This window comes from Esox lucius, chromosome 7, assembly GCF_011004845.1.
Source record: "Esox lucius isolate fEsoLuc1 chromosome 7, fEsoLuc1.pri, whole genome shotgun sequence".
In the NCBI taxonomy this organism is placed as follows: Eukaryota; Metazoa; Chordata; class Actinopteri; order Esociformes; family Esocidae; genus Esox; species Esox lucius.
Window position 1 is genome coordinate 41,762,844 of NC_047575.1, and position 72,089 is coordinate 41,834,932.

The window sequence follows — 72,089 nt, forward strand, 5'->3', positions numbered from 1 at the left end:
CGTGGCAGAAGATGTGGATCTGGCTCTTATTGCTGAGAAGATAGAGGGATACTCTGGAGCTGATATTACAAACGTCTGCAGGTCTGTGTGTGTGTGTGTACTTGTTTCCCTGCCTTTTTAAGGACCGACATTGACCTGCCTGTCCTGCAATTGCATGGAAACGTGCCAGGACACGTTTGCTTGTGGTTAGTGCACGTATTGGTTAGGATAGGGTTAGGGTTTGGATTTCTAGTTTTGAGATGTATGTTCAGGCGTTTCCATGTCTCACAGGACAGGAACATGGGGATAGATGGAGGAGAGCGTTTCAGTTGAAAGGGCAACGGGCTGAATTTCAACTCAGGCTGCATTTTAAACCACTGGACCTCCCTAGGACATGGAAACTAGTTTTCAAACAAAAAAGTCATGAAAACATGGTGTGAGATAATGTGTCCGTCGTGGCTCTTGGCCAGAGGTATCCCCTGCACACAGTCTTTAACAGAGAGAAGAGAAAATGAAAGGGAGTGAGACACTCAATAGGGTGCATGACTCAGAAATTGAACTGAGAGAAAGTTGCATTCTGTGCTTATTATAAATAGATTAAACCCATTCAAATGTGGCAAACGTTTATTTAATGTGTGAAATTGAACCAATTTCACTTAACGGCAGCAAGGGTCAAGCAACCCATTGAAACGGTGCCTGCACGGGAATGAAGGATTCTCATTTGGAAACATCCCAAAGACGTGACCCCCCCCTTCTTATCATTACCAAGCCCTGCAATTCCGTTTGAGGGATGATGACAGTCAAGCTGTTTCTGGAGGGAGAGTTCACAACCTGGTCTATTAACACACTGCCCCAGGACCAAACCAAATTACAATTATCAAAACCAGACTACATTACCTGTTGGGACACACATTCCAACAGTCCAAACAAAACTACATTACCTACAGGGATACACATTACAACAATCCAAACAAAACTACATTACCTACAGGGACACAAATTACAAGAGTCCATATAAAAGTACATTACCTACAAGGACACATTACAACAGTCCAAACCAGGGACACACATTACAACAGTCCAAACAGAACTACATTACCTATAGGGACACACGTTATGATTGTCAAAACCCAAACTACATTACCTACAGGGGGACACAAGCACTAATCAAAATGCAGTAGCCCTATATCCACAGTACACCATGGCAAACCATGGTTACTGATCAAAACCTGTCAAAAGAAATCATGCAGGCTCAGCGAACACTGCCCTGTCAGTGGGAACGGTAGACACCGGAGAACCTGGCTTCCTGTAGAGAAAAGGCTGCGTGGTGATTGGCTCTGAAACGAGAAGAGACCAAGCAGCAATAGCTCACAAATGTCAGAGAATATTACTTCCCAAAATCTGAACGTTTTAATCAGATGTTTCAAAAGCCCCTCCGCTAATGTTCTCATCCCATCACGAGAGAACAAAGAGCTACAGGCTGACTGGACACCATAGCGGGCGGATGGGCGAAGAGAAGGTTGCACTGCAACAGGAAGCCACGGCACTTCTCTGAGTTCCGTCTCTTTCGCTGCTTCCATTCCGTGAGGTTGTTTATTCTGTCAGTAGATCAAACAAGCACGGAAACACAGGAAGCAAGTGCGTCTCTTGAACAAAACTTTACTGGGTATGTAAAAGGGTGTGATACAAGTGCTAAACACGAAACTGTGCTAAACCAGGAACACACGGACACAGCTCTGTCATCGAGCAATGCAGTGTCAATAAGCAACAGGGGTGTGAGAAACAGAGGGCCAGATATAGGCAGATGATTAGGGTTGATGAGGACCAGGTGTGTGCAAGGTGAAGGGATCTGATCCGTGAGTGTGCTGAGGGCAAGGAAGGGCATCGCAGAGGTAGAGGTGATGGTGTTGGCGTGACAGACAGATGTGTCGTTTGAAGAGAGAGAGACAGATGTGTCGTTTGAAGAGAGAGAGACAGATGTGTCGTTTGAAGAGAGAGACTGATGTGTCGTTTGGAGAGAAGGAGACCGATGTGTCGTTTGGAGAGAAGGAGACTGATGTGTCGTTTAGAGAGAAGGAGACTGATGTGTCGTTTGGAGAGAGAGAGACTGATGTGTCGTTTGAAGAGTGACCAATGTGTCGTTTGAAGGTCAGGCTAGAAAATGACAGGACACTCAGAAGAAAAGTTACGCATCAACACAGTGTCTACCTTTAAAGAAACTGTCCATTTGTGTACCTCTATCTCTGGGTGTGAGTACCTCTATCTCTGGGTGTGTGTCTAGGTGTGTGTATTTCTATCTCTGGGTGCGTATATAGGTGTGTGTACCTCCTATTTCAGGGTGCATGTCTAGGTGTGTGTATTTCTGTCTCCGGGTGCGTGTCTAGGTGTGTGTATTTCTATCTCTGGGGGCGTGTCTAGGTGTGTGTATTTCTATCTCTGGGGGCGTATATAGGTGTGTGTACCTCCTATTTCAGGGTGCATGTCTAGGTGTGTGTATTTCTGTCTCCGGGTGCGTGTCTAGGTGTGTGTATTTCTGTCTCCGGGTGCGTGTCTAGGTGTGTGTATTTCTATCTCCGGGGGCGTGTTTAGGTGTGTGCTAATGCCATGTGCGTCTGTCCCCCAGGGATGCATCCATGATGGCGATGCGTCGGCGTATCCAGGGCCTCTCTCCGGAGGAGATCAGGGCTCTGTCTAAGGAGGAGCTTCAGATGCCCGTCACTATGGACGACTTCACCATCACCCTGAAGAAGATCTCCAAGTCCGTGTCTGCTGCCGACCTGGAGAAGTACCAGGCCTGGATGGAGGAGTATGGATCCGTCTAGGGACAGAACAGTGTAGCCAGTCGGGACTGGATCCCCACAGACCGCCTCTTTACTGGTCATCTGGATGTCCCTGGAACACCAGGAGTCTGTGTCGACCCCTGAACGTCCTTAGGACGTCGCTGTTTTGCCGGGAGTGTAAACTGTACAGTTGCTAGGCAACCAGCACTATTGGATTATGAGTTTGCGCAACACCGTTGTCTTGTAGCTGTTCACTGAATACTTTTTTTTGGCGTGGATTGTTTAGACAGGAAGGTACCGAGATAAAGTGTGTTTGCAAAGTGTGTGGAGAGGAGAACAACTAGAGTCGTTTGTAGGTCGAGTGGAGGACGAGTGTGTGAAGTGGAAACCGCTGGGGCACTCTGTTTTTGGCTGGGATGAAAGGGGGCATCTCGACAGTCTGAAGTGGCTTCCTTTCCTACTCTCCTTTCCTTCTTTTGCGTGGACCTCCCTCCAGCACACTCCACCCACTGCTCCACCCACCGGTCTCCATGCGTCTGTCTAACCAGGGTGTCTGATATGGCACCCTATTCCCTACTTTAACCAGGGCCCACAGAAGTCGGGTCAGATGTGGCTCACTGTACAGGGGACAGGGGGCGCCATATCTGCTGCGGAGCGCATGCACTGATGCCTGAATGGATCCACAGCGGGACGCACATGTGTGAAATGTCCATGCTCTGCTTTTTTGCAGAAGCACTACGTTTCACATTCGTCACAAGATAAAATGCGGCAGAGCAAGGTTGTTTGAATGGTTCAGCCGTTAGTTTGGCCAGCAATCTGTCGGCCACTACCGGAGGTTTTACTGCTGGTACTGACTCTGGTGCTGATTGGCTGATTGTTTCAGGGGTGTTTGAGCACCTGGCTTTCACATGTATTGTGTCTGGAGAAGTTGCTACTAGTTACAGCAACTACTGTCATTTATGTGCTAAGTAGAGTTCACTGATGAACACTGAACGTCAGTGTTTATTATTGATCACTAAACTATTGGAAATTGTTTTTATACAGTACCTGTCAAAGGTTTGGATGATAAACTTTTGTCTGCTACTGTATCCCAATACCAGGCAGAGTTTTTTCTGTGTTTCATGTAGGAACACATTAAGTAACCATTCATCCATTAAAGAACCCTCCAAGCCTGGGGCGGTATTGAGTTTTATTTTATTTTAAAATGTAATTTAATTCCATTGTTTTAATTTAACAGACATGAACTGAACACGTAATGATTCACGTTTGTGAATGTTTTGAACAAAAATGCACTCGCACCTGAAAACAGAAAGTCGTAATGAATTGGGTATTTCTTTTTTTTCGTTGATTAACTGGAGTCTTTAATAAGCCACAGAGCTACAGGTTGTTTATAACTATACGAGTGTCTCAAATGAGTTCCTATTCCCTTTTTTATTGCACTGTAGATAATGTGTATACTATACAGGGAATAGGTTGCCATTTGGAAGACTTCCTTTGTTTATTGCTGGGTCAAATTGGCCCGTATCTACCTTTAGCCTAGAAAACCATTGTCCTTCTTTTGTGAATGTAAAGAGACAGTCAGGGTCTTACCTGCAGTGGCTTTTATGTGTTGTATCGCTTTTAATGTCTTGATGAACAGGACAATAATAAAGAGTTCATGACAGATCCTAGTTTTATAATGTGATGTGGGGGAGGAGGGAAGGGAGTAGGAAATTGAATGAGACAAGACCAGAAACTGAAAGGTTAGGGTTGAAAGGTTAGGGTTGAAAGCAATGGCACACTGCGGCGATTATTAACCTTACGACCACCTGATGTTTAGTCTTGTATTGCTAGATGCTAGCTCTGTGCCAATCAGAAAATGGGGGAACAAATCACTGGTTAAGGTTGTGACCAGTAAATTAAATTAGGTGTGTAATACTCATTTTCACCAAACAAAGGAGACTAGACCATAAAGAAGTAGTGTCTGGGATTGGAATGTTGGCTAAGGAGACTGAACCTGCCTGTCCTCTACAGTCAACAAGATGTATGTTCCTGATTTGAAGAGGCCATGTGTCTCTGAGAACATGATGTTTGGTGACCAGCAGTGGCAGTGTGATAGAACGGGTGCTCCCATTAAATCACGTGAAAGGAGACCGATACAGTAGTCACCTGTTAACCGTGGAGGGCAATACACAAAGAAAAAACGTCTGAATATGTATAAGTTCAATCACTATGCATGCTTGTGAAGTGAGATCATTATCTCAGGAATGTTTGTGTGTGTGTGTGTGTGTGTGTGTGTGTCCTGTTCTGGCACCAAGCCAATCAAATTCCTCACTTAGGAACCAAAGCAGGAAGCAAGGCGCCAAAGTCGCTAGGACAACAGACAGCAGGACTGACACACACAGAGTTACACAGGATATTCCTGATTGGGTTAGGAAGGTTGTCTGCCATTATCAGGGACGATTACTGTAGCGGACGTATAATGAGCCGATGACCCCCCCCCCCCCAACCCATAACAAACACAGACGTATGTCCACACAACCCCCCTCACAATGTCTCACCCTGGTTAGCTAGATGCTGTGTCTAGAACGCTGAGGTCCACCTTCAAGTTGCACAGCCTCAGGGGCTCATTCTACAAAAGTACCCAGATGTTGCCTAGTGGATAAGATTAAATTCAGAGGACTACATAGAATGAGTTGGATAGAATAGAATAGTGCTGTTCTCTTCAGTGTATGTCTGTATATAGCCAGAGGGCTCCTGTTCTCCCCAGTGTGATGCTATCTATAGCCGCCCTGTCCGGGAGTGCCGTTATATTTTTGCCATATTCTAGGGTCCCGTACTGTCTTGCCGGCTAGGATTATGTACTTCCAAGTGCTTTTTTGCTTCAAGTGCTGTAGCCTACTTCACCTTTGAACTGCTGACTGTTCATTACTTGTTCATTTTTGATAGATCAACTAGGATCAAGGGACAGGGTATTTTGCCCTCTTCTTCAACTGCAGCTATAAGCAGCTTTTTTTTGTCAAGAGCTGGTATTGTTGTCTAAAAGAAAGACTTGTTAACAGTGATGTGTCCTTCAGCTCATTTATTAGGAAGTCAAAATAATGTTCTCTGCTGTCCCACTTCAGTATCTTACTCTAGGCTCTAGTTAATAATATGATAGTTTTTTTAATCAAATTTTTTACAGAATTGACATGGTACCACCCGAGGTGGATGGTGGAAAGGGCTACATTGTCTAATTTTGCTCTAGCGACTCCTTGTGGTACATCGGGCCCCTATTAAAGTGTGGGACTGTTGATCTTCTACAAGGCCTATGTTGCCTTTCAAGCCCTTTACCTTTTGTCCATGACAGAGACTTGGATTGCCGCAGAAATTACTGCTACACCTGCCCCGCTCACTTTTCATATGATGATGCGTTTTCAGACTGAGCATCTGGTCATGGTGGTGGTGGCACACTGTAACTCACTTCTCCAAAGTGGATAACGCACACGCACGCATACGCACCATACCAACTGGCATGCTGAGAGTGCAACTTTTCTCTTCAAGCTTAACCCTGTTGTCATCCAGTAGGCCGGGCGTGTTACAAGAATCGAGCCTGCTTGGTAAGATGTTCTTGGAGGAAACATGTGTTGAGTTATGTCCATCCTGCACCTGCTGTGGATTTCCCAGCCTACATAATCTGTGACAGCTACCCTTAGCTTTAACCCCCGCCCCCAGGACTGTGATCGCTACCCTTAGCTTTAACCCCCGCCCCCAGGACTGTGATCGCTACCCTTAGCTTTAACCCCCACCTCCAGGCCTATGACCTCTACCCTTAGCTTTAACCCCCGCCCCCAGGACAGTGTCCACTACCATTAGCTTTAACCCCCACCCCCAGTCCTGTGACCTCTACCCTTAGCTTTGACCCCCGCCCCTAGGCCTGTGACCACTACCCTTAGCTTTAATCCCCGCCCCTAGCCCTGTGACCACTATCCTTAGCTTTAACCCCCACCCCCAGGCCTGTGACCACTATCCTTAGCTTTAACCCCCGCCCCCAGGCTTGTGACCACTACCCTTAGCTTTAACCCCTGCCCCCAGGCCAGTGACCGCTACCTTTAGCTTTAACCCCCACCCCCAAGCCTGTGACTGCAGCCATTAGATTCAACCCCCGTCCCCAGGCCTCTGACCACTACACTTTGCTTTAACCCCTGCCCCCAGGCCTGTGACCACTACCCTTAGCTTTAACCCCCGCCCACTTCTGCCATCAGAGCTCCTGTGCAGCTCAGTTGGTAAGCTTGATGTACGAAATGCCAGGGAGGTTCTGTGTTGCTCAGCTGGTAGAGCAATGTTTGTTGAGGGTTTAATTCCCACCGGGCAACAGGACACGTTATGTTGCTATGGATAAACCCCCCACATTACACCAGCCCAGTACTCTTGGATGTCATTCTCCCAATCCAAAACCTAAAAACAAAATGATTACAGTCTCTATATCCATCTCTTGTAATAACAGTTGCCAGTCGGTCTGTCTGTCCATGCCCCCCACACCCCTGCCCATCTCACAGAAACCCAACAACAACAGCAACAGGTATCTATATGTAGTCATAATGACTAAGGCATTTCGGTGTGGGGAAGTGTGAGTCACTATTGTGTCGGCCGTCTCAGGCTCAGTGCCACAATGGTGCCCTTTTCCCTGCATAGCACACTACTTCAGACTGCGCTGCAGAGCAAATAGGGTGCCATTTCGGGAAGTGGCCTCAGTATGTGGTTGTTTTGTCCCCAGGCCCTCTAGAAACTTAACTGATCCATCCCATAATCACACCGAGGTGTTTCAGCGCTGCGGTGAGAACACTGTAAGCGCAATCACACCGCTGACCACACAAATACACAGACACACAAACTGCTCTCCCCCCATGACACACCATACCGACTGGCAAACAGCAATCGTGTGCTATTTCTAGACACAATATATGCCAATTGTTCATCGCGTGGCTCAGATTAGCATTAGCCCATTTTAATTTTTCTATTTTTCCGTCCGGCTCCGTAGGATTCCCTCAGGACAGGGTCGTTGTTCCACCGCGTCCACACACCCTTGGTCTCGACTCCCCCTGGGTGAACCCTGCGGACCGCAGAGCCACTTAGAGCCGTGTTTTCAAATGATTCGGTTGCAGTAACCAGCTGAAGTTGGTGAGAGATCCCTTCAGGCAGCCTTTGTCTCAGTGCCACGGGTCCCCATGCGTGGTGCCTGGAACCAGGGGCCTGTCAGTAACTTATGTCGGTCCGAGGACTTCGCTTGTACGAGAGAAGCTCACCCCCCCTTGAGGACACCTGAGCCATTACACCCCGGTGCTGAGACTTTGTGATGACGTCACTAGGTGTTCCACCTTAAAGTCTCAAGGACACCGTGGAGGTAACCACACGCTGGGGTGAGAGTGGGATGAGAGACTGGGAGAGGGAGGGAGAGTTAGGAAGTGAGAGAGGAAGGAAGGGACAGAGAGGGGGCTGTGGGAGAGTGAAGGAGGGTGAAAGAGGAGGTGAGAGAGCGTGGGAGAGGAAGGGCCAGAGATAGGGTCAGCGGGGGAGAGAGATGAGGAGAGGGAAAGGCGTAGAGGGAAGAGGGAGAATGAGAGAGGAGGGAAAGCTGACTCAGGTACAGAGGATGGGTGGGTCTGTGGTCTACTGTAATAACACAGATTGTTCACACCCTGTCTGCTTGTGTGTTTTCATATATGTGTGTGTGTGTGTGTGTGTGTGTGCGTCCACCGAGTCTGACTGTACAGAATTTCACTTTACCTAGTGAGGGAGTGGTGTGGCTTGGGTACGGCTGTACAATAACAATGGAAAATCTTCTGATGTCACACGGGAACTGAGTCCAGAAACACACGGTGTGATTCTGGTAAATGCCTTCAACTCTGAACAAGGCGGTCCACCGTGCTCTTGCCGGATTTGCCCTTTAACCATGATTCAGTTTTGACCTTACTTAGGAACCAAAGCAGGAAGCAACAGGTTTATTGCAGTGCTCTCTTATCATGACTGATCAGAACAACAAGGGAAAGATAGACAGGACAAGAGACAGGCAGGAGAAACAAAGATGAACGGGATGGGAAAAGTTAGAGAGAGACAGACAGGACAAGAAAGTAACAGACAGAATAAGATACATAGGTAGATAGATAGAGGACAAGTGAAAGACAGACAGGATGAGAGAAACAGACAGAATATGATAGATAGAGACAAGAAAAGTTAGAAAGAGACAAAAAGGACAAGAGAGTAAGACAGAATACGATAGAGAAGGGACAAGAGAGAAACAGACCGGATACGATAGAGACAGACAGGACAAACACCCAATCATGCTGTACATACAAAGAGAAGGGGCAAAATGGCTGAGATGTAGAGAAAGAGGCAGAGAAATGTATGGTTAGAGAGATGTAGAGAATAAAGAGTTAGGTAGAGAGATGTGAGGATAGATATATCTGGTCAACATTTAGTGGCCTTGAGAAAAGTGAGAACACACAAAAACACATGCCCTATTGGTCCCCTAGCGACTGCCGCATAGTAATTACACATATCCTTCAACCTGAACATGTAAGGGTGCTGTGGACCCCTGGTCAGTCTTGGCACCCCCTGATGGGATTCTGAAGGTCACAGTTCCTTTCCCATGTAAGGGTGCTGTGGACCCCTGGTCAGCCACGGCACCCCCTGATGGGATTCTGAAGGTCACAGTTCCTTTCCCATGTAAGGGTGCTGTGGACCCCTGGTCAGCCACGGCACCCCCTGATGGGATTCTGAAGGTCACAGTTCCTTTCCCATGTCAAAACGATGAGACAAACTGCTACACTGACTCCAACCCGCAAAAAAACGAGTAACACTCTGTTAATATCTTCCGGTAAATCCCAGAAAACGGTATATATTCCTGAGAGACAGGTGAGCAGATTATAAAAATCCCCCCCCCGCCCACCTGATTCACAGAGAAGAGTTCTGCATTAGATAAGCTGCAAGCTTAGTTCCACTCCTGGTAGGCTACAATCAAATCTAAATCTGGGCTTAGTACATGTAAATGGCCCAAATAGCACCCTGGTCCCCACTTGACACACTACAGAATATATACGGGGGGACTGGGCGTCATTCAAGTAGACGGCATTCAGCATTCAATCAAAAGTGATAAAAAATGTGTGCGTGTGTGTGTGAGTGAGCGTGTGCGTGTGTGTGAGTGTGCATGTGCGTGTGTGTTGAGGGTTGGGTTGGCGGCTTAGACCTTGGTACTGATCAGCATTAGGCTCAAAGTCCTCAGGAGAGCCTGAAAACAACAGCTGACCACTGGAAATGTTAATAATCAGTAGGACTCATGTTGTAGGTGTGTGGGTGTGTGTGTATTGGCATGTACACTTGTGCCTGCATGAATGTGTGTGTGAATTTACCAGTGTGTGGGTGTGTGTGTGGTCCAGATATATGGCTTCATGTGGCCGTTGCTTGTTGTCCCAGCTGGCACTACACCAGAGACCTTACTAAGGGGATAAGGGGATTAGAGTGCTGCATTGTCTTTCAAGGAGTAGAGCGGGAGATTGCATGAGTGTGTTAAATGTGTGGTGGGTGAACAAGGGACTTCAGAGCAGTAGTCATCATTCTTCTAGTGACCCTGCAGGCTCAGGTGTACGTCAGGATATACTGATGAGCCCCTATAGCCCCCTATTCCCTATACAGTGAATTACATCAGACCACCCTATTCCCTATACAGTGAACTACATCAGACCTCACTATTCCCTATACAGTGAACTACATCAGACCTCACTATTCCCTATACAGTTAACTACATCAGACCACCCTATTCCATAAACAGTGAACTACATCAGACCACCCTATTTCCTAAAATAGTGAACTACATCAGACCACCCTATTCCCTATACAGTGAACTACATCAGACCACCCTATTCCCTAATATAGTGAATTACATCAGACCATCCTATTCCCTAATATAGTGAACTACATCAGACCACCCTATTCCCTAATATAGTGAACTACATCAGACCACCCTATTCCCTATACAGTGAACTACATCAGACCACCCTATTCTCTTTATAGTGTGCTATTTCAGACCACCCTATTCCCACAACAGAGTGCAAATCCCACAACAAACAAAACGACAGAATCTTACACCCTAGGCAACAGTGGGTTTTGGAAAAAGTAGCCGATGCATACAAGAATAAAAAACTGTTACCTCTATAATCTGCATCTCCAAAAAGCTGATAAGTGACTTAGGCACTGGGACAGTTAGACTGCTATTGTACACCAGGCAAAGAAAATCTCAGTTCTGACGTGTCTGCCTGGAGCACTCTGCCAGTTGGAATGCTGTCTGCCTAACCCAGGTTTGGCAACCTTCGTAAAAAATAAAATAAAAAAAAGAGCAGCACAAGACATCGGAGGTGTGTTAAAAAAAAAAGCAATTGACAGGACTATCTGATATGTAGCCACACATAGCAGTTGGATGAAATGACAGCAGAATCGGACAGTCAGGGCCACTGGCAGAGGACCAGGTGCAGTGGCTGTCTGATTAATGTGCACTGACCATTGCATCTTGTTAGCGTATACTGTATTATTTTGAATACCAACCAACTAAAAAAAAAATCTTCACTTCATTGAATAGGCTAACTGCATTAAGCCCTGCAATGAATGTAAGAATGAAACAAAAATATATAAGTGAATTGTTAATGCAAATGTATTATTATTGTAATCAATATTTATTATACTACTTCAGAAAAAAACTGAAATAATTGTTTCTCTACTTTAATAATTGACATTTTTAAAACTCTTAATGCCATTTTGGGGGTGAGCATTCTGTCATACAGCACTTGGTGTATATATGCAATGATTTAGGACCCGGATAGGAAGCCAGTTTATGAAGTCACACTGCAGTTTACTCTTACACCCCCTTCGGCCTCTTAACTGAGTTAGTGCTGTTTGCTGAATGCTGCCTTGATGCACTAAAGCCAGAAGCCAAACATGCTAATAGCCTTTATGCCTGCTCTAAGGCCTCCACATAGTCTTAAAACATGGCTTCCATTATCGCTAAATTGCATAAATATGCATTTTGGAATGGTTTTAGTAGCATATTTCAAGTGTTTATTTTTTATTTTTTTAGCAAGGCTGCATTCCTCCTTTTTTCATGAACAGATGTTTTTATTTGGTGTACTACTGTTTCTGAATGACAAACGGAAAAGAATCAAAGACCAGTGTGTGTGTGTGTGTGTCTATGAGTATATCAAAGACGTCTTAATTAGAATTCTTGGAGCATCTTGGACTTTGGCACCAGGCAGCAAGACACTTAAACACCTCCATCACACAGATTTGGGTTAACACATATTCACACACAGACACATCACACACAGACACATCACACTCAGACACAACACACACAGACACACAGACACATCCCACACAGACACAACACACACAGACACATCACACACAGACACAACACACACAGACACACAGACACAACACACAGACACAACACATACATTCACACACAGACACAACACACAGACACAACACACACAGAGACACAGACACAACACATACATTCACACACAGACACAACACACAGACACAACACACACAGACACAACACACAGACACAACACACACAGAGACACAGACACAGACACAACACACACAGAGACACAGACACAACACATACATTCACACACACACACACACACACACACACACACACACACACACAACACACAGACACAACACACACACAGACAACACACAGACACAACACATACATTCACACACAGACACAACACACAGACACAACACACAGAGAGACACAGACACAACACACACATTTACACACAGACACAACACACAGACACAACACACACAGACACAACACAAAGACACAACACATACAGACACAACACACACAACACACATTCACACACAGACACAACACACAGACACAACACACACAGAGACACAGACACAACACATACATTCACACACAGACACAGAAACAACACACACAGACACAACACACAGACACACACAGACACAACACACACACATAGACGCAACACACAGACACAACACACACACAGACAAAACTTACACACAGACGCAACACACACACACATTTACACACAGACACAACACACACACGGAGACACAGACACAACACACACACGGAGACACAGACACAACACATACATTCACACACAGACACAACACACACAGAGACACAGACACAACACATACATTCACACACAGACACAACACACACACAGACACAACACACAGGCACAATTCACACACAAACAGACGTAACACTCACACACACAGACACAACACACACACAGACACAACACACACACAGACACAACACACACACACACACACATAGACGCAACACACACACACACACATAGACGCAACACACAGACACAACACACACACACACACACACATAGACGCAACACACACACACACACACATAGACGCAACACACAGACACAACACACACACAGACACTACACACACACACACACACACAGAGGCAGGCCTGCTATTGAAAGGTTTTACGTACTTACAGATTTGCTCCGTTCCAAGATCAACCCCTAAACCCCGGTACGACCCCCTTCAATCCTCTCTGTCAACGTGTTGCTCTCAGAACAAGGGATAACGGCCACATATATCCACTCTACTCTCCTCCCCCAGTCAAGACCTTCAAGACCATCGGGGGAAAACATCCCACAGCCCCACGGCTGAAGAACCTTCCAGAACTCCTGCATGCATTGCAGTAGGCCAGGATCTGACACCTTGTACGCGCCTGAAATATTACTAATTTTCCTTAATTTGTTTTTAATGGTCAAACCAAAACAGATATGAACAGATCAGTTGTGAAAACCAAATGATTGATAGTGTACCATGCAAGTATACAGTAAACTATAGATGTAATTACATCAACCCTAAAGGTCCCTATGGCAGGCTATTTGACATGGGTGATGCCAAAACATCCTGATTAATCTTTTTTGAATAAGAGTAGTGGTAAAGCATGAATCATAGCCTTCTGCACAGTGGCCCTGTTGAAGAATTACCTCAAGTTTAATCGTGTAGACTTCGTGGGTCTTTTATAAACCATTCACCTGGATGTCAGGGTCACATTGACAAGGCACCCTTGGGAGGATGTGTGTGTGTGTGTGTGTCTCTGTGTTCATTCGTGTGAAGAAACCACCCCACCCCCCAGGCTTGTGCAAGCTAGCAGTCCCCCACCAAACGACACCGAGACCGTTTTATCTTTCCAACTCGCTACGGCTGTCTACTACCCCTTCTCACTTCCCCCTCTCTCCTTTCAATTCAACCCTTTCCCCCCAACCGAACTGCCGCCATGTTCTTCTGAGCCAGGATGACAGTCAGACGGACAGAAGAGAGTCAGGGACACAGTCTGTGACTAAAAACCACGATTTAACTCTGCTTTTCGGAGTATGATCGAGAGGTTTTAACACCACTGAACATTTAGAAAAGTGGATATCTTCTGATTTTTATCTTTATTTGAGACGTTCGGATTTACAGCGACATCGGTTTGTCCGGATGTTACAGCGCTAGATATTTGGTTTTCCTACGGCGTAGGCACCTTTTATGAAGGCAGATCTTTTTACATTTTGTGGTGTTGGAGGGGACGAATATACGAACACATCAATTCCATCTGTTAAAAGCTTTTTTTTAAACTAGAACATAAGCGGACTAAATGTGTAATTTATGTGAAATAGAAGAACACATTCCAACATTCGTTCGTACCTCTGAATGGAGGACTAGTAATACCAACGGGATTTAATTGATGTTTTGGACGTTTAACTGATTATCAAATAATCACAGTTTGCTGTCAACAAGGTTTTAAGACGAGGAAAAGGGAAATATTATTGGTTTCTTCTCCGAAGCCCTACCGTGAACGTATTGCAACATGACGGGCTCTACCCCGGCAGACATGGTGAGAGATTGTGCCTATGTTTTAGAATATGTAGCCTAACCAGTTCGTTGCATGACACTTCTTTCAAATGTGAAATAAATTGTAGAAGGACTGCAATATATATTAAGTGAAATGTTGTGATCCTGTCGTTTTTGTGGTCAGGCGAATATACAAACGTATATGACAAGATAACCACATCAATCTATAATATGTTTTTGTCGTGCTGTTAATATGTGGCTAAAATGTCATAATACAATTCTAATGAAGCATATTACATATGTCCCGTGTTACGTATGGAAAAGAGAGGAAGCACAGATTGAGCAGCAGTAGCTGTAACATTTCGCCCAGCGGGGCTACTGTTGACATTTAGCTGCTCTCTGTGTGACGTAGTGTGGTGCGCCCAGTGCGCGCCGTTCCGGGTGATGCACGGGCTTGCCGCTTTTCTATACACGGCAACCTCCATATATCATCATCAGAATGCCAACGGTCATGGCCCGTGTGTGACAGACTGACCCGGTTGCCTGGTGGTCTGTTGGTTTGATATTTAGTCGTCTCCTGTGTGGTCTGCGGATGGACATATGAAGCCACCATAGCTGATCATTGTTACCCAGTTAAGAAATCCCATTATAGGATGGTTCACATTGATCTCTCATCCCATCTGGATAGTCTGTGCTATTTTAGGTAGACTGTTACTGTTCTGTTTGATTTGTAGGATAGGTTGACTGTTCCAAGGTTGGCCATGGTACACTGATGTTATAATAATGTGTAGTGTTAGGATGATGCCTGACCCGTGACCTGGAGGACCAAGCTCCAGTTTAATAATGATATGCAGGGTTTTGATGTCTACCATTGTGGCTGACTATTACAAAACACTGACTGCCCTGGTACAATTTCTCTCGGCCTCTTTCACTGTCTATGGGGCAACAATACTGCAATTCAAGTCATTGGCAAGAAAAGGTCTGGGGGGCGAAATTCGTGATAATCGGGCAGTTGGATGGTGTGTGTGTGTGTGTGTGTGTATGTATGGGTATGTGAGCAAGTGTGTGTGTTTGTGTGTGTCACACACTTGGGAGACTCTGGATGGAAGCCAAGCGGAGAGGAGAAGTGAATGGCGATGCCAAACATTGTGCCTGAATGAGTCTGAGACAGAATGAGAGATAAAGAAAGTGAGGGAGAGGGAGAGAGGTTAGGCCTGAGGGAAGTGGAAAATGGTGAGAGGTCGTTTTCTTTCCTCCAAGAAGGGGAGCGGAGCAGAGGGGAGGGAAGAGGCAAATTACCTCTCTCGTGGCTGACCCCAAAAGTGCTGACAGGGTCAAAACTAGTACCCATGGCAACTAAGTGACACTTGGACCTCAGTGTTCTCTCTGTGTGTTTTTGTGTGTGTGGAGGCATGGCTAGAGGGAGGGAGGGAGGGGGGCTGGATGTGGTTTAGTGAAGACTGAACAGTAGAATAAAGCTGGTCTGTTCAGATAAGCCTCTGATGAATACATCCACTATTTTAAACAGAGAGGATTTATTTTCTCAGATACTCAGAGAGAGGAAAAGACAGAATGGATTTTATACATCGCTGCACTTGGGCACACACAAACACAAACACAAACTTAGACACATACAAACACACTTAGACACATGCAAACACACTTAGACACATGCAAACACACTTAGACACATGCAAACTGAGTGGGCGTCTTGTCGGCTGTGTGGTCCACGGCTGGGGAGTCTGGAGGTGACAATGGAAGTGTGTGTTAAAATGTTGTGTGTGTGGTTGATCCCCCTTGTCGGTTCGATCTATGTGTTTCAAGTACATTTTCCAATAGATTAATCATATTTCAGCCACTAACTACATGTGGATGATGCCATACACACACACACACACACACGCACAGATTGATTTGGGAGCTAGGGGAGAGGTCAAAGGTGAGTGGTGTGTGGGCTAGGGGTGAAAGAGAGGGGGGGAGGTGTCATGGTGGGTGAAAAGCCCACCCTGAATCATCCTTCTTCTGAAGCCTGGCTCAGCATCACACACACACACACATACACACATTTATTTAGCTATTTTAATGGAGACCCTGCTTCCACTTATTCTAAAAACCTTTATTCTACCCTTAACTCTAACCTTAATCTCAACCTAACCATAACCTCAACAACCTAAACCTATGTCTCAGTAACCTAATGCATAACCGTAACAGGTTATCCCTAACCAAATTGATGGGGCTAATGTAGCAGATTATCTTGAGCGGGCCTTATCCAAGCATGACCCTTATCAACAGGTTGCGATGATGACAGTCATGCAGCCAAGGACTTAATTTGATTCAGGTATGCCGTCTCAGGAATATATCGAATATGTGGAAAGACATGGGGTCCCCAGGAGAGGTTTAAGAACCACTGATCTAACTGAAACAGAATATGATCGTTTGCTTCCTTCAGGCAGTTGGCTTTTTTTTTCCTGTCCTTCTGACCAGCTGTCCTGGAGTTTGAGAAAATTATGGTTTTATGCCTAGCATACAGTGAATCAATGACATATCCTTTCCAAGTGATATTGTAAACGTGAAATAAGTGACGTGAAGTCACATAAAAATACGCCAAGTCACAAATTTCGTTTAGTAGTTTTGTTGGGTTGTCCATTGTGGACACCATTGCATATTTAATGTAGATTTCCTGGAGTAGCAGTCCTGATCCTTCGTTAATAATAAATGGCAATATTCCTGAAAAATCTTGAAAAATGCTAAATGTCTCCAACTGTCTCCCTAATCTAACTTGCTCCAAACAGATTTAGCTATACTGTAACTATGGGTTACTGTGCTAGCATGGTGGTGTGGCTGCCTCCATGATGCCTGTGCATCGCCATATTGAACAAATCTTTGTAAACACACAGAAAAGGGCAGAGATACAAAGTACAAAGTAAAAACATTTGGTTGTATTCACCAGTTTTGGGAAGATCCTAATTAAGACTAAAATACAAAGTTAAAATAGTTTTAGTAGTAGTTAGTAGTAACTAGCCTGTGAACTAAATTGATATTTTTTTTTATTGTATTACCCACTGGTTAATTATGAACTGCTTATACCCGGTAATTTAGATCTTAGTTACTAACTTCCCTGAAGTAGTGAACACAGCCGAACCCAGCCGAGCACTTTTACTTTGTCTTTTTACACCTCTAGAAAAGGGTAATTGCTGCCAGATTAGATGAACAGCAGGTAGCATGCAGCAATTGCTTCAAAATCCTAAACGGACAATTGTTAAATGTTGAACGGCAAACTGGGTCTGCCACAATGAAGACTGGTTTGACTAAACACATGCAGGCCGCACGAGTGTTGGTCATGAACCGTTGACAGTAATTCTGTTTGTCCAGTTCTACCATGTCATTACTTGGTACAAGTTCTGCTCTGACTGAATGCTGATCACTACAATTTTTGATGTAGTTTGTTTGAATCATTGCCGTAGGCCTGTATTTAAGCAATGAAGCATAAGTGAGTGTGGTATATAGTCAATATACCATGGCTAAGAGCTTTGTTTTAGGCACCAGGCATCTCTTAGCGGTGGTATTATGACAATATACCATAATCTTCAGAGATACCTAGAGGCTATTATTAACTGAAAACAGCAAAATGTTATGTACTGTCATACCCATGGTATGGAGTGTCACAAACCACTGCTTTCAGCTAATAAGCATCCAGGATTCAAACCACCCGGTTTATCCTCAGTGTGAGGGCAGGCTATAGATTTAGGAATGTCTAATTCGGGACATAGCGTTACATAGCATAGATTCCCTAAAGAGGTCACGTGGTGATTTATTTTTTCATAACAGGCCCTCAATGGAATCATTTTTAATATTTGGAAGTCATAAAACGATTAACAGCTACACGCAGTATATCGGCAGGTGTAGTTAGAATTTTTGTTTTTTTTTGTTATACAGTGTAGTACTCAGCAAAAAAATAAATAAATATATATAATATATATATGCAATACAATACATGAACATATACTGGGGTAGACATGTATAGCGCTTTAATCTCATACATATTTTGACCCGAAAGAAGTGTAAAATACTCGTACATCTAATAGCATAAATCTAGGCTAATTTTGCCGGGGGTGGTAAATGGGGAGATTCACAGTTTCCCTCACTGCATCTTTTCCCCCAAGCTAGGTTGAGCTACAGCCACACGCATACATATAACATTTTCCCCCATAATGATGGAGGTAAAACACCCTTCCAGATGTCGTAAATTATATATGTCGTAGTCTCCAGTCAGCTTCATCATACTAATAAGGCAATTCAACTTCAACCACTAAATGCTAGCGATGGCTAGCCATGCTAACCCATCTACCTGTCTGTGTTAGTGCTGGTTAGTGAAGTCTGAATGTTCTCTACTCCCACGAGTAGGAGTGAAAGACACCTTAAAGAATCAGGATGCCCCTTGCTGACAACATCAAAACACAATTTTCAGACTCTGATGACTTGAAGAGCTCTAGGTGTCAGCCTGACCAGAAACCACACTGGTTAAACTGTAAATGTAGCCTCAAAATAGGCTCAGCATAGGCTGCATTTTTGATTGAGTCAGAGAGATTATGCCATGTCACATGCACGTCCTTGAGTCTGACTACAGGGGAACTACAGAGGAACTACAGGGGAATGGGCGTGTCCATCGGTGTCAGTTGATTTAATCTAAAGATATTGATGCATGTCCAGATAAAGGTCATTGGTACAAACATCAATCAATCACTTATGTAACAGTGTATTTGTCTGTGTGTGTGTGTTCCTATGCTGTTGTGTGGTGTAAGTTCATTTCTGCAAGTTCTGGTAACACTGTAAGGGATGATTTCCTCATAACTTACTGACCTGTCATGTGACCTGAACCAGGTAAACACCTTGGTGTTGAGCTGAATGCATGATAGGGCAGGGCTGGGCAGGGCAAGAAGCCAGCTATAACAACTACAGCTATAACACGTCTGACCTGTTCTGAATGCTTTGTCACGGTGAGACAAATAAGGACGTGGAGCTCTCACCTGGGACGAATGAGGTCATCAGAAAGGGACACAAGGCTCTATTATAACTCACTAATAGTTGAGTGAAAGGAAGAAGAGACAGAATTAGGTTTTAGAAAGGGGATTTGAGAGGGTTAGTGTGGGTTTTAAAGGATGTGGGGGGTAGTGTGGGTTTTAAAGAATGTGGGGGGGCTAGTGTGGGTTTTTAAAGGAGAGAGAAAGAAGGGAAGAGAGGATAAGTGGGGGCTTTAGAGGAGACAAAAACAGAGAAGTGGGGGTTTTAGAGAGAGAAAGAGCATTAGTGTGGGTTAGAGAGTGAGAGAGAGACAGATATTGAAAAAATAGAATTTTCAGAGTATAATACAAGACCTAATAATGATTCAGAACTGATTTAGGACTATACCTAGTTCAAAATTCAGAAACAAATGGGTTGAATTTCACACCCACTTAAAGACAGGTTTCTCTCCAACCTTCCGTAACAAAGGTCTATTCTATGGAGAGGTGACCCTAGGTGAGAGCCTCCTAAACCAGACCAGAACCAGGTCCCTATTCCGAAAGGGCTCCACAGAGCTCCAGGAGAGCAACTCCAAATCACAAAAAAGCTTAAAAGAAAACTATAGGACACTGGAAGGAGTTAGCCAGAAAACTGTCCAAAATATTGGTATATCCAGTCTTAGTGAGGGTGGTTTGCTATCTTTTGAGGCCGCCATTGGCAGATCCTTCCATCAAGAAGACAGACTGGTGTGCACACTGCCCACACATTGAGATGGAAACTGAGAGGCACTTCCTAACCTCCTACTAATTGTATGAGTGTCAAAGATTTGTTTATTTACGTTTTATTTGTATTTTTTTTATTTATTACAGATGGGTTTTCTCTCCACTTGATTTGGCAGTGTAAATTGTTATTTAGAGAGACATGGAGAACAAGAAAGCCAGGCAGACAGAGAGAAAGCGAGAGAGTGAGGTAACGTGTTAAAGAAGAGGGAGGAAGTGCAGCAGACTGGTTCAGTAAGGAAACCTTTCAGCTGGGAGCAATTTCCATCCAGTGACTCTGTCATGTTAGAGAGACTGAGAGAGAGAAGCATGTTTGTACTGCCACCACAGCTAAGGAAGTCAAGTATGGAGGGAGGGACAGTAACACTACCGCAGCAGCAAGAGCAAGAGAGAGACCAAATTGGTTATTTTCAAATCTATTACATTACTGCTATGAATGTAATTATATAAAACTAAAATGAAACGATATTGATCTTGGGAAGGAGAAATGTCATTAGCCCAACACAGACACAGTGCCGACTCACATTCACATGACTTTTATAGAGAACAACCGACGCAGACTTTAATACTGAATAACTGGCATACAGACCAACACACCTTTACAGCACAGACATACAGCCCTCAGATTTACAGATATACAGCCAGAGACAACCGTCAAATGTGGAAGTCTCGTCAGTATAGCCTGTTGGTTAGTCCAGCAGTCAGTCAACGGTCACGTCAAACTACATTAATCTCTATACAGGATACTCACATAAATCAAAACTAGGCTCTAAGTCCTTGACCTTCATACCCTGACCCCTAAGGAAAAAGAATGGGAGGAAGGGAGAGAAAGTGGGGAGGATGGAGAGAGAGTGTGGGAGGAAGGAAGAGAGAAAGTGGGAGGAATGGAGAGAGTGGGACGAAGAGAGAGAAAGTGGGAGGAAGAGATTGTGGGAGAAAGGGAGAGAGAGGGAAGAAGAGAGTGTGCGTGTGGGAGGAAGATAGTGAGTGTGGGAGGAAGAGAGTGAGAGGGTGTGGGAGGAAGAGAGTGAGAGGGTGTGGGAGGAAGAGAGTGAGAGAGTGTGGGAGGAAGACAGAACATGGGACAGCTCAGTTGGCCTTCATGCCATCTTGCACACATTTAATTTGTCATCATCGCGTGCAGAAGTCTAAAGAACCCTCCCTGACTGGCTCTGATGAGTCTGTCTTTGTGTCTGTCTGTGTTTGTTGGTGTGTATTTGTCTATGTGTGTGTGTCTGTGTATGTGTGTCTGTCCGTGTGTCTTTCTGTGTGTGTGTTTGTTTGTCTGTGTGCCTGTGTATTTGACTGTCTGTATCTTTATCTATGTGTTTTAGTGTGTGCCCTTATTTGTGTATTGCCTTTAACTTATACTTAAACTCTCAGGATATGTGTGTGTGTGTTTGTGTGTACCTCCACCAGACTATTGCTCAAAGTGTGTGTGTGTCGGTCCGTGTATGCGTGAAGACATTTCCTCAGCCTTGGACCAGAATGACTGAGGGCTTTTCATCCAGTTCATCATTTATACATGGAATGAAAATGGATTAGTGTTCTAGCACAGGATACACACACACACACATACAGTGGGGAGAACAAGTATTTGAAACACTCCCGATTTTGCAGGTTTTCCCACTTACAAAGCATCTGCAATTTTTATCATAGTTACTCTTCAACTGTGAGTGACGGAATCTAAAAGAAAAATCCAGAAAATCACATTGTATGATTTTTAAGTAATTAATTTGCATTTTATTGCATGACCTAAGTATTTGATACATCAGATAAGCAGAACTTAATATTTGGTACAGAAAACTTTGTTTGCAATTACAGAGATCATATGTTTCCTGTAGTTCTTGACCAGGTTTGCACACACTGCAGCAGGGATTTTGGCCCACTCCTCCATACAGACCTTCTCCAGATCCTTCAGGTTTTGGGGCTGTCGCTGGGCAATACAGACTTTCTGCTCCCTCCAAAGATGTTCTATTGGGTTCAGGTCTGGAGACTGGCTAGGCAACCCCAGGACCTTGAGATGCTTCTTACAGAGCCACTCCTTAGTTGCCCTGGCTGTGTGTTTCGGGTCGTTGTCATGCTGGAAGACCCAGCCACGACCCATGCTCTTACTGAGAGAAGGAGGTTGTTGGCCAAGATCTCGCGATACATGTCCCCATCCATCCTCCCCTCAATACGGTGCAGTCGTCCTGTCCCCTTTGCAGAAAAGCATCCTCAAAGAATGATGTTTCCACCTCCATGCTTCACGGTTGGGATGGTGTTCTTGGGGTTGTACTCATCCTTCTTCATCCTCCAAACACGGTGAGTGGAGTTTAGACCAAAAAGCTCTATTTTTGTCTCATCAGACTACATGACCTCCCATTCCTCCTCTGGATGATCCAGATGGTCATTGGCAAACTTCAGATGGGCCTGGACATGTGCTGACTTGAGCAGGGGGACCTTGCGTGCGCTGCAGGATTTTATTCCATGACGGCGTAGTGTGTTACTAATGGTTTTCTTTGAGACTGTTGTCCCAGCTCTCTTCAGGTCATTGACCAGGTCCTGCCGTGTAGTTCTGGGCTGATCCCTCACCTTTCTCATGATCATTGATGCCCCATGAGGTGAAATCTTGCATGGAGCCCCAGACCGAGGGAGATTACCGTCATCTTGAACTTTTCTAATAATTGCGCCAACAGTTGTTGCCTTCTCACCAAGCTGCTTGCCTGTTGTCCTGTAGCCCATCCCAGCCTGATGCAGGTCTACAATTTTATCCCTGATGTCCTTACACAGCTCTCTGGTCTTGGCCATTGTGGAGAGGTTGGAGTCTGTTTGAGTGTGTGGACAGGTGTCTTTTATACAGGTAACGAGTTCAAACAGTTGCAGTTAATACAGGTAATGAGTGGAGAACAGGAGGGCTTCTTAAAGAAAAACAAACAGGTCTGTGAGAGCCTGAATTCTTACTGGTTGGTAGGTGATCAAATACTTATGTCATGCAATAAAATGCAAATTAATTATAAAAAAATTATACAATGTGATTTCCTGGATATTTGTTTTAGATTCCGTCTCTCACAGTTGAAGTGTACCTGTGAAAAAAATTACAGACCACTACATTCTTTGTAAGTAGGAAAACCTGCAAAATCGGCAGCGTATCAAATACTTGTTCTCCCCACTGCATGCACGTTTGACTTTGTATCCCGAGACATAACCCAGATCCAGAAATCCATTTGGCCTAACCCTACACACAATCCTAACTCTAACCTAACCCTCAGTTCAGTAACGTAACTGTTAAGGCTAAATGTATCTTAGCAATAATGCTTAGTTCCTAAATCTAAATGTGATCCTAACCTTAACTCTATGCCCAATTGTATGTTTTTACCTGAAGCCCCTGCGACGGTAATCACACTCTTCCTTGTGAGGACCTGCTAAAAGACCTTGTGGGAAACTATTTTTCAGTTTTTACTAATGGTATGGGGACATCAGGTCTGCAGATGTGGATCATACACACACAAACACAAACAGACCATAAACTACAGACTACTGTGTTTCTCAATTGACTGCTGCACCAGCTGGTTCTCCGATCAGTACCGTAGCTCTGTGTCCCAGGGTTTCTGCTTGTACCAGGGTTTCTGGTTGTACCAGGGTCTCCATTAACTCGGGCCAGAGCGGTGGCTGCTGTTCCTGTGGTAGTTCTGAATGTAGATTCACAGCGAGGTTAGGGGTCAACTGGTGCATGGAATGGATTTCTGGTGCTAATATATTCTAGGCTTGAAGCACTAGGTCACGGTCAGGGTCGAGCTTAGCAGTTATCGTCTTATTTGTGTCAGTCTGGGAGTGTCTGTCTGTCCTCTAGTGTAGTGTTATCGAGTACGTCTGTCTGTCTGTTTGTCTGTCTATCTATCCTCTCTAGTGTAGCGTCTTAGTGTCTGCCTGTACTTCCTAGTTTGGACAGCAACAACAAGATCACACCCAGAGTATAGACTAGCCAACAGAAACACATACAGTACATCGTTTAGACTGGACAATGGAACAACCCCCCCCCCACAAGAGTTTAGACTAGACATCAATGCACACAACTACTTAGATGTAGGATAAGACCACAATGCTCACAGCTACTTAGATGTAGGGTAAGACCACAATGCTCACATATATTTAGATGTAGGGTAAGACCACAATGCTCACAGCTACTTAGATGTAGGGTAAGACCACAATGCTCACAGCTACTTAGATGTTGGGTAAGACCACAATGCTCACATATATTTAGATGTAGGGTAAGACCACAATGCTCACAGCTACTTAGATGTTGGGTAAGACCACAATGCTCACAGCTACTTAGATGTAGGGTAAGACCACAATGCTCACAGCTACTTAGATGTTGGGTAAGACCACAATGCTCACAGCTACTTAGATGTAGGGTAAGATCGCAATGCTCACAGCTACTTAGATGTAGGGTAAGATCACAATGCTCACAGCTACTTAGATGTAGGGTAAGATCACAATGCTCACAGCTACTTAGATGTAGGGTAAGACCACAATGCTCACAGCTACTTAGATATAGGGTAAGACCACAATGCTCACAGCTACTTAGATGTTGGGTAAGACCACAATGCTCACATATATTTAGATGTAGGGTAAGACCACAATGCACACAGCTACTTAGATATAGGGTAAGACCACAATGCTCACAGCTACTTAGATATAGGGTAAGACCACAATGCTCACAGCTACTTAGAGTTAGCATAAGACAGGCATTATGGCCTGCTCTGATGTACAACCATTATTTCCCTTCGCAGTGTTTGCAGAGCAGAAATATGGTAATAACATGATGATGTGTGTGTGTGAGTGTCCGTGTTTATCTATGCAACCGTGAGTGAGAGGGACAGATGAGTGTTGCTTGTTGTTGCTAATCTGCCCCGGTTGCTAATCTGACAGTCATTGGACAAACCCAGAATGTTTATGTTCTTCTTATTTGTCCTGTTTATTTGTACAGTGTAAATAAAAAGTCTACACACCCTTGCTAAAATGCCAGTTTCTTGTGATGTAAAAGAATGAGACTAAAATAAATCATATCAGAACTTTTTCCACCTTTAATGTGACCTATAACGTGAACAATTCAATTGAAAAAATCTTTGAGGGGGAAACATTTAAAATGTAAAACTCACAATAACCTGGTTGCATAAGTGTGCACACCCTTAAACTAATACTTTGTTGAAGCACCTTTTAGCATGGCACATCTTGACGTGGCAATATTTGCCCACTCTTCTTTGCAAAAGCCCTCCAAATCTGTCCGATTGTGAGGACATCTCCTGTGCACAGCCCTCTTCAGATAACCCCACAGATGTTCAATTGGATTCAGGTCTGGGCTCTGGCTGGGCCATTCCAAAACGTTAATCTTCTTCTGGTGAAGCCATGCTTTTGTGGATTTGGATGTGTGCTTTGGGTCATTGTGAACTTCATCTTCAGCTTTCTAATGGACGCCGGAAGGTTTTGTGCCAAAATTGCCTGGTTTTTGGAACTGTTCATAATTCCCTCCACCCTAAGGCCCCGGTTCCAGCTGAAGAAAAACAGCCCCAAAACATGGTGCTGCCACCACCATGCTTCACTGTGGGTATCACTGTGTTCTTTGGGTGATGTGCAGTCTTGTTTTTGCGCCAAACATACCTTTTGGAATTCAAACTTGGTTTCTTCAGACCATAACACATTTTCCCACGTGATTTTGGGGGACTTTATATTTGTTTTTGCAAACTTCAGCCGGGCTTGGATGTTTTTCTTTGTAAGAAAAGGCTTCCGTCTTGCCACCCTACCCCATAGCCCATTTATATGAAGAATACGGGAGATTGTTGTCACATGTAGCACGCAACAAGTACTTGCTAGAATTTCCTGCACTTCCTTAAATGTTGCTGTAGGCCTCTTGGAAGCCTCCCTGACCAGTTTTCTTCTCGTCTTTTCATCAATTTTGGAGGGACGTCCAGTTCTTGGTAATGTCTCTGTTGTGCCATATTTTCTCCACTTGATGATGACTGTCTTCACTGTGTTCCATGGTATATCCAATGCTTTGTAAATTATTTTGTACCCTTCTCCTGACTGATATCTTTCAACAATGAGATCCGTCTGATGCTTTGGAAGCTCTCTGCGGACCATGGCTTTTGCTCTTCGATGCAACTTAGAAAATGTCAGGAAAATCCTACTAGAACAGCTGAACTTTATTTGTGATTAATCAGAGTCACTAAATGATGGCAGGTGTGTAATGACTTGTATTTAACATGAGTTTGAATGTGATTGGTTAATTCTGAACACAGCCACATCCCCAGTAATGCAACCAGGTTATTATAAGGTTTTTACTTTTCATTTTTCAATTGAATTGTTCACATTAAAAGTGGAAAAAGTTCTGTAATGATTTATCTTTGTCTCATTCTTTTACGTCACAGGAACCTGGCATTTTAACAGGGGTGTGTAGACTTTTTATATCCACTGTACATCTACTCTGTTTCAATGATGTCTGACGCACTGATTTCATTATGGCAGTCATTTGTGTTTTACTATAAATGGGGACAACAAATATAAAAGTCCTAAATGATTGTCCATTCTCCATGTTGTAAAAGGCCTTATTGTGGATTTAGATTTAGGTTAACATCTGGTGTCAGGTTACCGCTGGTGGTAAAGTGAAAATGATGGTAAGTTTTTGATTTAAGGTTAAGTTGTGTATATGTGGTTGGGATTAAGATTGCAGTTGATTTTTAAGGGAAATAAATGTTGACATTGCCATCTGAACAGGCAGGTTTAATCTATGCATACTGCATGTGTGTGTATATGTGTGGGTGTGTGTGAGTGTTAAGCAATACCACATCCCTTGCCATCTGTTCACACACACACTCACACACATGCGCGCACATACTTGCACACAGCCTATGACTGCAGGGCAACAGATGAAAGGGAGAGAGATAAAGAAAGAAAAAGAGGGAGAGGGAAAGAGGGAGAGAATCAAAGGGAACGAGGAAACGAGAGATTTTGATGGATAAACCTCTTTTCCAACCTTTTTGACCCTATAACAACAAACCAAGGCAAAAAATATATATATTTTGCACTTTGAATTTTAAAGAATATCCGATTCCACTGAATTGAAATTGTACAAACTACAGGACAAAATACAAACCCTCCAAACCAAAAATAGCACTGGGGTTGACATTTACGTAACTCAGATTAGCCATTCTTATACTAAACTCTGTCATTAATGCTCTGGCATCGGACACAATATCTGGAACCCAAGTTTTGACATTGGGGTAGCCCACTGATTACTGCTGAGTCTGTATGAACAACAACCTCAGAAGATTTGTTTTCAGCAAGATAGGTAAAAGACAGTGGACATAAAGGTCTGGGAATTCATGAACGACTGTCTGTGTGCATGGCTGTATGATTGTGTTGATCTGATGGACAATTCAAGGTGAGGTGTTTGTGGGCACACCTTGAAAGGTCAACATGAGACATGGTCGAGGTGGGTAAAATGTCTGCATACTATATGACTAGAAAACTGACCAGGAGGGACAACTGTATGGCGAGCCATTTGAGTGTTTATTTAAATGTTTTAACTTATTGCAATTCTGGTTGAAATAGATAAAAACGTATCTTGATATTTGTATTCTTGATGTAAAGAATGACATTTCTGTTATCAACAATTCCCATTCTGATATAAAAAATTCAACTTGAACTTGTCCTTATGTTAATGAGTGGGTGGTAGATGGGGTTTGGGATCACGGTGTCTGGCCTTTCTGACTCTCCTAAGCAAATAAACAACACGTCCTGCATGAAATTTGACTTGAAGACAGTGGAATATGCATTTGGAACACAAATGCTGAATTAACCTCATTCGAAAAGGACAAAATATGAATATATTTTCAGCACTCCATCGGTTTCAACGCAACAGATTCAGCAACATAATTGGTGTTCACTAACAGATGATTTGGTTTATTTCAATGAGCCATATAATATAAATGAGCAGCATTCATTAAGTTATGTTGCTTAATGCTTGTAGTCAGTTATAGTTGGCTACACCTTTTGGAAATAAAAATAATTATAGCCTTGTTGTAGTGTTCGATAAAACCTAACTTATTCCAAACTTTAGCCCCTTTATTTAAACCGTAACCCCTAACCTTAATATCTAACCCTAACTCTCCTAAAGGGGCCATGGGTTCGTCATAAAAAAATAATAATATATGACAGTGGCAAAGTAATTGCAGGAGCCAGTATTCTTAGTAGTGAAGTACAGTTGTGCTCAAATTTTGCATACCCTTGGAGAATTGGTAATATATGTGCCATTTGTAAATAAAACATGAGTGAGCAGACAAAACACATTTATTTCTTATGGGATTCAACACATTCAACTGTAGGTCATAACAGAATGGCACAATCATCAAAGAAAACATGGCAACAAAGAAAAAAATGAACTCACCCCTGTTCAAATGTCTGCATCCCCTTAGTTCTTAATACTGTGTATTGCCTCCTTTAGCATCAATGACAGCATGCCGTCTTGTGTAATAGTTGTCTATGAGGTATGTAAACTTTTGATCAGGGCCATTTGGGGGATTTCTGCCAAAAAACGATGTGATTATAAATGGCTTCATATGATCACTATCCTTAAATAAAAGACAGATTTTTTGCATGATCGATCATATTTTCAAAATCAATGCCAAAATGTCTGCCAGGGTATGCAAACTTATGAGCACAACTGAAAATGTTTCTCTGTTTTCTTTTCTTTCCTCTTTCCTTTGTCCTGTCTGACATAAGAGATTTTTGGCAGATGTGGAACAGGCTAAATGCTGACAGTCAGACAGAAAGTTAGAGGATAATCGATAGAAGCATAGGCGAGCAATTCCATATCTCAGCTCCAGAGCTTCAAATACAAAGCCTCAGCAAACCCAAAATGCAATCACCCCCCCTACCCAGTGTTCTATAGTGTCTCTGTCTCCCCCTTCCTCTCTATCCAGGCAGTGTTCTATAGTGTCTCTGTCTCCCCCATCCTCTCTACCCAGGCAGTGTTCTATAGTGTCTCTGTCTCCCCCATCCTCTCTACCCAGGCAGTGTTCTATAGTGTCTCTGTCTCCCCCATCCTCTCTACCCAGGCAGTGTTCTATAGTGTCTCTGTCTCCCCCATCCTCTCTACCCAGGCAGTGTTCTATAGTGTCTCTGTCTCCCCCATCCTCTCTACCCAGGCAGTGTTCTATAGTGTCTCTGTCTCCCCCATCCTCTCTACCCAGGCAGTGTTCTATAGTGTCTCTCTGTCTCCCCCATCCTCTCTACCCAGGCAGTGTTCTATAGTGTCTCTGTCTGCCCCATCCTCTCTACCCAGGCAGTGTTCTATAGTGTCTCTGTCTCCCCCATCCTCTCTATCCAGGCAGTGTTCTATAGTGTCTCTGTCTCCCCCATCCTCTCTACCCAGGCAGTGTTCTATAGTGTCAGCGTCTGCAATAAGATAAAACCTCATTGTCATGGAATCCGAGTACGGTATAAGCACTTCCGATTCAATTACTTTCTCTCTGTCTGTCTCTCTGTCTCTTGCTGTCTCTCTATCTGTCTCTATCTGGTTTAATCTATTTATCCATGTATTTAGTTGCGGAGTATTTGCATAATGTGAAGCTGTTCTTAACGTTGCTCCACCGACATTGCTATCGGGCAGCCGGGCCTTGACCCAAAATATTTTGTGACCGTCACCTCTCTGATGTTCTGAGAGTAGTCCTCTAAACTTTTTGGTGTGAGACGAGAAGGCTGTTGTAGTTACAGTAGAACATGGGCGTAATTCATGTGCAGTATTAACAGATATTTTATCACTAGGCATGAGACGTTTGAATGAAAGTGAGATGAGTAAATAGCCGATGGTGAATTAACTTTGATGAAAACTAAAATCCTGTGTTTGTTTGGCCTGCAAGTGTCAGGGATAGCTCACGCAGGCATCCAGGAACAGTGAGGTGAAATCAGTTTAGCTTAATGTCCAAAGTAAAGTTGGCTTGTCAAATTCGCAGCTGAAAAGAATGGAATGATTTTATAGTCCACATCCAGTGGTTAAGTTGGATGGTCTCGGATCGCCTTACGGTTAAGTTGGATGGTCTCGGCTCGCCTTACGGTTAAATTAGACGGTCTTGGTTTGTCCTACGGCTGAATTTAAGTAATATGGTCTATATTTCTAAAAGTCTAAAAGTCAATCTGACAAACTCAAACCGTGATTTTGACTGTCTGAACTAATAGTGGTGCCTTGAACTTTACCCTCCATTCCATTCTATCCCTCTCTTCTCTATCCCTCTCTTCTCTCCCATGATCCCCCCCCCCCCCACCCCCCCACCCCCAGTCCAAACCCCTGTCTGTTTAATGATGTGAATTTAATTTATTCTGTCTGTGTATAGCTGGCTATATTGAATGTGTCCGTTCTGTGATGTGCTGAGTGGTCTGAACTGAATTCATCCGTTGTGTGTAGGGCTGTCTGGTCTGAAAGCACACAGTGTCCTGAGGATTTAACCTATTACAGAGGGTTCATTTGCACGTGTCACTCCCTTCCTGTTGCCCTCAGATTCTCTGTCTGTTTCTCTGCTACGTACAAACACACCCACACGCAAAAACACACATTCCTCTCCGATCATTCTCCCAGATCATAAGTAAAGTGTTGTCCGTACTGCAGATCACATGTCACATAATAAATTAATGACGTTAACTCTGCTTCCTGCCTCAGACCCTGTAGTGTTAGAAAAGGATCCTCTGACAAACTATTCACCATGGCAACGTGCCTACACGTTGTTGGATGCAAAATACGCCAACGTAGTTCCTGTAGCATGTAAACTGTGTGCTTGAAACCTCCATAGAGCATGGCTGAATTCATCATTCTGGGGCTATTGTGAATTTCATTTTTTAGTTTTTACAAAAAAAAAAGCTTTTTTTTTGTCTTTACTACAAAAGACTAGCCTACACATGCTACACTACGCAGTATGTACACATCGCCAAATAAGCGTTTTTTATTTTATGATTGCACACTGCTCAAATTATTCTGTTTTATTCACCATTGGTTAAGGCTCTGACATTGTTGCAAAATCCACTATCTTTCCTTCCGCTGGAATTTCTAGAAATCCTGGGAAGAGTTTCTCAAGCTGAAGTTAGAATTTGGGGAGGACAAGGCGTACAGCTTTGCTGGAAATCCCAGACGCACCCAAATACACTCAGGAGCACAATTGAGTTGTTGACGTTGAGTTTTGTCTCTAGTGTTTACCATTAACAATTATGACCTACTCGAATATTTATTTTGCAGGGTTCTCCAACCTTTTGGAGAGCTACTTAAAAAAACAAGAAACCAGGCAAACCTAGTTCAGCCGGCCCGCATTAAAATGTGTTAATCGTGACTGTCTTCTCGAGAATCGAACCGGAGTCGCCCATGTGAAAAGTATTATAGTTAACCACTAAGTCACTGAACTGCACACTTGCCTGGCATTAGTATAGCCTCTTTGCATTATATCATTTTCACATATTAACATCACGCCAAGTTTGAATGTTTTGTTAGACACCAGTAAACTAACGTTAAACTGAGTAACGTTTCTTATTAAGTTTACCTCCACCACAAATATTATCTATGGACTGTATTACTTTTGCCACTGGCCGTTTTAAAAGCTTATTAGCAAGTAATATGTTCCTAGACGCCATTATATTGTGTTAAACTGAGTAATGTTTCTTAATAAGTTTACCTCCACCACAAATAGCATCTATGAAATGTATGGCTTTTGCCACTGGCCGTTTTAACAGCGTATTAGCCATTCGTGAATGACATTGATACAATAACTACTGTATCAATATAGGTGACGAAAACTGACTTTTTCGTCAAGTGAAAAGACAAGAGAATTGTGTAGCCAGCGAAGTGTTTGTCTATCCTGAACAAATCCTAATATCCACCAGAACCGTTTTATTTTAGGCTTCCTGTTACGTAGTGTTTTTTCTGTTCTGAACCTCAGGCATAATGCGTTTTGTCTGTTACGGGAAGCAAACGGGACCTGTTGTTCCGGAGCCCACGTCTCTAACCACTAGGCTATTTAACAAGGGGTAGACAATCAGTCAGGCAGGGACGGAATCTAAATAAAAAATCCAGAAAATCACATCGTATTATTTTTAAATACTTAATTAGCATTTTATTGCATGTGATCTTTGATAATGTTCCCTACTGCTGCTGCTATTTAAACAAATAAAAAAGGATACCAATGATGTTCTAACTCTGTAGACCAGGGCTGCCCAACCCTACTCCTGGAGATCTCCTGGTTTTCTCTCCGTCTCTAATTTAGCACACCTGATTCTAATAATTAGCTGGATGAAAAGCTAAATCAGGTTAGTCACAAATGGTGTTGGAGAGAAAAGCTACAGGACAGTAGATCTCCAGGAACAGGGTTGGGCAGCCCTGCTGTAGACGTTTGTGATATAGCAAGTACAATTGTGAAATCAAAATAAAATGTGCACACCAGTATGACAGTATCTTAGCTCTAAGTTTTGTAGTTTAAATCTAGGGCCATAATCCTAAATATGTGTCTAAATGTTTTTCTTGGGTACACATCAGTCACACAGTTGACTACATTCATTCCTAAACTCCACCCTCATAGGAGTATAGAATCTAGACGTATAATTCTGTATCTATGGAAACTGCTGGTATGCAGGACCTTATGAAACTAGTGAATGTCTGACTGAATCTATGCGGACAGTGCATTTTCCAAGTTCTGGCGTGTGTGTTTATGTAAAAAGTCAAGGCTTGATTAGCCTGTTCATGTCTGTCTGTATGAGGTAGATTCAAAGTTAAATAGGGTTACCCATGAGTGATTTGCAAACAAATGTGATTTGCATCGTGCACATATAGAACACGTGGTCTCCTTCCTCGCGAAAGGAAACTCCCCCAAACCCGTCCCTAATTTCACCTGCGCTTATCACCCGGCACAGCGGTTTGAAATCACTGCGCCACACTCAGCACCACTTCGCCATCGGCCAAATAATCAATAACAGCAATTCTAAAACCCATAACAAAATGCTGCTCAGTGTCACAGATTTCTCTGTGGGCTTTGACAGAACATTTCCGTTCACATACAGAATCTTTCCGCCAGAGATTAGGTCTAGGCTGAAGCTTAGGTAGCCTGTGCGTGTCAGTGTGAGCACCGCTTGATAGCTGGGGTGAAAATGGAAAGAGACAGGTGAGTAGGGGGAGCGAGAGAGCTATCTTCCTACCTGGAAGGGAGAGACACTTAGACAGACATGGAAGTTCTGTGAGGAGGGAGAAAGGGAATTACGTGGAAGGATGGCTATTTAAGATGAGGATGGAAGGAATGACAGATTCCTGTCAGAGAGGAGAGGGAGTGGACAGGTGATTGATGACTCCTGTGTGGGGTGATAGAGCTTGAACAGAGGGATAGATGGGTGTATTAATGAAGGGAAAATGAAAGATGACGTTCGCCCTCATTTCCCGTTCCCCTCTGCTCCTGTGTCTCTCGTTTAACCACACAGTTCCAGAAACAGAACCCATATCCTGTTATTTACAAATCCCTGTCTGAGAATTTTGTGAATTCTTCAATTCTTCTGTTAAATCATCAGGCTATTTAGGAAGTTATGCAAGTTAACACAAACCACATATAAAGTTCCTGAGTAACATCTCACAAAGCTCTCTTTAAAATCGTGCTGTCATTCCTCATGGCCAGTCCTGGCTGTGGAAACAGCTGTCCTAGTATAAGGTCTGTATCCTGTGATTCCTTGCTGTATGGTGCTCCTAAACCACCTCCCTGTTGCTCCTTTGCTGTATAGAAGGAACACAAAATTGACAGTATGCCGATGAATTGACTCAAATTATCTTATTTTTTTTATTATCGCACAAACGTTTTGGGTCTGGACTCTTCTTCGGTGTGCATATAATACCATTTTAATTTCCAGGTTAAATATATTAATGTACTAAAAAGACACATTTGTCTCCTCAACTACTCCCCAACTCTGCCCAACCCTACTGTTTCACTTAAAATCATGTGTTTTTAATCCCAGTTTAACACTGATGTTTAATGCTAATGTATGTGTTTGTACAATGTTAGGTCCCCTGGTTGCTATATCTGGTGCTACATATCAGATGGTACTGCTGTTACGCTACAAAATCTCTTTACGCGGCATTGTCAACATCATATTTTTACCTCCTTCAGACATACAGGATGCCAACTCCCAATTTAGTTTAACATGAGTTTTACAGTGTGAAAAGGCAACATACTTTTAAGAGTTTGTGGAACAGTGGGATGGTTTCCCTCAGTACATTGCTTGTACATAGCACACAGTTGTGGTGCAGCCCCCTAATGTGATACCCTTATGGAGATATTGGATGACTAGGTACAGTAATTTGGTTTCTCTATGTTTATAGTTATCATTTTGTCTTTAGCAGGTGTTTGTCACGCCCTATCTGGGGTGAGCAGTAGACTGGTCTCTCTCTGGTGTTGGCATTGTTATTCTGGTCATACCACGCCATAGAGCTGTCAGAAGACTGTCTGACTGATTTCCAGTTCCTTCACTATTCTCCCGAGGTGTACACTCTCCTCTCATGGATTTGAAAGCATTGGATGGTTGTAAACTGTGTACAACCATCCAACGTGGATGGAGCTCACAACGTTATGGTGGAATATGTCATAGAGATGGATAGAAGACCTCCCTCTCCCCAAACTCCCACTATCTTTCCTTCTCCCCTCACCTCCCACGATCTGTCCCTTCCCCCCACCTCCCTCTGACTTTCCTTATCACCTCACCTCTTTCTGTCTTTCCTTCTATCCCCACCTCCTTCTGTCTACCCCCCACCTCCTAATGTTTCCCCCCCCCCACCCTCTGTCTGTCTCCTGCCTCCCTATCTGTTCCTCTCCAACCTCAACCCCCCCCCCCCCATCTATTTCTCTCTGTGTGCATCAACCTCATAGCAGTCACAGTAAACACGTGAATATTAAACCTGTATTTACATTTCCCCTCGGGATCTCATCCTCTTCAATGTGTTCAATGTTTAATAACAGAGTTGCCGTTTCCTCCAGGCATATTTCAGATTGTACTTGGACAGAATTGAGGTGGAAATCCCTCTCACTTCCTTGGGTGGGTGTGTTTGTCACAAAAACATCTGAGATGTTGTCAAACAGCAAACATGCTGTAGAGCATGCGCTCCAGAGGGAGGGCGTGTGCTCAGTAGGTAGTCCAACCTTGGCTGTTGGTTTTACCCAGAGTTCATTGTGTTTTGTTCTTAGTTCCACATGTGAATATGCAAACACAGCCATTTGTTTTTATTGTTCTGCTTTGAAGCAATCTGTGTGTCTCCTATCTCCCTAGAGGCTATTGATACATAATCAGATGATTGACACCTCCTCTATGTTTCTTTTCCCTTATCGGACACCTGGTTACCTCCTGCACATTACTATTCCCTCACCTGACACCTGGTTACCTCCTCTACATTACCATTCCCTCACCTGACACTTGGTTACCTCCTCTACATTACTATACCCTCACCTGACACCTGGTTACCTCCTCTACATTACTATTCCCTCACCTGACACCTGGTTACCTCCTCTACATTACTATTCCCTCACCTGACACCTGGTTACTTCCTGTACATTACTTTTCCATTACTGGAGGGAGAGGTAGGGAGAAGGTTTACACCATTACTGGAGGGAAAAAGCGGGGAGATGAAGAGAAAGGACACAGAATAAGAAGGGTTCATTTGCAGTTTTAAGGGGTGAATTGAGTGTATGGATGATACAGTGTAAGGGAGTGTTTTTCAACCCTGCTCCTGAAGCACCCCGTCCTGCATGTTTTAGATCTCTCTCTGCCCAAACATACCTGATGTAGCTCATCAAGGAGTTGATGATGTACTGATCATTTGAATCAGATGATTTCGAGCAGGGAGAGATCTAAAACATGCAGGACGTGGTGCCTCCAGGAGCAGGTTGAAAAACATTGGTGTAAGGGATGACGTAGATGGATGACAAGGTAAGGGTGAAGCCGTCTGGAGGATGTGAAAGGTATCCGATCTGTGCTGAAGGTGTAACCAGGTCAGGCGCCCACCACTGCACCAGCAGTTGTCATGGTGACGCGCCACAGTAACACTGCGGAAACACCATGGCTACCAAAAGGTGCTCTCTGATCTGAAAAGATGCTGCAGTGACTTCGGTAACAGATTCCTTTTAAGATAACTTACACCTCTTTTCTGTCTCTCTCAGTCATTTTCTCTGTATCGAATCCTCTCCTTCTATCAAATGCACGCCCCCAGTCTCCTTCTCAATTCAGTTGTAATCAATAGAGCTTTACTGTCTGGAACTAAATTGTCAAAGCATAAGAGTATCCGATAACAGCAGATGACATAATACAATTAGAAAAGGAAATAAATTCTTGACTGTGACAGAGTACGACAGGAGGAAGAGAGTAAAGGAAGGAAAAAATACCAAGGAAGGAGAGAAACAAAAGGAAGAGAGGGACGGAGAAAGACGGTCAAGTGAACGAGAAAAACAGAGGAAAAATGAGAGATTGAGGAGAGAAAGAGACAAAGGAAGGAGAGAGACAGAGAGAGAAAGAAGAGTTATAGGAAGGAGAACGACTGAGGAAGGAGATGGGAGAGGGAGGGAGAAGGAGGGAGAAGGACAGAGGAGAGAGATGGAAGAGGGAGGGAGAACGACTGAGGAGAGAGATATTCACATTGAAAGTGAATGTGAAAAGAAGTGAAAGAGGGAACTCTGGAGCAGAGAAGAGTATCAACCGGACAATCAATCTTTAAAATAAAGCCCCTCACCAGCCCAGTGCTGTACCCCACTGTTGTGCAGTACGAAAGCATGCCTGCGGAGTTCAAGTGGGGACAGCAACATCATAGACACGTGACAGTCACACTGTGGGGATGACCTTTAACCCTGGCAAGGAGTTACAGCGTCCCCGGAAGGGGCATTGCATGGCTCTATTAAAGGCTTAAAAGTATACTGTACATTTGATCTTCCGTGATCTGCTTGTGGGGATATGGCCAGTGTGTACTTGGTGTGTGTGTGTGTGTTGCAGGGCTCTCCCAGACTAAGCTATAAGCTGATTAGATAACGCGCTTAAAGGAATCTCTGTTTCAATCCGGCAGGTGTAAGCTCTGTTATGTGTCTGTGTCGGTGTGTCAGTGTGTGTGTGTCGGTGTGTCAGTGTGTGTGTGTGTCGGTGTAACAGGGTGTGTGTGTCGGTGTCGGTGTGTGTGTTGGTAACTGGAAGGGAAAGCAGATGCTATGCACATGGGAACTCAGGCCCGATGAAACACAGCCCAGTGAAGCAAATGTCCTGTTCGCTAATGACGGAACAGTTTACAGTAGATCTCGTGTAAGTCTCGGGTGAGTACGTGTTGTCCTTGACAGGAGACAGAGACAGATTACTGTGAAAGCACCCGGGTCGTCGCTGACTGCTTCCACGATAATGTTTTATGTGTTCATACACACCCTGAAGGAAGGCTCGGACGGAAGAGTTCAAATACATTTTCACCTGCTGATTTGTTAATGGAAATACAGCGTGTGACTTATTATTTTTATAAAATCAGTTTTCTTTGGATTACATTTTGTATTTTTGTCACATGGAAGACACTCTTATGGTGGTGTGCGCATCCATTTCTCATTGTGAATCGTTATTAATTTTGACAAGAAATGCAAATATTCTCCTTAGCCCTCTCTAAAAGACTCAGTCACCATCCCCTTCTGACACCATATTTCTGGTTAGTTGTCTATGTTCGTATGCTCCTAAGGCCCTCCTCTCTTACTGTGTGTTTCAGATTAATCTACGTCTTATCCTGGTCAGTGGGAAGACGAAAGAGTTTCTGTTCTCTCCCAACGACTCGGCTGCGGACATCGCCAAACACGTCTATGACAACTGGCCAATGGGTGAGTGACACCTCACAATCACATTACAACTGGCCAATGGTCGAGTGACACCTCACAGACACTTTACAATAGATGTATCACTAATCCTCTATAAACTAACTGAACCAGAACCCCTCAGTGATGTATCACTAATCCTCTATAAACTAACTGAACCAGAACCCCTCAGTGATGTATCACTAATCCTCTATAAACTAACTGAACCAGAACCCCTCAGTGATGTATCACTAATCCTCTATAAACTAACTGAACCAGAACCCCTCAGTGATGTATCACTAATCCTCTATAAACTAACTGAACCAGAACCCCTCAGTGATGTATCACTAATCCTCTATAAACTAACTGAACCAGAACCCCTCAGTGATGTATCACTAATCCTCTATAAACTAACTGAACCAGAACCCCTCAGTGATGTATCACTAATCCTCTATAAACTAACTGAACCAGAACCCCTCAGTGATGTATCACTAATCCTCTATAAACTAACTGAACCAGAACCCCTCAGTGATGTATCACTAATCCTCTATAAACTAACTGAACCAGAACCCTACATACTCTAAAAACGTGGGTGATGGTGATGACTATTGTAATGTTAATTGTAATGATTAATATGGGTGGTGATTATGATGATTATGATGATGGTGATGATAATGATGATGGAAATGGTGATGATAGTGATGATGGTGGTGGTGACTATGATGATGATAGTGATGATGGTGGTGGTGATGATGGTGACTATGATGATGATAGTGATGATGGTGACTATGATGATGATAGTGATGAGGGTGGTGGTGATGATGGTGACTATGATGATGATAGTGATGATGGTGACTATGATGATGATAGTGATGAGGGTGGTGGTGATGATGGTGACTATGATGATGATAGTGATGATGGTGGTGATGATGCTGATTATGTCGATGACAGTGACGATGAGCATAGTGATGATGGTGGTGATGATGAGGTTGGTAATGATGGTGGTGATGATGAGGATGGTGTGCTTCATCCCTCTACAGACTGGGAGGAGGAGCAGGTCAGCAGTCCCACCATACTGAGGCTCATTTACCAGGGACGGTTTTTACATGGAAACGTCACGCTAGGAGGTAAGGCCCGCACACACACACACACACCATGGACACCATGGACACATGCCCCACCATGGAAAGTCCCTGCTCCCCAACCCCCTACCCTGACAAACAGAGGTGCCTCAGTTCTGAGGACAAACTTCCTTTCAATCGGACAGAACAGGGCAAAGAGGAAGAGCGAGTGACCAAAAGAGAGGAGAGCAGGTCTGTGTTTGGGCAGAGAGATGGAGGGAGAAAAGGAGAGTGGGTGTAGTGAAGGAGAGGGGACCGGGAGAGAGGAATGTCATGCAGTAATGTTGCTGATGGACCCGGCCAGGCCATTACTGTTGGTGTGTGTCTGTGTACACAGGTGCTGTGCCCTCAGACACGGTTACCTAAATCTCCCACCAACTGGAAAACCTGGCCAATCATGACTCATAAAGCACCTTTCCAGTTCTCCTCAGCCACCAACACCTGGGTGTTTCACGGCAACTGATCAGTGCGAAAAACGCTCTGCACATCAGCTCCCAGGTAGAGAGATGACAGTATTTAGTGTGCTGATCAGAACTGATTGGAAGGCCATTATGGAAACAAGGCCAGGCCGGGAATCTAGACAGAACACAGAGGTCAACACCCCCTTTCTTACAATTACATCCCCTCTGAAAGAGGACACCCTACACAGGGCTAGGTCCCCTCCACTGCCCTGGGACTTGGGATTTGATCCTGTGACCTCCTGGAAGAGTGCACCAACGTCACTTGCAGCAGCATCTGTTGTCCCATCCCGGGGACCGACCTGGACAGAGGGAGCGATGGAAGTATGAAGTGAGAGGAGCCACTGCCAGATTATCCGATGGAGAGACTTTTGAAGTTAGGGAGATTAAACTCCCTTAAACAATTTGGCTGATTCCGCAATGCTCCAGTATTGTGTCTGGGTAATGGCAATCGACTGTTGTCGTAACCCTTTTAGGGCGAACCCATTACCGTGGTATTACCAGTCTATCTAGCTCGTTAAGCCTTCTTCTGAGCATTACCCGTTTGCCGCATAGGCCGTATCCCAAATGACACGACATGTAGTGCACTACTGTTCTAGGGGCCTTGGTCGCACCACAATGAAGGGAATGGGGTGTCCTTTCGGATGTGGTCATAACCCTCTGAAATCCTCTTAGGCCACAATTCCCATCAGAAAGCACAAAGCAGCAGAGATCCAAACAAAAACATACATTTTTGTAAGATACAGTACCAGTCCAAGGTTTGGACACAACTGATAATTTTTTATATTTTCCACATTGTAGGATAACAGTGAAGACGTCAGAATCCTGAATGAACACATGCAGATTCCAGTAATCACCAAAAAGGTGTTAAACGGTTCAAAATACATTCTGCCTGCTTCATGAAGCTGGTTGAGAGAATGCCAAGAGTGCGCAAAGGGTGGCTACTTTGAAGAATCTAAAATATACTAGTATTTTGACCTGTTTAACGCTTTCTTGGTTACTACATCCTTGTGTGGTAAGAGAGGGATATTGTGTGGCAGATGGAGATATAGCATGAGTGAGATGGGGGGGGGGGCTGCGAGAGAGAGATGGTGACAGAGAGCAAGTGAGAAAGATAATGGATAGGGAGTGTGTACTGGAGGCAGACCTCTGGGACACCAAGGGACACCAACAAAAACATTGACTGTTAAGAGAGGCTGAGATGAGACTGGAAGATGAATAGTGACATGACACGGGAGCGCTGGTCCCCATCAACCTTAAAACAAGCCACATCTCTACAGCTTTTATGTCTTATCACACATATTCTGGATATGCATGTGTGTTTCTCATCCCTGTCTCTTTCTTTATACTTTGAAGATGTTCGGATGATGCTTTACTCTTCTCTGCTCTGAGGGCACTTTCTCTCTGCTCTCTCCCCCTCTCAGCTACTGCCAGATAATTGTAAAAATGTATTTGCTTTGTAAGTCTTTGTCTGATTGACCAATCCTCTCTCCTTATCTCGCCTTGTCTCCTCTCCTCCCCGTGAATCTCTCCCTCTCCCCCTCTGCCTCCTATCTCTACTCTCTCCACTCTCTCTCCACTCTCCATCTCCTCCCTCTCACTCAGCTCTCAAACTGCCCCTGGGGAAAACCACAGTGATGCATTTAGTTGCCAGAGAGACGTTGCCTGAGCCAAACTCCCAAGGTAAGTCGCTTTTCATTCATCCCTCCTTCCAGACTTCCAGACTTCCATTCATCTGTTTCTCCTCCCTGTTGGTGATACTTTCACACGCTAAAGCACACAAATAGGCGGGTCTCTTTACTCTGGATTTAACAGTAGTACAGTTACCTTAGGTTTTTCCACACTACAAACCCTGGCATCCTTATGTCTGGGTTTTGTATGCAAGGGTTCAACAGGTCAATATTTACAACTTAGCTGTTCTGTTTGCAGCACAGAATTTATTTTAGCTGATGTTTTTGTTAGCCTTGTGCCTTAACCTTTAACCTCCTTTAGTATTTATATCTGGCTGTATCTTTGTGGTCTTAAGATATTTTAACATCATCATTAAATAGGATGATTAGAATGTACAAAAAACAAAGAAAACTAAATCAAGCAAGTGGCTGGGAAAAAAATATCCTAAACGTTTAAAATATAATAGTTGGAGAGTTAACTAAACATAATGCCCTGTTAAATGCTTTATCCATTTATTAGTCTGTTATCTCTTGCACGATCATCATGCGCGATTAACTACGAAGTTCAATGATGACATGGACAGATGTATAAAATGCATGTACATACATTTCTAAAAAGCTGTTTAAGTTTAAATTACGTAAGTTACGATAAATGATCCATCCTGTCAGACTGTTCATTAACCTAATCACCATTCTAAACATTATTTGTAAACCTTCGCTAATAGCGAATGTCCAAACGTTGTTTTCCTCGTCAGGCTTCTCTACTCTTGTTCAGATAAAATGCGATCTCCACAACTATGTAAGCGTCCCTGTGCGAAACTGACAGCTTTTTTGATACTGGAAAAAAAAAATCATTAATCAGCATTATTTTGATGACATTACCGCTAAAAACAAACAGAAGGCAGGTCGTTTTCTTTCTATAAGTTATTTTGTTAGCTGTTTGCATACCATCGTCTGTTGGGTTAATGAATGGCCAGTGTGTGATTAAAATAATTATTTCTGTAAAACGAGCTGTCAGTTGGCTAAAATTGTAGACAGTAATGTAATTCTGCTTGATAAGCAGGCGCTTAATTCAGCACCCCAGTCAGTGATCCCTGTCAGCCGCGGCACTAACAGTGCTTGCCCAAACCCGGCGACGCAAACCAAACTACCCGCCAGAGCGTTTGGCCGTCAACAATGGCAATCTAACTAACAACCAGACGGCTTGGCTGGCGATCTTGCATTTGTGTCGGGTGTACATTCTCGTGGAGGGATGATTTAGTAGCCCATTTATGTATGAATAACGTTTTTCAATTTAACCTCCTGAGACCAGGTGTCCCCACATGAGGACTCTATGTTATAGCCTTCCTGTACCATGTACTTCATTCTGCTTATGATCTTTGAATACCTCTCTGGTACTGACAAATGCAGTATACACTATGATGTTCAGTATATAAATAAAACACTTTGACAGTTGTGCCCTTATGTGTTGCCATGTTCAGGCACTGAAATGCACACACACTTAGTGCACACACACATACATATACTCACACACACTTAGTGCACACACACATACATATACTCACCCACAGTTAGTGCACACACACATACATATACTCACACACACTTAGTGCACACACACATACATATACTCACACACAGTTAGTGCACACACACATACATATACTCACACACACTTAGTGCACACACACATACATATACTCACACACACTTAGTGCAGACACACATACATATACTCACACACACTTAGTGCACACACACATACATATACTCACACACACTTAGTGCACACACACATACATATACTCACACACACTTAGTGCACACACACATACATATACTCACACACACTTAGTGCACACACACATACATATACTCACACACACTTAGTGCACACACACATACATATACTCACACACACTTAGTGCACACACACATACATATACTCACACACACTTAGTGCACACACACATACATATACTCACACACACTTAGTGCACACACACATACATATACTCACACACACTTAGTGCACACACACATACATATACTCACACACACTTAGTGCACACACACATACATATACTCACACACACTTAGTGCACACACACATACATATACTCACACACACTTAGTGCACACACACATACATATACTCACACACACTTAGTGCACACACACATACATATACTCACACACACTTAGTGCACACACACATACATATACTCACACACACTTAGTGCACACACACATACATATACTCACACACACTTAGTGCACACACACATACATATACTCACTCACACTGTTTGCAAATTTCTTCATGTTCTGAAGTACAAAAAGTACTTCCTGTTCAAAGACAATGCTTAGATACTATACTTATCAGGTCCTACAAATCCCAAATAGCTAAGAGAAATAAAAAAATTCACCCATTATCAAAGCTCAGGTCTTAGGAGGTTAATTGGTAAGTTGTAAAATAACCATATCTTGACCGCATTTTAGAATGACCATAAACTGTGTGTTTTATACCTTCTCAGGTCAGAGGAACAGAGAGAAGACTGGCGAGAGTAACTGCTGTGTCATCCTGTAAAAACACCTCCCTCTTTCATTGCCCCCCCCATCTGTCCTCCTCTCCTGTCCTGCGGTCTGTGACACTGCTACACACACCCACACATGACACTGTCCGCCTGCCCCCGTCCATCTCCAACACACAGCCTTCTGTGTCCTCTGTAGCAATACAGTGTGTGTGGCCCTGTACCTCTCAGACTTAACCACTAAACACATAAACCTACTTAAACACACACACACACAGTCACATCCCCCACACACCCACGTTTCCAGATGTGCTGTTTAGAAAACATTGTCTGGTCAGAACCCACCGACACACACACACACACACGCACACACTTATGTCCTCTTTACCCCACCCTCCTTTATCTCTGCTGTATATCCAGTTAACCAATCAGCAGTGTATTGACTGACAGATGTACTATATTATTCACTCATGAAAGTTATTACCAATGCCTAACAAACAAACACAAAAAAACAAACAAACAAACCAACCAACCAACCAACCAACGACCTTGTCGTCGTTGTTGTTGTTTGTCTATAATAACATGTTGTTGACTGTGTTTTTACAGTCTCTCCTCTATCAGACCCCTTGTCCCCCTAAACGACGGGAAAGAGAGACAGAATATCCTTTCCTCATCTTCCCTTTTCTACCTGAACCCCAGATCTCTCTTATTCCCCCTTATTCCCCTGGGAACCACAGACACAATATGCCTCTTTCATCTTGTTGTTTTCTAACCTGACAGAATGACAAGCCAAATAGACAGGTCACCCAGCCTCCCTTCTTTTCTATGAGCCCAGGTTTGCGGTGCGTAAGGTGCGCTTGCCAATCAAAGCCAGGGGAGAGAATCTGTCTGAAACAAAAAGTGTTCTTGTTTCCTTCAATGTCTTCTTTCCCTCCTAATCTCTTTCTTCTTTATGTAAAAACAAAAACAAAAAACCAAGACAGAAAGAAAGATGAGTAAATTTTTGCACAATCACTCTGAACGCATGTGCCCACCCCCTCCCCTCCCCCAATGAACAACATGTTAAAAAAAAAAAAAGAAGAAGAAAAAAATAGAAAAAAAAAACATTTCTTATTTTATTTTATATTTTTCCAATGGGAATAAAGAAGGTAACATAATGTGTAGAATATATTTAATATGAATCTTATATAGAACATGATGTTGCCTCTAGATTATGTTGGTACAGCACATCGTCCTCGTGCCGTGTCAGTGTGTACCATGGTTTGCTAGATAGCTTCCTAGGCTGTTCAAACAGCGTGCTGACAGGGCCAGTCCCAAAATGGCTGCTTGTTGCACTGCACACTGTCGGGGAATAGGGTGGCATTTAGGACCCGGGGCGACATCTTGTAATTCAAGCAGCGAAACAACAACCATCCTCCTAATCAGCTGGCATACACAACTATTGTAAACATGTTTTTATTTCTCTCTTTTTTTCAACTGTTCATAATTTAATGCTATTGTTTAGATTTTATTTAAAATTTTGTTGGCGTTCTATCAACACTAGGTCTTAAGATCGTGCATCCCAAATGGCAGCCTATTCCCTACATAGTGTACTTCTGTGCCAGGCCTGCAGGGAGTAGGGTGCCATGCTGGACGCAGCCAGAGTATAGTTTTTCTTTATCCAGTGATCAGGGTTCCAAGCTGTACAGTGACAATATAAAACAAAAAAAAACATTTTCAAACTAATTGTAAATAGCACTAATCTCATGCTTCTTCCTTCTACCCTCTTCCAAACTTCAAATGGAACAAATACAAATGTAAACTAAATAAAGATTATTGAAGTGCAGCATTTCGGTGACTTCTGTGATCATTTGCCTTGTAACTCGTCCCTCACCGGGGTTTTTACGCCGACATGCAGGACGACTTTCCGATGTGACCACATCTTCCGGTGCTTTTGGACGCTGACAAGGGAGCTCCTCCGCGTTTATTGGCAGACGGTGAAGAAGTCAACGCCCCATCCACCTTCTTAATGAGGTGCGCCCACATGCACACCGATGGGGTGTGACCGTCCTCCAGAGTATTTGTGCTGTTGCTAATGCTAAACCGAACCACTGTGTGCATATACAGTAGTCCACTGTTTGGGTGAGTGGGTCAGCGAGGTGGCTGTAATATCACAAACAATCCTGTGTTGTGCTTGGTGTAATGACACACACACACAGGCCTAAAGAATGCTTGTACTGTTACTGTAAGAGACCATGCCCTTCTCTGTCTGTCAGCTCTCCAAGTGGCACTATGAGGACAGAGGGCTGTTTTTGTGTGTGTGAGTGTGTGTATGTGTCTCAATCTGGAAAGAGAGGCCATAGCCCTTTTGTAAAAGCCCTTTGCGACAACTGCTAATGTAAAAAGGGCTTTATAAAATGCATTTGATTGATTGATTTGATGGAGGGGCAAATCAGGGCTGCTGGGTTGTTGATATATGAGATAATAGTCAATAATGAAATGTTAATAATAATGGTCAGTAATAGGGCTTTGTTACTCAGAGACTCTGGAAACTTTAGATGGAACCTCCACTTAATGTGTGTCGGGAGGACAGGCAAGAGGCGCTTCTGGAAGAGTAGACTTTTGTCAGCCAACAAGGAATGTTTAAAAACGTTTGTGCATGAACACAGTAACAACTTTCTGCTGCACAGAAATAAATGTATGTTATTTTGAGATTTGAGACCTGAGGAATGGTCACATAAACACACTTATAGAAACACGCACCACCACAACAAATTATCTTTGAAAATAACACTCACACAATGGTTTGGAGAAATATCATTCCTCTTTAAGGATATTTCAAGATACAGTGATTTGTATTGGGCATAGAATAGGTGAATTTGGACGTTTACAAAATATATATAATAGAAGGGCCATGAAATCACGGTAACACTGCTGGGAAGGCACATTTATTGACATTGCAGACCTAAGAATGTCTCCTCATGTTCAAGGTGTGACAGAAACAACAAACAGCAGTTTGGAAATGTACTCCAGAAACACACAGTACTACAATTCTTCTGGGAGTCTGTCAGATAGGAACTTAAATAACAAACTAATCAAAGCTTGCTCCCAGTGGATTTGAGCAAAAAACTAAAATACACCCCCTTGAAAGTTGTTTGTTAGCCATATTGTTAGGTAATCTTCGCTTCAACACTATAGACAAATAAATGTAATCAAATTCCATAAATGAGACATTATACTTTGCAATAGATTATTCATCAGAAATCAACAGAACCTGCATAAGCACACCCCTAGCTGCAATACCTGGTGTCGTCCGAACTGGTACCCCAAATGGGGTTGCTTGAACTGTGTCATATTTGAGGGCTTTCTTGCATGCATGACCTGCTTCAAGTACCCCAACAGTATATTGACAGGATTGAGATCTGGGCCTTTACCAGGCCATTCCTTCACCTGCCACTTCTTTTTTGGAGCCATTCTGTTGTAGCTTTTCTTGTGTGTTTTAGATCATTGCCCTGTTGCAAGGCCCATGTTTGGTTAAGCTGCAGCTTTCTGACACATGGCCTCACATTCTCCCGAAATATTCTCTGCAACAATATATTATTCATGGTGGACTCAAAGATGACAAGTTGGCCAGGCACTGAGGTAGCAAAGCAGCCCCAAACCATAATGCCACCACCTCCATGCTTTACGGTTGGTATGTGGTTCTTTTGTTTAAGGGCAGTATTTCATTTTTGCCAAACATGGTGTCTGAAATTGCATCCAAACAACTAGTTTGGGTCTTTACCCTGATTTTGTCTAGCAAATGTTAGTTTTCTTTTTTGCGAGCACATGCCTCTTCTTTACTGACATTCTTATATAATACTACATGTTGTGACTGAAAAGGATGTGACTGCGAAGGATTTTACTCTTCTTTTGACTTTTAGTTATTTTCTCTGTCCATGTGATCCCACTCAGCTTCAGTCATGTTGAAGGTCTTTGAGGTGGCCAGTCTGATACTATGAGTGTTTAGTCTGCAGACTCTGGCTCCAAGTAACCGAGTGTAGGGGGTCATTATAGTGCTGAAAAATTACGTTTTTGACAGTGAATATGGCTTCTCCCAATCAAAGTCAGATAGACCGGTTTTCGATGACTCTGCCAGGGTATCACCACTGGATTTCCTTCCGGCGATCAATGAAGTGACCTTTAAGTACTGTTCATCAGATGGTCACAGTCATTTGGATCTTCCACTGCGTATTTTGCCATCAGCTTGCCTAGTTGCAGCAGTGTTAAATCCAACCCACGGCTCTTTCAACTGCTACCATAGCCTCCCACAACGCATTACAAGTATAATTTCACAGAAGTGTGTGGTTACGGGATAAATGAAGTAAATATATACGCTACATGAACATTGCTCTGGTGGGTATGAATGAATCACAGCTTAATACTAGTGCTACTAAGCACTAAGAGAATGTGACTGTAATTCTGTGTAAAAGCTTTTGTGAGAGAAAGAGTGTGTGCGTGTTTGTGTCTGTTAAAGTCAGTTTGTTCCTGTTTCACTAACAGAGAGAGGACCAAAGTTCCTCACATTTGGCCTGTCCACTTTAACAATAAGCTTTATTGATTTGGGGTTAAGGTTAAGATTAAAGTCAGTTAACAGAGATTATTTTTAGGACTTCAGGTTTGGATGACGATAAGCATAAAGGTTAGGTTATTAAGGTTAAAGTTAGGTTTAGGTTAAGATTAGGTAGAATAGTCTCCAATTTACCCAGTCCATTTACTTTGTGCATACTGATAACTGTGTGGAATATAAAATACTGTCATTTTCCAATATCACCAGATGCATTCACATGAGAAACTGGCATGTCTGTAATGCTCTTATAAGCTTCCAGCGCCATCCTCTGGCTACAACGTGTACTGCAGAATGTGTTTAGAATAAATAAAACACCATCTTGTGGCTGTATGAGTCAATCAGACAACACAAGCAAGTGAGCTTTTACAAGATTACATTTGAATGTAAGGTGGCATCGCCTTTGTATACTTTGAGTAAAGTAGTATACTGTATAACAAAGCCAAAATGATAAGGTGACATAAGCTTATACAAGTCATGCTTTTGAGATTGGCCTATATACACTGATCGGTCATAACATTATGACCACCTGTCTAATATCGTGAGGGTTCCCCTTTTGCCACCAAAACAGCCCTGACCCTTCAAGGCATAGTCTTCACTAGACCTCTGAAGGTGTGCTGTATTATCTGGCACCAAGACGTTAGCAGCAGATACTTTAAGTCCTGCAAGTTGCGAGGTAGAGCCTCCATGGATCAGACCTGTTTGTCCAGCCCATCCCACGAATGCTTGATTGGATTGAGATTAAGGGAATTTTGAAGTCAACACCTTGAACTCAGTGTTGTGTTCCTCAAACCATTCCTGAACCATTTTTGCTTTGTGGCAGGGTGCATTATCCTGCTGAAAGAGGCCAATGGCATCAGGAAATAAATAATAAAAAAATGGTGATTGATCGCATACATGTCTCTAGTTAATTGCAATAAATCACAATTGTTCAAATTTGGTACTAAAAAAAACAGTGCATTATGTTAAAGACATATTATGTTGCATTGTAAACTATGGACATTGGTTGATTTTAAAATAAATAAGTGCAGGTGCTGTCTTTTTCCAAGTTGGACCATTAGAACAGCGTCTAGGGACCAGTTTCAGACAAGGGACAGAGGACAGCCACTCTGTTCTTGTTGATATTAAAATTTCCAACTGTTACACTCTGTTCACAAATAAACAGCATGCTGTCGTTAAAAGCGTAAGCAGGATTCACAGACAAGTGGTGAGTAAACCTGATTCACAACATGAATGCAAAACCCGAAAAGGAACCAGGCAAGCCTAGTTCAGCCGGCCTGCATCTACTGGTTCTCTCACTGGGTTCACAACCTGGTCTCCCGCGGCAGAGTCGAAAATAGCACATCTTAAATTGCCTTAATGTTTCCCAGTCATTCTTTAAACTCCTAAGACCTGAGCTTTGATAATGTATGCATTTTTAATTTGGGATTAGTGGACCTGATAAGACGCTTAGATAGTATACTTACAGTGGGGAGAACAAGTATTTGATACACTGCTGATTTTGCAGGTTTTCCTACTTACAAAGCATGTAGAGGTCTGTAATGTTTATCATAGGTACACTTCAAGTGTGAGAGACGGAATCAAAAACAAAAATCCAGGAAATCGCATTGTATGATATTTAAATAAATAATTAGCATTTAAATATTTTTTTTATTTTTACATATTGTTAAAAGTTAATTTCCCTGTTGCTGATATCTTGTTATTCTGTTTATCAAAATGGTTGTTGCACATTAACATGCCCTCATATATATTTTTAATAGTTTCATTGCTGATATCTTTTACATAGACAGTTGATCAAAATGGTTGTTACACATTACTATGCTCTCGATAATGTAAACATACATTTTAATAATTTCATTGTTGATGTTTTATAAATTTCCAGTTGATCAAAATGGTTGTTGCACTTTAATATGCTCTCGTGTATTTAAATATACATTTTAATTGTTCCATTGTTGATATTTTGTACATTTCCAGTTGATCAAAATTGTTATTGCACATTAATATGCTCTGATTTTTGTAATTATCTTTTGAAAATTATAATGAAAGTTTATCCTACTGTTGCAATCTTTTACATGTCAAATTACTTTAATTAAACATCAACAATTTAATCAAAGATTCTTGTTTTTCTTATTTATGAACCCACTAAACACGCCAAACATGTCATGTTTAATTACCCAAAAAATATGCATTATTTTCAGACCTCAAACAGTGCAAAGAAAACAAATTCATTTACATTTTTCAACAACAAAATACTAAAAGAAGAGTTCAGAAATTAATATTTGGTGGAATAACCCTGGTTTTTAATCACAGCTTTCATGCGTCTTGGCATACTCTCCACCAGTCTGTCACATTGCTGTTGGGTGACTTTATGCCACTCCTGGTACAAAAATTCAAGTAGCTCAGCTTTGTTTGATGGCTTGTGACCATCCATCTTCCTTTTGATCAAATTCCAGAGATTTTCAATGGGGTTCAGGCCTGGAGTTGGGCTGGCCATGACTGGGTCTTGATCTGGTGGTCCTCCATCCACACCTTGATTGACCTGGCTGTGTGGCATGGAGCATTGTCCTGCTGGAAAAAACTATTCTCAGAGTTGGGGAACATTGTCAGAGCAGAAGGAAGCAGGTGTTCTTGTACTTGGCTTGATTCATGTGTCCTTCACAAAGACATCTCCCTGATTCCAGCCTTTGTTGGAATCAAGCCTGTTGCTTGATCTTGTTCTTATGAACCACCGTCTTTGAATTGTTCAGGATGGAAGCAACCTGACGCTCACTGTATCCCTCTGCCAGTAAAGCCAGAATTGAACCCTTATTTTCCTCACTCAAATGTTTTCTTTTCAACTCTTTTGTCATGCTTAATAGTTATTTTATTCAAATTACCTTTGAGGTACTAGTTGCACTGTTTTTGCCATCCAGCTGGGCCTAATACAAGAAGATAGTGATGACCATAGCAATGGTTTTTATACTTTTCCTCATTAAATTAGATTTGGTTCTGGTAATCACCTAATCAGTACCTCATTAATAAAAATTAGGTGTGCCTGTGTTGGAATTTAACAGACACTGGAATGGAATTGCTGCCATACATGATTTAAGAAGAGTGCTCTCTTATTCTTTTCCAGAGCTGTATATATAGTACACACACACTCACACACACACACACTCACACACAGCATTCTTAGATAGTGTAAGGATAATAGGTATGATAAGTAATAACCATTGGATTGTTATCATGAAGAATGATTCAGGACTTGATCATGTCTTTATTTTTTTCAGAATAAAGTCACTTGAAAAGTGAGGTAGAATTTGAACCGATTTTTTCAGGGCACCTTTTTGTTTACAAACGACAGTTCCTTCAGGTCAGATTTTACACCTACATTTCGCTGGCCCCCAGGTGAGAGGCTATATCTTTAACTACTACACCACGGTGCTTTATGTTTGCCTAGTGTCGGTATAGCATCTCGACATTAGATCATTTTGTCACGCATTAACATCACATTAACATAAAGTTTGAATATTTCGCTAGACACCTTGAAGCATTGTGTTAAACTGACTAACATCTCTTATTAAGTTTACCTCCACCACAAATAGCACCTATGAGATATATGGCTTTTGCCACTGGCCGTTTTAACCGCTTAGCCAGTAATAGGCTTACTAATATCTAACTTACTGCTTGAAATTAACAGAGCCAAAGCTATTTCATGGCACAAAAACGCTCGTTTTTCTTTCATTCGTGAATTACATTGATACAATAACTATCAATATAGGTGACAAGTGATGTGTGAATCATGACCAATTTGTTCTTTTTGAATGAATCTTTTCAGTGAACTGGGTGTACTGAATAACTGCTCTAGAAGATTTGTTCAATCAGTGAATCACTTTTGCATAATAGAATCACAGAGCTTTAGGCCGCTGTGAAGTCGGATTGCAAACTCTTTCATTCCCAATGCTCAACACTTGTCAGATGTCACAATCCATTGAATAACTATAATTTGATATTTTCCACTTGATATTTCGATTTTTTTCACATGGGTGGAGCTAAATGTGAAATGACTGTCATTGGCCAAATTTAAAGTCAGCACTACTTGATCCTTCAAAGTAGCAGTTTCCGCTTCTTAAAGCTGAAGGACGTAACTTTCAAAACAGGAAGTATTTCGGCCTCATTTTCCCAGAACTCTTGGCTGTCGCTGGTGTGACATCAGTTCACTCTTAAAGCCCCACAATTTATTCAGCTCATCTAAAAAAAATATTAATCCACCAGGTGAGTTGACATACGTTTATATTAATTATATACTAAAATGTATTAAACAAAATGTATCTGGTGTATCATACATAGGAAGCATGAGAATAGCCAGTCTAGTCTACACTCGCCTTGGTAATGTTTTCCAATTACAGTACTACTAGCTGGGCTAGTAAAAAAGAAAACAGCAAGAACAGACGGCAGCTCGCCCTCTTTATCCACAGAAATGTTGTTAGTTAACCAAATTGGCCAATCGTTTTTGCCTGGTAATTAGTTATAGACAATTACTGACAACAGTATGAGGTTATTCTAGGCAGCTAACATTGTCCTTGCTGGCAAGCTGACATTATAAGCTAGTAGAAGTAGCAAAACTTGCAAACACTGTCTGCTGGATAGATGTACAGTCAGTAACTATAGCCATGTCTACTCTGTCTGTGTAGACAGAGTACACATGGCTATACACATTAACACCAATAGGGCAATTACAACAACAGTGTGAGGTTAGCTAGGTAGCTAGCATTTTAGCTAAGTTTACTTACTTATTTAACAGAAGAATTGCCACATCAGCGTTTTAATTTAATGCATTTTGCTCCATGAGTTCCATCCATTGTGGATGACCAGCTGCACCAATGTTCACTCTGAATGGCTTCTATCTGCCTCTTGTTTACCAGATTTGCTTTCTTTTGATCTAAACTGTATTTTCTTAGGTACCGTTACATTCTGAAGATCTTCTGTTTTATTTATTTATTTTATAAAATTGGCTAGCGTCCCTCACTGCATGAGCCACAAAGTGAGTAGCCACTTATTTTGTCCAGCCTCAGCTCTTTGTTTGATAGTCAAATGCATCACTTCCTGTGTTCATTATCACTTTTCCCGCCACTTTTTTCCTTAGGAGCAGTACACCGTATACATTGGTTTTTCAGATGCGGGCCTGAAACTATCTGATATGGTATGAATTCATCCAAGATCCAGACTAATAGAACAGCGATGTGTTAATGCAAAAAACTTACGTACTTCAGCTTTAATTGTATATTTCTTTACACTGTATATTGCATATGTAGCCTAATGTTTTTGATGACAGCACATACCCTAATCGTACAGTACCTTTAGTACTGCAGGGAGTAATTAATTCGCAAAAACCACTATGCAAACGGTTCTTGAAACTTTCGAGACTAAAGGTGGAAACACTTGTAACTTAGCGAAGCACCTCGAACAGACATGCAGATTTATTTAAAGAATTCAGGATGAGTTTCAATTCACGTCACTTTAACAACGCATCCAAAGTATTATACATGTTATATCCTTATACTGAAAAACTGAACATTATTTTTGTTGAAGACAGCTGGCTTTGCTGTGTAGCCTAGCCGACTATGTTCCATACGACGTTTGTAATGGCTGAACACTGAAGGCTATACCGTGATGTAACCATAGCTCGTAAGTAGCCTACCATCCTTACCGTTCAGTTTGTGACATCTGCTCTTTCACTGCCCAAGTATTTTTTTATCTAACCAATATTACCCCAGAAATCATGCACGGATGCGTACCTGGAAAATCCACCAGAAATAGTTGCAATATAAAGAGTTTTATTTTAGGCTTACTATAACGTAGCTTCTGAAGGTTGTAGCCAGGAAGGTTTTTGTCTATCCTGACCCAAAAAGCATGCATGGATGCGTACTTCGAAAATCCACCAGAAATAGTCGCAATACAACAGTGAACAGTTTTATTTTAGGCTTGCTATAATGTAGCTTCTGAAGGTGACAAGAGACATTCGATCTTCTTGGCTGGTTCTGCTTAGGCGCTCTGGCAAAAAATGTGAAGTGCTCTGGACCACTCCAGCACAAGTGGCAAACAAAGTTACCGTACACTGTTGCAAATCAATAAGTGACAGCTTCTACTCAAATCAAGCACTAACAATGGTTCTGAGGCTTGAAAAAACTAAAATGCTTTAACAGCAACAAACCAATTAACGGTGTTAAGCATTTTTTAAATAATCGCATGGGTTAACAAGTTCATTTTGACAGCCCTGATATATTCTTTTACTCTGATACAGAACTTTATGATTCGTCTAGTGATAAAAACCACAGTGTTGGGTTTTGTCTGTAAATATGCTATTATCCTGAATTATCATATTATAATAACAGGTTATAACATTGTCTCCTTTACCCTAATCCTGACACTAACCCTGTCAAACCCCTCATTTAGTGATGACAGCGATGGAGTTTGGTTTATTCTGTTCTGTCATGTTGTTCCTCCAGCCATGTCCCCAGCGAACCAGAATGGCCCTGATCTCTTTAGTCCTGAAGCAGTAGATGAACGGGTTGGCGACTGGGGGGAACAGGCTGTAGAATAAAAGGGAGTAGAGAAGTGTAAGATGACAAGTGACGAGGTGAGATCTAATGTCCATTTGGTTGGAACAAAAAAGTAGTCTTGTTCCCTAATCTGTCTTTGACTTAATTTCTCTAGATGAACAGATTAGTAGAAACAATTTAACAAATGTAATCCCTTTTCAGATTATATTTTAAGGCAGCCAAATGTATTGCTGGTCAAATGGGTGCATTGTCTTCCACTAGCCAATGCACCTGTAGATTAGGGTGAGGCTGATGCGGAGGTCAGGGGTCATGGTCAGGTTTGGAAAGTAGGGTGTACAGTAGACTACGAAGCGGGGGATGTAATAGATGAGGATGATACACCCCTGAGTAGCACAGGTAGAGAAGGTCTTCAGCCTGCCCTGGGGTACAGGGAAAAAGTAAGAGAAACGGTCAGTATGTTAATGTAGTGATGACCATTCAAGGCTTCATTGACGTTATTTTAGCAGCAGGATATTATGCTGGCAGCACTCAGATTTTGTTTATCACAATAAAAGCCATCATTGAAATGTATGAGGCTATATAGTTAACAGTTTAGTCTGTGAAAAAGGACAGACAAGAATAAGATTGGAATGGACATTAAACATAAAATGTATGGACTAGATTGTTAACTATATTACCTTATATATTTCAATTATGGCTTTTATTTTGAAAAACAAAATCAGAGTTAGCGCTGCTAGCATAATATCCTGCTGCTAGAAGAACAGTAATGAAGCCTCGAATGGCCATCACTAGGTTAAGGTGGATTCACACTTCACACAAACAGGGTGGCGGAATGCCGCAAACGATCTGACCTGTGCGTTGGCTATGTGCATCACAGAGACAATGATATTAACGTAGGAAAAGATGATGAAGGTGAAGGGCACGAGGAGGACGAACATGGCCAGGCCAAAGGAACTCCCCTGGATTTCCACCACGTTGGAGCAGGCAAGTTTAGTCAGAGACACAGCATCACAGTACGCATGGAGGATATGGTTGGGGCCACAGAATGCCACTTTCTGGTAGAAAAAACACACAGTAGTCATACTCAAATGTTATCAACAGTCAGGAGGTATTAACCTCACTTAGAGCAAGTGTTGGCCAAATGAGGCTTTTAGAAAAGGAAAGAAAAAGGTGCAGTGATCTTAATTTTATCCAGAGCTGTATATTTCAATGACGGCTTTTACTTTGAAAAATAAAATCTGAGTTAGTGCTGCTTGCATAATATCCGTGGCCATCATGGCCATCTCTATCTAGAGCCCAATGAGGATCACAATAATATTTACAAATAAAGATCTAGTTTGACCATAGAGTTCTACCCTGGGAGCTGAACCACAAAAGGGAAAACTTTTCTTCTCAGTCAATCATTTGAACTCCTCAGGGCAGAGGGAAGAAACATTTTCTTAATTGTAAATATGTTTTACTTGGGACAGAAAATGTCTGTTATCTGTTAACGTTACACCTGGGCAAGTATCAAGTTATATCATCCGGTATATCATTACTGTAGCCTGTGGCGCCCTCTAGCTGTCTGGTCCTGTAATACTGGGGCAAGAAAACTAACATCATATTAATTTATTATAATGTTCACCACTTAACCCTGGTAAAGTCTGTGGTGCCAAGTATCATTATATATTAACTACATCAGTACCCTGGTGAAGTCTGGACTGCCCTGTGACTGTTATGTCCAGTAAAGTAACAGTATCATCCTGACACATTTATTACATCACTACAGTACCCTGGTGAAGTCCATGGTGCCGATGGCAGGTGTGACTGTGGCTGACATCCAGGAGAAGACTGTTAAACAGCTCATAGTCTGGTTGGTCATTAACATTGGGTATCTAGAGAAGAGAGACGAGATGTGGGAATGAGAGAAGAGGGAGAAGCAAAAAAATAATATAGTACTGCCTCCCCCAACACAACTTATACATTTATTACCAATACAATTACAACACTTGATTTGTTGTTGTTCTGAAGGTACCTGAGAGGGTGACAGATAGCCAGGTACCGGTCCATAGCCATGGTCATCATAATCTGAGAATTCAAGTTGCCAAAGTAATGGATCATCTGTTCCTGGAATAGGCAGGTATGGAAGGAAATCCTGCCATCGTCCCACCACCATCGAGCTATCACCTTGGGGAGGGCCACCGTGGCAAAGCCTGGAGAGGAGGGTCAGACTGAGTATCTTACCAATATCCGACAGGGTCAGACTGAGTATCTTACCGATATCGGACAGGGTCAGACTGAGTATCTTACCGATATCGGACAGGGTCAGACTGAGTATCTTACCGATATCGGACAGGGTCAGACTGAGTATCTTACCGATATCGGACAGGGTCAGACTGAGTATCTTACCGATATCGGACAGGGTCAGACTGAGTATCTTACCGATATCGGACAGGGTCAGACTGAGTATCTTACCAATATCGGACAGGGTCAGACTGAGTATCTTACCAATATCGGACAGGGTCAGACTGAGTATCTTACCAATATCGGACAGGGTCAGACTGAGTATCTTACCAATATCGGACAGGGTCAGACTGAGTATCTTACCAATATCAGACAAGGCAAGGCTGAGCATGATAATGTACATGGGTTTCTGCAGGCTCTTCTCCAGGACAAACAGCCCAACCAGCAGGAAGTTCCCCGATATCGTGGTGACATAGATGAAGAAGAAGAACCAGGCCATCAGCTGGAAATAGGATGGGTGGAGCCCCGGGAAACCCACGATCACAAACTCTGACACACGTGTGTAGTTCTCATCGCTCACCTCCACCATACTGAACTGAAGGAGGGAGGAGTGGAGGGAATGAATGGAGTGAAGAAAAGGGGAGGAAAAGACAGGTGAGGGGAGGGTAGTGGAGTAGAGTAAAGACAAAATAAGAGAGAAACATTTCCCACATTAACAGTGATCTGCTGTCAGAGTCCTGGATATTGTAAACACTTTTTTCTGTTTCCCCTATAGAGACACATAGTGAGTGATATATTAAAGGACCATCCACTTGGAGCAGGACTGGCACACCGCATCAAACAGACTTTAGTAATTTAGGAGATATAATGGCTGTTTTTCAGCAGTTCTCCTCTTATGTCAGTCACTGGCCATCACTTAATTAGCCGTATGACAGTTACAGTATTTTTGATTGGTAGTTAGACTAATCTCAAGTCTATTCAAATGCGTCTATCTGGTTTTATTCATAGCTGAATACCAAAATTCCTCTACAAGAATAATACATGAATTTTTTTTCAAACCACAATCTTTTTATACTAAATGGATTTTGTTGGTTGAACTGAAACAGTAGCAGTACATTGTCTGTCTAAGGTTGGGTGCCGATCCTCCGTATCTCAGTCCACAGCTTCATCTAAGATGGAGAAATACAGAGACATCTATGTAAAGGAGAGATGTTGAAGACCCTGGATTATCTCTTCTTTAAATTGAACATTAAAGACAGTATATACAGCTCTGGAAAAAATTTAAGAGACCACTGCACTTTTTTCTTACCTTTCCATAAAAGCTGGAAAGGAAAGTTCTGAGTGAGGAACAAAAGCGTTCAATTTGCAGTGGTCTCTTAATTTCAACCCTTCAGTTCCTCACTCAAAACCTTTTCGACTTTTTTGGAAAGGAAAGAAAAAGGTACAGTGGTCTCTTAATTTTTACCGGAGCTGTATGTAGATACAGACCCAGTATAATAAACATCACACCCAAGATGAAAAGAGTGAGTTAAAAAAACAAATAGAGAGATCCTGGAGGGGCAGTGTCTCTCCATCCTTACCTCCTATTGGCCTCTTGTGGTATGTGGAGTTGCGCCTCTACACCTGAAGTTCCCACTTTATAACCTGCATGTCCTCTGATAGAGCAGCCAACAGCCAATCAGACACTTCCATTCTGTTGATGTCACCGTTGTTATGTTACTCATGTCATTCACAGAGATTTCCAAAGTGAGTATGTATCTTTCCATTGTTTCTATTAACTTATTATTTTATTTCATGTACTTTCATGACTTTAGATACTGTTATATCTATATGTAGTTCTGTATTGTGTTGAATTCCTTATGTTTGTCCACATTTTCGCCTGTTGCTTTTATTGTAATGTTCATTGATTCAAAAATATTAAAAACAAACACGTTAGGTAGCACGCTATAATACTTTAGGTAATGTACGTATCATAGCATAAAGCGTTTGCTAACTACCTTCCGTTCCACCCACTGAAACCAAAATGAAAAATGAATAAATGTCTCAATGAATAAATGTATATCCAAAATGTATGATACAATTTTATGATACATCAGACATGAATAAGTACATATATAAATATTGAAAATATACAGTACAGGCCAAAAGTTTGGACACACCTTCTCATTCAATGCGTTTTCTTTATTTTCATGACTATTTACATTGTAGATTCTCACTGAAGGCATCAAAACTATGAATGAACACATATGGAATTATGTACTTAACAAAAAAGTGTGAAATAACTGAAAACATGCCTTATATTTTAGATTCCTCAAAGTAGCCACCCTTTGCTCTGATTACTACTTTGCACACTCTTGGCATTCTCTTGATGAGCCTCAAGAGGTAGTCACCTGAAATGTTTTTCCAACAGTCTTGAAGGAGCCGTCGAGGTTCACAGTGAGATCTGCCAACAAAGCTCTTTGTTTCTCGGGTCCTAAAATGAGCATTTCTGTTCTTCTTGAGTTTAAAAGCAAGAAGTTCTCTGTCATCCACTTCCTAATATCAGCAACGCATGCTTCCAAAATAGCAAATTTGGGGGCTTCTCCATGCTTCATTGAAATATATAACTGTGAGTTATCAGCATAACAGTGAAAATTGACATTGTGATTTCGGATTACATCACCCAGAGGCAGCATATATAGTGAGAACAATAATGGGCCCAGAACTGAGACTTGAGGAACACCAAAACATACCTTTGAATTGTTAGAGATCTTTTGGGGATGCACAGGGGATATGATCACTAGTATAGCCTGGAGGAGAGGCCTCATTTAGGGCAGTGAATTCATCAGGCTTTAGCCATGTTTCAAACAAGCCAATGAAATCTAGTTTATGATCACAGATGAATTAATTCACTGCAACTGCCTTTGGAGCAAGGGATCTAACATTTAGGAGTTCCATTTTGAGATGTGAGGTGATACAGTCATTTTTATTAGTGACCGAGGTGGAGGAAGGTGTCACGTCGATCCTGGCTATGCCCCTAGCCATCTCTGCACGGGGCTAGGGCCATAGTCAGGACAGGACAGGAGGTGGGGCCTCTAATTGGAGGCAGGTGTTGATCGTTGCCTTCTATTGGGGACCCTATTTATGTTCCCCTTTAGCCACACCTGGTGTGGTTCATTTTGGTTTTGCCTTTGTGATTTCACTGGATGCCCACGGCACTGCTTTTGTTTTGTCTTGCTTTTGATTAAAACATGGATTATTCTTAACACTACGACTCTGCGCCTGTGTCCTACTGCAACCTGATTCGTGACAGAAGGCTTTATCTTAATAAGGATGCTATTGTTAGCACTACCTTGTTTAACCTTTCTCTGCCTGGAACGAGTCACAGTGGCAATAGGTAAAATAGTACTAACTACTCTGGCTATGCTATCGACAGACTCCACTATGCTAGCAGTCTGGCTAACAGCCTGCGGCCTGACCTGCACCCTATCTCCTGGTGAGGCTATAGGAGTGAGACTCCTGTCAATGTTCCTAGATAAAAGAAGAGCACCACTCCAGCTAGGATGGAGTCTGTCGCTCTTCAGCAGATCAGGCCAGGCCCTATTTCTGGGAGAGTCCCAAAAGAGAGCCAGTTATCTACAAACTTTACCTCCTGCGATGGGCTACGTTTTCAGCCAGTGGTTGAGTTGCGCAACTCTGCTGTAGCGCTCGTCACCACCCCTAGCTGGGAGGGGGCCACCGGGCCAGAGACAATTACTCGATGCCCACACATCTTTCTAGCTAGTTTACACGCTGATGCTATGTTCTACTTTGTAACCTCTGACTGTTTCATCCTAACGTTGTTGGTGCCAAAGTGAATAACAATATTTCTGTATTCTATACTTGCCAGTTTTAGACATTGCTAGCACCAACCCCAGATTTGCGGCTATATGGGTGGCTCTGCCCCCTGGTAAACAGTGTACAATCGCTGGCTGATTCTTATAGTCTAATACTGCGGGTAATGGAATCGCCGATGACTACATTTTTTATTTTTTCCGGGCCACCTGTAGAACATGCCTGCCAATCATTCCCCTTCGAAGACGGCTCGGGTCTTGACTCGGGTCCATTACAAAATATACACATACATACATACATACATACATCTTCTTCCGCTTCATCCGGGGCAGGGTCGCGGGGGCAGCAGTCTAAGCAGAGATGCCCAGACTTCCCTCTCCCCAGACACTTCCTCCAGCTCTTCCGGGGGGACACAGAGGCGTTCCCAGGCCAGTCGGGAGACATAGTCCCTCCAGCGTGTCCTAGGTCTTCCCCGGGGTCTCCTCCCGGTGGGACGGGACCGGAACACCTTCCCGGGAAGGCGTTCTGGAGGCATCCGAAACAGATGCCCAAGCCACCTCAGCTGACCCCTCTCGATGTGGAGGAGCAGCGGCTCTACTCTGAGCTCCTCCCGGGTGACCGAGCTTCTCACCCTATCTCTAAGGTATCGCCCAGCCACCCTGCGGAGAAAACTCATTTCAGCCGCCTGTATCCGGGATCTTGTCCTTTCGGTCATGACCCAAAGCTCATAACCATAGGTGAGAGTAGGAACGTAGATTGACCGGTAAATCGAGAACTTCGCCTTGAGGCTCAGCTCTTTCTTCACCACGACAGACCGATACATCGACCGCATTACTGCAGAAGCTGCACCAATCCGTCTGTCAATCTCCCGTTCCATCCTTCCCTCACTCGTGAACAAGACCCCTAGATACTTAAACTCCTCCACTTGAGGCAGGCAATCTCCACCAACCTGAAGTGGGCAAGCCACCCTTTTCCGACTGAGGACCATGGCCTCGGATTTGGAGGTACTGATTCTCATTCCCACCACGTCACACCCGGCTGCAAACGGTCCCAGTGCATGCTGAAGGTCCTGGTTTGAAGGGGCCAACACGACAACATCATCCGCAAAGAGCAGAGACGTAATTGTGTGGTCCCCAAACCTGACACCCTCCGGCCCCTGGCTGCGCCTAGAAATTCTGTCCATAAAAATTACGAACAGACCCGGCGACAAAGGGCAGCCCTGCCGGAGTCCAACATGCACTGGGAACAAGTCTGACTCACTGCCGGCAATGCGGACCAAGCTCCTGCTTCAGTCGGACAGGGACCTGACAGCCCTTAGCAAAGGACCCAGGACCCCATATTCCCGAAGCACCCTCCACAGGATGCCGCGAGGGACACAGTCGAATGCCTTCTCTAAGTCCACAAAACACATGTGGACTGGTTGGGCAAACTCCCATGAACCCTCCAGCACCCCGTAGAGGGTATAGAGCTGGTCCAGTGTTCCACGGCCCGGATGAAAACCACACCACACTCATCCTCTGCTTCCTCAATGGAAGACGTGACGGCGGGATTGAGGAGATCCTCAAAGTACTCCTTTCACCGCCCGACGACATCCCCATTTGAGGTCAACAGCTGCCCACCTCTACTGTAAACAGCGTTGGTAGGGCACTGTTTCCCTCTCCTGAGGCGCCGGACTCGCATCGCATCGCATCATCTTCCGCTTAATCCGGGGCCGGGTCGCGGGGGCAGCAGTCTAAGCAGGGATGCCCAGACTTCCCTCTCCCCAGACACTTCCTCCAGCTCTTCCGGGGGGACACCGAGGCGTTCCCAGGCCAGCCGGGAGACATAGTCCCTCCAGCGTGTCCTAGGTCTTCCCCGGGGTCTCTTCCCGGTGGGACGGGACCAGAACACCTTCCCAGGAAGGCATTCCTGAGGCATCCGAAACAGATGCCCAAGCCACCTCAGCTGACCCCTCTCGATGTGGAGGAGCAGCGGCTCTACTCTGAGCTCCTCCCGGGTGACCGAGCTTCTCACCCTATCTCTAAGGGATCGCCCAGCCACCCTGCGGAGAAAGCTCATTTCGGCCGCCTGTATCCGGGATCTTGTCCTTTCGGTCATGACCCAAAGCTCATGACCATAGGTGAGAGTAGGAACGTAGATTGACCGGTAAATCGAGAGCTTCGCCTTACGGCTCAGCTCTTTCTTCACCACGACAGACCGATACATCGACCGCATTACTGCAGAAGCTGCACCGATCCGTCTGTCAATCTCCCTTTCCATCCTTCCCTCACTCGTGAACAGGACCCCTAGATACTTAAACTTCTCCACTTGAGGCAGGCACTCTCCACCAACCTGAAGTGGGCAAGCCACCCTTTTCCGACTGATGACCATGGCCTCGGATTTGGAGGTACTGATTTTCATCCCCACCGCTTCACACTCGGCTGCAAACCGTCCAAGTGCATGCTGAAGGTCCTGGCTTGAAGGGGCCAACACGACAACATCATCCGCAAAGAGCAGAGACGAAATTGTGTGGTCCCCAAACCTGACACCCTCCGGCCCCTGGCTCCGCCTAGAAATTCTGTCCATAAAAATTACGAACAGAACCGGTGACAAAGGGCAGCCCTGCCGGAGTCCAACATGCACAGGGAACAAGTCTGACTTACTGCCGGCAATGCGGACCAAGCTCCTGCTTCGGTCGTACAGGGACCTGACAGCCCTTAGCAAAGGACCCAGGACCCCATATTCCCGAAGCACCCTCCACAGGATGCCACGAGGGACACAGTCGAATGCCTTCTCCAAATCCACAAAACACATGTGGACTGGTTGGGCAAACTCCCATGAACCCTCCATCACCCTGTAGAGGGTATAGAGCTGGTCCAGTGTTCCGCGGCCTGGACGAAAACCACACTGTTCCTCCTGAATCCGAGGTTCTACTATCGGCCGTATTCTCCTCTCCAGAACCCTGGCATAGACTTTCCCGGGGAGGCTGAGAAGTGTGATCCCCCTATAGTTGGAACACACCCTCCGGTCCCCCTTCTTATAAAGAGGGACCACCACCCCGGTCTGCCATCCCAGAGGCACTGTCCCCGACTGCCACGCGATGTTGCACAGGCGTGTCAGCCAACACAGCCCCACAACATCCAGAGACTTGAGGTACTCAGGGCGGATCTCATCCACCCCCGGTGCCTTGCCACCGAGGAGTTTCTTAACCACCTCGGTGACTTCAGCCCGGGTGATGGACGAGTCCACCTCTGAGCCCTCATCCTCTGCTTCCTCAATGGAAGACGTGACGGCGGGATTGAGGAGATCCTCGAAGTATTCCTTCCACCGCCCGACGACATCCTCAGTTGAGGTCAACAGCTGCCCACCTCTACTGTAAACAGCGTTGGTAGGGCACTGTTTCCCTCTCCTGAGGCGCCGGATGGTTTGCCAGAATCTCTTCGAGGCCAGCCGATAGTCCTTCTCCATGGCCTCACCGAACTCCTCCCAGGCCCGAGTTTTTGCCTCCACAACCACCCGGGCTGCAGCCCGCTTGGCCTGTCGGTACCCGTCAGCTGCGTCAGGAGTCCCACAAGCCAACCAGGCCTGATAGGACTCCTTCTTCAGCTTGACGGCATCCCTTACTTCCGGTGTCCACCACCGGGTTCGGGGATTGCCGCCTCGACAGGCACCGGAGACCTTACGGCCACAGCTCCGAGCGGCCGCTTCGACAATGGCGGTGGAGAACATGGTCCACTCGGACTCAATATCTCCAGCCTCCCTTGGGATCCAGTCGAAGCTCTGCCGGAGGTGGGAGTTAAAGATCTCTCTGACAGGAGTCTCGGCCAGACGTTCCCAGCAGACCCTTACAGTACGCTTGGGTCTGCCGAGTCTGTCCAGCTTCCTCCCCCGCCATCGGATCCAACTCACCACCAGGTGGTGATCAGTTGACAGCTCCGCCCCTCTCTTCACCCGAGTGTCCAAGACATACGGCCGCAGGTCAGATGAAACGACAACAAAGTCTATCAGCAACCTACGGCCTAGGGTGTCCTGGTGCCACGTGCACCTCATGGACACCCTTATGCTTGAACATGGTGTTCGTTATGGACAAACTGTGACTAGCACAGAAGTCCAATAACTGAACACCGCTCGGGTTCAGATCAGGGGGGCTGTTCCTCCCAATCACTCCCCTCCAGGTGTCACTGTCGTTGCCCACGTGGGCGTTGAAGTCCCCCAGTAGAACGATGGAGTCCCCAGTCGGAGCACTTTCCAGCACCTCTCCCAGAGACTCCAAGAAGAGACTCCATTACAAAATATTTGATTGCAAAGAAATGTTTTTACTTTGAAGCCTCGTTTTTGGCTTTCAGAACAATTATTTTTATTGAAAATAAAAAAGTTTTGCTCTCAACAAGAAGACACAAATGTATCTCCACACTTGGGGCTGTATGATTTATACTGAGTCAATCAGACAACACACGAAGATGAGGTTTATGCAAGTCATGCTCTTTAGATGGAACTTTTTTACAGTGATATAGAACATCATGATTCATATAGAGATAGAAACCACAGTGTTGGGTTTTGTCTTTAAACATATTATTCTCCTGAATTAACATGATATAATCCTGAATTAGAATGTTATAATAACAGGTTATAACAGGTTATATCATTGTCTCCTTAAACCTAACCCTATCTAACCCTTGATTTATTGATGACAGTGATGGTGTTTGGTTTACTCCAATCCAACATGTTGTTCCTCCAGCCATGTCCCCAGTGAACCAGAATGGTCCTGATCTCCTTGGTCCTGAAGCAGTAGATGAACGGGTTGGCGATTGGGGGGAACAGGCTGTAGAATATAAGGGAGTAGAGAAGTGTAAGATGACAAGTGAAGAGGATAGATATAATGTCCATTTGGTTAAAACAAAAGAAGTAGTCTAGTTCCATCATTTCTCTTTGACTGGCAAAATGTGACATAAATTGTCTAGATTAGTAGAAACAACTTAACAAAGGTAATCCCTTTTCAGATTATATGCTAAGGCAGGAAAATGTACAGCTGGTCAAATGGGTGCATTGTCTCCAACTAGCCAATGCACCTGTAGATGAGGGTGAGGCTGATGCGGAGGTCAGGGGTCATGGTCAGGTTTGGTATGTAGGGTGTACAGTAGACTACGAAGCGGGGGATGTAATAGATGAGGATGATACACCCCTGAGTAGCACAGGTAGAGAAGGTCTTCAGCCTGCCCTGGGGTAGAGGTGAACAAATAAGAGAAACGTTCAGTGGGTTGAGGCTGCTTAACACATCAAAAAAAAAATATTTTCAAACGATCTGACCTGTGCGTTGGCTATGCGCATCACAGAGACAATGATATTAACGTAGGAAAAGATGATGAAGGTGAAGGGTGCAAGGAGGACGAACATGGCCAGGCCAATGGAACTCCCCTGGATTTCCACCACGTTGGAGCAGGCCAGTTTAGTCAGAGACACAGCATCACAGTACGCATGGAGGATATGGTTGGGGCCACAGAATGCCACTTTCTGGGAGAAAACCACACAGTAGTCATACTCAAATATTGTCAATAGTCAGCAGGACTGAGCCTCACCTAGAGCCCAATAAAGGTCACGATACTATATACAAATAGAGATCAGATTTGGAGCTCTACCCTGGGATGTAAAAAACACAGGTTTCCAGGGCAAGCTTGCATCATTCTCAGTCAATTGTTTTAATTTCTTCAGGCTGGTGTGCCAGTCTAGGCACAAAGCAGAGGGCTGCTTTATCTTTGCGTTTCATCTGGGCCAGAAAATGGTGGTTTTCTGTTAATGTCAATAAATAAATCTAGTAATACAAATATGAAACAATATATATTTAATCAATGAATATACAGTGCCTTGCGAAAGTATTCGGCCCCCTTGAACTTTTCGACCTTTTGCCACATTTCAGGCTTCAAACATAAAGATATGAAACTGTAATTTTTTGTGAAGAATCAACAACAAGTGGGACACAATCATGAAGTGGAACGAAAGTTATTGGATATTTCAAACCTTTTTAACAAATAAAAAACTGAAAAATTGGGCGTGCAAAATTATTCAGCCCCCTTAAGTTAATACTTTGTAGCGCCACCTTTTGCTGCGATTACAGCTGTAAGTCGCTTGGGGTATGTCTCTATCAGTTTTGCACATCGAGAGACTGAAATCTTTGCCCATTCCTCCTTGCAAAACAGCTCGAGCTCAGTGAGGTTGGATGGAGAGCGTTTGTGAACAGCAGTTTTCAGTTCTTTCCACAGATTCTCGATTGGATTCAGGTCTGGACTTTGACTTGGCCATTCTAACACCTGGATATGTTTATTTGTGAACCATTCCATTGTAGATTTTGCTTTATGTTTTGGATCATTGTCTTGTTGGAAGACAAATCTCCGTCCCAGTCTCAGATCTTTTGCAGACTCCATCAGGTTTTCTTCCAGAATGGTCCTGTATTTGGCTCCATCCATCTTCCCATCAATTTTAACCATCTTCCCTGTCCCTGCTGAAGAAAAGCAGGCCCAAACCATGATGCAGCCACCACCTTGTTTGACAGTGGGGATGGTGTGTTCAGGGTGATGAGCTGTGTTCCTTTTACGCCAAACATAACGTTTTGCATTGTTGCCAAAAAGATTGATTTTGGTTTCATCTGAACAGAGCACCTTCTTCCACATGTTTGGTGTGTCTCCCAGGTGGCTTGTGGCAAACTTTAAACACACTTTGTTATGGATATCTTTAAGAAATGGCTTTCTTCTTGCCACTCTTCCATAAAGGCCAGATTTTGCAGTATACGACTGATTGTTGTCCTATTGACAGAGTCTCCCACCTCAGCTGTAGATCTCTGCAGTTCATCCAGAGTGATCATGGGCCTCTTGGCTGCATCTCTGATCAGTCTTCTCCTTGTATGAGCTGAAAGTTTAGAGGGACGGCCGGGTCTTCGTAGATTTGCTGTGGTCTGATACTCCTTCCATTTCAATATTATCGCTTGCACAGTGCTCCTTGGGATGTTTAAGGCTTGGGAAATCTTTTTGTATCCAAATCCGGCTTTAAACTTCTCGACAACAGTATATTGTACCTGCCTGGTGTGTTCCCTGTTCTTCATGATGCTCTCTGCGCTTTAAACGGACCTCTGAGACTATCACAGAGTAGGTGCATTCATACGGAGACTTGATTACACACAGGTGGATTCTATTTATCATCATTAGTCCTTTAGGTCAACATTGGATCATTCAGAGATCTTCACTGAACTTCTGGAGAGAGTTTGCTGCACTGAAAGTAAAGGGGCTGAATAATTTTGCATGCCCAATTTTTCAGTTTTTTATTTGTTGAAAAGGTTTGAAATATCCAATGAATTTCGTTCCACTTCATAATTGTGTCCCACGTTGTTGATTCTTCACAAAACATTACAGTTTTATATCTTTATGTTTGAGGCCTGAAATGTGGCAAAAGGTCGAAAAGTTCAAGGGGGCCGAATACTTTCGCAAGGCACTGTACATGCTATTCAGCTCTGTCATGCCTTCTACCTGGCTTTTTAAAACACCTACAGGAATTTAACTGTTAGACACTAGCTCAGCACCACCATCAAAACAAGTTTCTTTCAATGTCAAGTCAATGAGCAGGAACCTACTAAGCTTTCTAGCCATCTTTGCAGTCTGCAATGTTAGAGGATAGTTACTGTTCATGCATGCTTTCTTCTTGTTACCGGTAAACGTTGTCCGTGCACACACTCAGTCTGCATGATTTTATAGCCAGCTGTTAATAAATTATTTATACCTTTAATCATGATGTAATTGAAAAGAGGTATGTAGGCTGTTTTAAACATGTTGTTGTCAAGTGATTGTTGAGTGTTTACACTTACATCAAAAAAATAAGTGTAAACTTATGTCATCTTTTATTAAAATGTTATGTGATTATAATGAATCACTGTCAAAAGTTGCTAAAGCCCAATGAAGTTAAATGTAAATGGTCTGCTACGTGTCATCTGAAATGTGAATCAAAAAATTTACGTGATGACCTGCTTCCTTCAAATTGCTGAACACTACAGGGTCAACCGCTGTTTCAGTAGATGCAGCAAACTGGAACAAATTGTCAGCCAGAGCTCAAAGTAAATAATCAGCACTAACATTTTCAGCTCTAATTGTCTCTGGCCATCTGTTGCCTGTAGGTAGGCATTTGTGTACCAACATATACAAAACAAACAAAGCATGTAAAAACTTACTTGAAAAAAAAATGATTGACGGCCTCCTCATTTGCATAAGGATAATGAAAAAATTACAATGGAAATAAGAAAATAAAATATTATGGAAAAAATTAATAGGCATTTTCTTTTTCAAATTTCAATTTCTTTCATTATAAATATATTTGAATAATGTATCATTATATTTTAAAATACTTTTATGTATAACTATATTTATTGAGATGGTTGCTTATTCAGATTTTTGCTGTTCCAGTGCTCCATAGCCCTCAAGCTGATGGGCCCTCTGTTACACCTGGGCAATTATCAGGATCTATCATCCATTATATCATTACTGTAGCCTGTGGCGCCCTCTAGCTGTCTGGCCCTGTAATACTGGGGCAAGAAAACTAACATCATATTAATTTATTATTTTGTTCACCACTTAACCCTGGTCTGTGCTGCCAAGTAAAGACTGCATGAATAGCAGTATCATTATATAATAACTACATCAGTACCCTGGTGAAGTCCTAACTGCCCTGTTATGTGCAGTAAAGTAACAGTATCATCCTGACACATTTATTACATCACTACAGTACCCTGGTGAAGTCCATGGTGCCGATGGCAGGTGTGACTGTGGCTGACATCCAGGAGAAGACTGTTAAACAGCTCATAGTCTGGTTGGTCATTAACATTGGGTATCTAGAGAAGAGAGACGAGATGTGGGAATGAGAGAAGAGGGAGAAGGAAAAAAACAATATAGTACTGCCTCCCCCAACACAACATATACATTTATTACCAATAGAATTGCAACACTTGTTGTTTTTCTGTAGGTACCTGAGAGGGTGACAGATAGCCAGGTACCGGTCTATAGCCATGGTCATCATGATGAAAGAATTCAAGGTGCCAAAGTAGTGGATCATCTGTTCCTGGAATAGACAGGTATGGAAGGAAATCCTGCCATCGTCCCACCACCATCGAGCTATCACCTTGGGGAGGGCCACTGTGGCAAAACCTGGAGAGGAGGGTCAGACTGAGTATCTTATCAATATCAGACAGGGTCAGACTGAGTATCTTACCAATATCAGACAGGGTCAGACTGAGTATCTTACCAATATCAGACAGGGCAAGGCTGAGCATGATAATGTACATGGGTTTCTGCAGGCTCCTCTCCAGGACAAACAGCCCAACCAGCAGGAAGTTCCCCGATATCGTGGTGACATAGATGAAGAAGAAGAACCAGGCCATCAGCTGGAAGTAGGATGGGTGGAGCCCCGGGAAACCCACGATCACAAACTCTGACACACGTGTGTAGTTCACATCGCTCACCTCCACCATACTGAACTGAAGGAGGGAGGAGTGGAGGGAATGAATGGAGTGAAGAAAAGGGGAGGAAAAGACAGGTGAGGGGAGGGTAGTGGAGTAAAGACAAAATAAGAGAGAAACATTTCCCACATTAACAGTGATCTGCTTTCAGAGTCCTGGATATTGTAAACACTTTTTTCTGTTTCCCCTATAGAGACACATAGTGAGTGATATATTAAAGGACCATCCACTTGGAGCAGGACTGGCACACCGCATCAAACAGACTTTAGTAATTTAGGAGATATAATGGCTGTTTTTCAGCAGTTCTCCTCTTATGTCAGTCACTGGCCATCACTTAATTAGCCGTATGACAGTTACAGTATTTTTGATTGGTAGTTAGACTAATCTCAAGTCTATTCAAATGCGTCTATCTGGTTTTATTCATAGCTGAATACCAAAATTCCTCTACAAGAATAATACATGAATTTTTTTTCAAACCACAATATTTTCTTTATACTACATGGCTTTTGTTGGTTGAACTGAAACAGTAACAGTACATTGTCTGTCTAAGGTTGGGTGCCGATCCTCCGTATCTCAGTCCACAGCTTCATCTAAGATGGAGAAATACAGAGACATCTATGTAAAGGAGAGATGTTGAAGACCCTGGATTATCTCTTCTTTAAATTAAATACATTAAAGACAGTATATACGGTTCTGGAAAAGATTAAAGAGACCACTGCAAAGTTGGAAAGGAAAGTTCTGAGTGAGGAACAGAAGGGTTCAATTTGTAGTGGTCTCTTAATGTCAACCCTTCAGTTCCTCACTCAAAACCTTTTTGGAAAGGAAAGAAAAAGGTGCAGTGGTCTCTTAATTTTTACCGGAGCTGTATATAGATACAGACCCAGTATAATAAACCTCACATACTGGAGGGGCAGTGTCTCTTCATCCTTACCTCCTATTGGCCTCTTGTGGTATGTGTAGTTGCCCCTCTACACCTGAAGTCCCAACTTTATAACCTGCATGTCCTCTGATAGGGCAGCCAACAGCCAACCAGACACTTCCATTCTGTTGATGTCACCGTTGTTATGTTACTCATGTCATTCACAGAGATTCCCATAGTGAGAATGTATCTTTCTATTGTTTCTATTAACTTATTATTTTATTTAATGTACTTTCATGACTTTAGATACTGTTATATCTATATTTAGTCTTACTCTCTTTGTAGTTCTGTATTGTGTTGAATTCCTTATGTTTGTCCACATTTGTTGCTTGTATTGTAATGCACGGTACAATACTTTAGGTAATGTACGTATCATAGCATAACGCGTTTGCTAACTACCTTCCTTTCCACCCACTGAAACCAAAATCAAAAATAAATAAATGTCTCAATAATTAAATGAATATATAAAATGTAT

The 72,089-nt window shown here is 43.2% G+C and overlaps 4 protein-coding genes and 1 long non-coding RNA gene across 7 annotated transcripts in view; 3 read left to right on the top strand and 2 right to left on the bottom strand.

Moving 5' to 3' along the window:
- Positions 1 to 4,422, top strand: part of katnal1 (katanin p60 subunit A-like 1) — a 15,248-nt gene extending 10,826 nt beyond the window's left edge. For both annotated transcript variants that reach the window (XM_013134700.3, XM_013134703.3), the window contains exons 10-11: positions 1 to 81; positions 2,603 to 4,422. The exon at positions 1 to 81 is cut by the window's left edge and continues 46 nt beyond it. In XM_013134700.3, the coding sequence (XP_012990154.2) occupies positions 1 to 81; positions 2,603 to 2,801 (280 nt within the window). In that variant the 3' untranslated portion in view covers positions 2,802 to 4,422. The remainder of the gene's footprint in view (positions 82 to 2,602) is intronic.
- A 9,587-nt stretch (positions 4,423 to 14,009) lies between these two features.
- Positions 14,010 to 45,893, top strand: ubl3a (ubiquitin-like 3a). The gene is made up of 5 exons (XM_010868214.4): positions 14,010 to 14,697; positions 38,199 to 38,307; positions 39,321 to 39,407; positions 41,465 to 41,542; positions 44,067 to 45,893. Exons 1-5 carry the CDS (start codon positions 14,671 to 14,673, stop codon positions 44,117 to 44,119), a joined length of 354 nt encoding a protein of 117 aa, XP_010866516.1. The 5' UTR covers positions 14,010 to 14,670; the 3' UTR covers positions 44,120 to 45,893.
- Positions 45,894 to 54,551: 8,658 nt separating this feature from the next.
- LOC105008849 (olfactory receptor 56B1-like) lies at positions 54,552 to 58,067 on the bottom strand. Its single transcript, XM_034293014.1, is given in 6 exon segments — positions 54,552 to 55,220; positions 55,461 to 55,609; positions 56,042 to 56,283; positions 56,962 to 57,064; positions 57,153 to 57,396; positions 57,398 to 58,067. Coding segments are annotated over 6 exon segments (1,488 nt in total). The 5' UTR covers positions 58,003 to 58,067; the 3' UTR covers positions 54,552 to 55,075.
- A 7,792-nt stretch (positions 58,068 to 65,859) lies between these two features.
- LOC105010181 (olfactory receptor 6-like) lies at positions 65,860 to 70,182 on the bottom strand. The gene is made up of 4 exons (XM_034293573.1): positions 69,969 to 70,182; positions 66,513 to 66,716; positions 66,275 to 66,423; positions 65,860 to 66,027 (listed from the first exon to the last, which is right to left on the bottom strand). The coding sequence occupies exons 1-4, from the start codon at positions 70,062 to 70,064 to the stop codon at positions 65,871 to 65,873; spliced, it is 606 nt and encodes a 201-aa protein (XP_034149464.1). The 5' UTR covers positions 70,065 to 70,182; the 3' UTR covers positions 65,860 to 65,870.
- Positions 70,183 to 70,222: 40 nt separating this feature from the next.
- Positions 70,223 to 71,350, top strand: LOC114839449. Of its 2 annotated transcripts, none has more exons than XR_004576012.1 (3): positions 70,223 to 70,311; positions 70,534 to 70,772; positions 70,889 to 71,350. It is a non-coding gene; the product is annotated as an uncharacterized LOC114839449 (long non-coding RNA). The 2 variants fall into 2 exon arrangements; XR_004576013.1 differs by having other exon boundaries at positions 70,309 to 70,396.
- Positions 71,351 to 72,089: the final 739 nt, after the last annotated feature.

Coding starts and splice junctions, on each gene's coding strand:
- ubl3a (XM_010868214.4), top strand. CDS start 14,671: ATGACGGGCTCTACCCCGGCAGACATG. Junction 39,408..41,464: donor TGGAAACGTCACGCTAGGAG/GTAAGGCCCGCA, acceptor CCTCTCACTCAG/CTCTCAAACTGCCCCTGGGG. Junction 41,543..44,066: donor GCCTGAGCCAAACTCCCAAG/GTAAGTCGCTTT, acceptor ATACCTTCTCAG/GTCAGAGGAACAGAGAGAAG.
- LOC105010181 (XM_034293573.1), bottom strand. CDS start 70,064: ATGTTAATGACCAACCAGACTATGAGCTGTTTAACAGTCTTCTCCTGG. Junction 66,717..69,968: donor GCACCATGGACTTCACCAGG/GTACTGTAGTGA, acceptor GTTTTCTCCCAG/AAAGTGGCATTCTGTGGCCC. Junction 66,028..66,274: donor AGCCTCACCCTCATCTACAG/GTGCATTGGCTA, acceptor TATATTCTACAG/CCTGTTCCCCCCAATCGCCA.